Below are 72089 nucleotides of genomic sequence, written 5' to 3' on the forward strand. Positions count from 1 at the left end.
TTTATTTTTCTTTTCTTTGATTTCTTCGGGCTAATCAAATACTTTTCATTATCTTATCTTCACTCTATTCAATTTAATTATAAATTCACTTATCATTTTGGTGGCTACCTAGAGCCATGTTTGTCATAACTATTTTCATAACAATTCTAAGACATTATTTACCTCTGTTACTCTCATTTTTCTCATGAGTTTAGATTGGTGTTTTTCAGAAGCTACATGATGTGATGTTACAAATAACTTAATGCAAAAAGAGATCTGAGTGATAATACAAATCACCTAATGTAAAAAGATCTGAGAGTTTGGCTATCCTCTATTAAGCCATTGTTACTGACTCAGTTGTGTGCCCCCAAAATTTGTATGCTGAAGTCCTAACACCCAGTACCTAAGAATGTGGCTATATTTCAAGATAGAGTCTTTAAAGAAATGATAAGTTAAAATGAGGCTGTTAAGGTGGGCCCGAATCACATCTCAGTGGTATACTTCTAAGAGGAAATTTGGATTTACAGAGAGACACAAGGAATGCACATACACAGAGGAACAGCTATGCAAAGAGGAAACAAGATACTGGCTATCAGCAAGCCAAGGAGATGGGCTTCAACATACCTTGATGTTGGACTTCTTACCTCCAGAACTGTGAGAAAGTTAATATCTCCTGTTAAAACCACCTCTGGTATCTTGTTATAGCAGTTCTAGCAAACTAATACAGTCAAACATTAAGGAGATTTGCAAAAATGTAGAATCGTACCACTCTGCACTGATTGTGTTTTGAAAATATTTTTACTGAAATATGATTTTTTCACTATCATGTCATTATCTCCAATTTTAATACATTAATAAATATTTTTATTTTTCAATTTTTAATTTCAAATATGGTAAATATAAATAGATATAACCTATATAAAATAAAAGCTTTTTGGGGTGCTTGGGTGGCTCAGTCAAGCATCTGCCATCAGCTCAAGTCATGATCCGTGATCCCGGGGTCCTGGGATTGAGCCTCACATTAGGCTCCCTGCTCAGTGAGGAGCCTTCTTCTCCCTCTCTGCCCTTCCCCCTCACTTGTGCGCTCTCTCTCTCTCTCTCTCTCTCTCAAAATAATTTTTTTGTAAATATCCCTTTCCCTCTCCCTCTGCCCCCACCTCTCTCTCTTAAATTTTTTTTCTTAAATAAATAAAAGCTCTTTGGTTTCCTCAATAATTTTTAAAATTATAAGGGTGTCTTGAGACTTAAATGTTTGGAAACCATTGCCCTTAAAATTTCCTATGAATCTTTGACTTAATAGAACACTCTTGAAATTAATATTTTAACATTTCAAAGCAATGAAGAAACTAAGTTTAATTCCATTTACTCCTTGACTTTTGTCCCATTGTTACATATTTTATTTCAACATATATTTTAAACTCCAAAATATATTACTGTTATTGTGTAAGCAATATTTATTGATATTTACACACATATTCACCTGGTTTTCTTCATTCTTTTCTGAAGGATCATTTCCCTTCTGTCTAGTTAATTCCTTTTGACATTTATTATAGTTTTCCAGTGGGTTATCTTAGTTTTTGTCTGAAATATTTGTTTTTGCATTAATTTAGAAAGGATATTTTCCCGTGGATTAAGATTCTAGGCTGGCATTTTGTTTTTTGTTGTTCTTTTGTTTTTATTTTTTGTATTTTTCTTTCATCACCTAAAATAAAATGATATCACATTATTATCTGGCTTCCACAGTTCCTATTAAAATTAAAAAGTCAATTATACATTTGGTCTTGTTTTTATCTTTCTATACCTGCTTTTAAGATATTTTATCTTTGCCCTTGGTTTTTATAAGTTTTTTAGAGAACATTTTATTTTAAGTAAACTCTACACCCAACATGGGGCTCAAACTCTTGAACTCAAGATCAAGAGTTTCGTGCTCTACTGACTGAGCCAGCCAAGTGCCCCATTTTCATAAGTTTTAATGTGATGTGCCTGGATGGGAAGGACTTTTGGTTTATGTTCAAATAGTTTGTAGTGCTTCTGGAGACTGTGCTACGATGTTGTTCATTAGTATGAGGAAATTCTTAGTGTTTCCTTAAATGTTGCTTCTATCCCATTTTTTCTCTCCCTCATTCTAGGATTCTAATTATGTATAAATTAGACCTTTTATATCTTCCAGATGTCTTTTAAGGTTTTCCGTATTTCCTAACCTTTTCTTCTCTCTCTGCATCAAACTGGATACTTTCCATTGACTTGCCTTTCCATTAGCTAAAATCTATTGTGCTATTTTTATTTTGTTTTTATTTTTTAAATTTTTATTTACATTCAGTTAATTAACATATAGTATGTCATTTGTTTCAGAGGTAGAGTTCAGTGATTCATCACTTGCATATAATACCCAGTACTCATTACAAGTACCCTCTTTAATTCCCATCACCCAGTTACCCCATCCATCCACCCAGCTCCCCTCCAGCAACCCTCAGTTTGTTTCTGATAGTTGAGTCTTTTATGGTTTGTCTCCCTAAGTTCATCTTAGTTTATTTTTTCCTCCCTTCCCCTGTGATCCTCTGTTTTGTTTCTTAAATTCCACATATGAGTGAAATCATATGATGATTATCCTTCTCTGATTGACTTATTTTGCTTAGGATTATACCCTCTAGTTCCATCCATGTCATTGCAAATGGTAAGATTTCTTTTTTTGATGGCTGAGTAATATTCCATTGTATTATTCTGTTGTTTTAATATTCTATTAAACCCATGTCTTAAATTCTTAATTTTAGTCAAATTTTTGTGTTTCTGGAATTCTTATTGTCTTTATATAGATGCTATGTATTTGCTGAAATTCTCCATTCTTTTCTCAAATTTCTTAAATCTTTTCAAATGTTTACTTTAAAGTCACTGACTATTAACTGCATTAGTTGAATCACTTCTGGGTATGCTCCTATGTCTGTTGTTTTTCTTGCTATCTGGTCAGCAGATCTTTCTTTCTTTCTTTCTTTCTTTCTTTCTTTCTTTCTTTCTTTCTTTCTTTTTTTAGCTGCCTTCTAATATTCTATTTGATGCCAGACATTATAGATGAGAAAAATCCTATTGATCTCTGATTTATCTTCTTCTAAAGAGGAGGGGGGTCAAGTTTTATTGTAGCAGACAGCTAGAGTACTAATGGATCACCCTGACCCCACTTATGATTGACTCTAGGCTTTATTAAAGTTGATCTATCTCAGTTTTGCCTCTTACTTCTAGAGTCCCTTATTTCTTCTAGAGTCTCAGTGGAAACTCCAAAGTGTTTACTTGGTAAGGCTTGATCTTGAACAATAATCTCCATCTTTCCAGTGTTGGACAGATGTTAAAATCTCAGGTGCTGCTCTTTTATGGAGTTTTTCCTCTTTTCACCATCCACAGCTCAGAATTCAACTAAATATTTGAGGAAAATTATGTGCAAGTTTTAGGGCTATCTCCTATAGGATATTGCCCTTAATCTTCCAGTGACACCCCTAAATTCTGACAGTAAAAGGGTAATTTTCTGCCTGGGCTCCATGAACTAGAAATTGCTCATAGAAGAAAATCTAGGTAAACATGAAGCTCACATTTTACATTTCATTTCTATCAAAGATCTTAATTGATGTCAGTCAGCTTCTAGCATTAGTCACCCAATGCTGACAAAAATATAAAGATTAATGAAGTATCCATGGTGACAGAGATGGAAGTTATACATCTACCCAACATCACAGGCTGCCTCTTTCCAAGATTTATTTAGTTACTGCAACTGCTGAATATCCAATCTTCCAGCAACAGAGTCTCCAGTGCTAAATCTTCATTATGGCTACCATTTCACTAGGAAATCAATGACTAGGAAAACAATCAGCTAGTTAGCTATATTGGACCCTTCTCTTTTGGATAGCATATGCAGAAATGGATATGACCAGAATCAACCCATATTGTAGGTTATATGTTTGCCTCTCCTGTTGGCAAGGCCTCAGACAAAACCACTGACTATTCTTGGGCTTATAAAATGCTTGATTCACTGGCATGAGGTCCTATATAATGTCACATGAAACCAAGGAACCTACTTTATAGCAGAGGAAGTAAATGGATGTGCATATCATCATGGGATCCACTAATCTTACCACATCCCCCAAAAGCTTCCAGGCTGATTAAGTGATGAAGATGGAAGGGCTGTTGAAGACACAACTGAGGTGCTAGCCTGAGGCAAGGATGGGACACGATATTTCGATTTCAGTGGATATTTTAAATCCACTACCTGCTTATAATTGTGTGTCCAAAGATAGAATACATAAAACTGGGAACCAAGGAGTAGAAGCAGGAGAGACTTTGCTTACCATCACTCCCAGTGACTCAACTGAGGAATATACATTTCAATTTCTCAAACCTGGGTGCTGAAGGCCTAGAAGATTTGTTTCCCAAGGCAGAAGATTTTGTTCAGAAAACATCAATTTTGAGCTCTAAGCTATAGCTGCTGCTAAGAGACCAGCCAGCAAGAAGAGCCACCATTATGAGAAGGATATTTGGTCCTGATCGTTAGGAAAAGGTAGGGCTGTTGCTACACAGCAGAAGTGAGGAATGTGTTTGACACCCAAATTATCCACTAGAGTACCACTTGGTACTATCTTATTCATTTTCATAGTAAACAGATATGTACACATAGCCCGAGAAGCCCATTGATGACCAAGGCCTCAGAGATGAGTATCTGAGTATCCTGCCAACTGCTAAGCCACCCAGACCAGCAGAGGTGCTAGCTGAGGTAGGTTAAGAATCATCCAGAATGGATGCTAGAGGAGAGCGACATCAAATATAGTTTGCAGCCCTCGAACAGCACAGGGGGAGGGGAGGCTATAGTTCAATCCTCTTCTAAGTTTCTTCCAGAAGAGACCCACCAGAATCCTGGAGTTGCTTCTCCAAAAACTTTCATGAAGAACTGAGTCCAAGTTGTGAAAGATGAGGGCTTTTGGGGTGCCTGGGTAGCTCAGTGGGTTAAGCATCTGCCTTCAGTTCCAGTTATGATCCCCTGGAATCATACCCTGCCCCAAGCCTGCTTCTCCCCCTCCTCCCTGCTCATGCTCTCTCCTGCTATCTCTGCCACTATCTCTGTCTCTCTCAAATAATAAAATCTTAAAAAAAAAAAGAAAAGAAAGAAAGAAAAGAAAGGTGAGGGCTATAATGGATGCTGCCTTGGGCCACCCAGTCCACTTTTCTGCACTGAAGAATCTTCTCCAGGGGCTGGGAGCACTGGCATGCTGTGCCCCCGTTAAGACAGTCTCCCTACTCAACAGTACAGCCCATTTCTGGGACAGCCAAGGAACATTGGAGTAAAGAACTGGCTCTTCTATGCAATACTGGGGCAGTTTTGAGGGGCCACCTCAGGTCCAGGGCACGTTGAAGGGTCAGCTATGCCTTAACTGAGATGACATGGCAGCCCAACTTCTCTGTCTACCCAGTCCTGTTGCTTTCTCTTCTATGTGTGTGAGCCTCCACGCAAATGTCCACCTCAGAGTTGGCTTCCTGGGGAACCGAACCTGGGATGGTCAGCTTCCCTGCCTCTCATATTTATTTTGAAAATCTAGACTCTAATTTTGGAACAGAGTGGCCAAGATTTCTAATTTTTCACTATTACAAGCACAATTTTGATAACCCTGCTGGAAAATCTTTCCAAACATCCATAATTGCTTCCATGGTGTCATTAAAAACTGGATTTCTGGGGCAAAGTACACGTATTGATAAAGCCTTTTAATACACATGCTGGGGTGCCTGGATGGCTTGGTTGAGTGCCTGCCTTTGGCTTAGGTCATCATCTGGGGTCCTGGGATTGAGTCTTGAATCAGGATCACTGCTCAGTGGAGAGTCTGCTGCTCCCTCTGCTCCTCCCCCTGTTTGTGCTGTCTCTCACAAATAAATAAAAATAAAATCCTTAATACACATACCATAAGCCTTCCAAAAGCTTTGGACTCTTCACCAGTTGTGTATGACAGTTCTTCCTGCCCCAACATGTTTGTCAATGTGATTAATGTATTTATTTATTTTTTTTTAATTTTATCCTGACGAATGTACTTTATTTCTTTTTTTTTTTTAATTTTTTTTTATTTATTTCTGATAGTCACAGAGAGAGAGAGAGAGAGGCAGAGACACAGGCAGAGGGAGAAGCAGGCTCCATGCACCGGGAGCCCGACGTGGGATTCGATCCCGGGTCTCCAGGATCAGGCCCTGGGCCAAAGGCAGGCGCCAAACCGCTGCGCCACCCAGGGATCCCTAATTAATGTATTAAAAAAAAAAACTTCCATGATGAAAAGATAAAAAAGAAAATTAAATAATTTTAAAATTAAAAAAATAAAAATAAAAATAAATAAAAATAAAAAAATGTTTGTCAATGGTGGGCAATCACATCCTTTTTAATAACTGCTAATTCAACATCACCTTTCCTAAGTTTGAGGATTTTGTATCCCATAGAAATTGGGAAAAGGAACTTTATTCTTTCCATAAAGAAATGAGTTTGGGGGGGAGATATCAAAATAACTGAGGTGAGCAGGATTCAAATTTTTGAGAGAAAACTTTCAACTCCTGCCATCCCATCTGCACCAGGAGTTTCTCTGGTCATCTGTTCATCTAAGCAGAAGTCCACACTGTCATTTTAGGTGATATTATTGCCACAGAAAATCCTGATGTTCCCTATCCTCAGGAAGTAGGTATCTCAGGAAAACCCATATGTATCTCAGAATTTGAAGATGGAATTGGTGTGACACTATCACTCTTCAGTAGGAAACTGGACTCTGAACTCATGTTTTCTGAGGGAAAAGTAATCGCCCCTAAAGTGGCTTTTCTGTGAGGCCAATGCTCATGGCTTTACAAAGCGGAAGGGAAGCATGTTAGGGTGAATCCAGACCACAGACTTGTGGCCCTTTATCCCTTTCTTATTCTCTGGTAGCTCTGTATCCAGTGAGGTTAAGTGACAAGTGAAGCCAGAGTCAGCACAGAGCAAAAGCAATGAGAAAATGAGACGTCTGTAACCACTCTGCCCAAGGTGATAAGAGCCTGGAAGGTCCCCCCAGAACATTCCTGGAATTCCCACTATACTGGAGCTCTGTGTCTGAAGTGGATAGTGACAGCGAGATCAGCACATTCATATCCACAGGAGCCCTTTGGAGAAGAAAGACACCTTCATGAATCAAAGGATTCCAATCTAATGCCAGGATTTCAGACACGGGGGTTTTTGATGTAAGAAATATTTGAGGAAAGAGGCTTCTTTCTCTAAACCTCTTAAATTTCCTTCTTGAGAAATTATTACACCTCTGGGCTGATTGATTTGTACAACAAGGTTGGCATGGATGGCATGTTCTTCCTGGTGACATCGCAAGACTGGAAACAGCAAAGAGGCTTCATCAGGCCCAAGAGAAATCCAGTAGCTGTTCTGTGCTAATACAGCATGGAAAGATGACAGGGCCTTTGGTAATAATATAAATAAGAACACAGGAGGCATGGACCAGTTGACTGGGAGACTCTCAGGAGATGCAACTAGCCATGTGATCTTCCCTACATCATGGGAATTAGGCATGTCCCAGATCCAATTGGACTCAGGGTTATAAAGATTTTATGACTCCAAATATAACTCCACACATCCTCTCACCAATGCCACTCCCCCTCAACCAGGGCCACAACAAACCACATTCACACACTATTGCACTTTCTCCCCCTTCGCCATCTGTGTATATAACCTTATTAGCAGGAGGGTGGTATTGAGTCCAAGATAATAGGCAGCCTTACTTAACAGAGCCTTTAGAATGGCCTGAGCTGGTACAAAAGACAACGTGCATACACATGGTGCACATACATGATCATTTGAGGCCCTCCGTTAACACCCCCAGAATGAACTCAATAGAAGAGACTCAGGTCTACCTGCCCTGCTCCCTAGAACTGCCTTTCTAACCAGGCCCTGTGCTCAGCTAAGATTTTCTGTCTGAGGACAAGAATCAGTCTTCCGGATCTTTCTTTCTTTCTTCTTCTCCCCCTGCTCCAGCCACCCATTCTTGTTTTTCTCTTGGCAACAGAGTGGTCATGCTACAGCTCCCCATACCGGGGATGACAGATAATCAAACAACCTGGGGACAAATGGGGCCACATTCAATCAAGATAGAAGCCTCAGAAACTCTGGGGTGGAAGGAAGGGAAGAGGGAGTGTTACCACCCACTGCCTCAGACAGACCTTCCCTCTTCTTCTGCATGACCTGAGCCTAGTCCTGGGTTTTTTCCTCCACCAGAGCTCTTCCAACCCAGCTCTGCTCCACTCTCCTGGGGCGTATATAAAGCTTCAGTACCTTTTTTTTTTTAAGATTTTATTTCTTTATTCATGAGAGACACACAGAGAGAAAGAGGCAGAAGGAGAAGCAGGCTCCATGCAGGGAGCCCGACGGGGGACTTTTTTTTTTTTTTTTCCGACGGGGGACTTGATCTCAGAACCCCGTGATCACACCCTGGGCTGAAGGCGGCGCTAAACCGCTGAGCCACCGGGGCTGCCCGCTTCAGTACCTTTTAAAAATACTTTATTTATTAAATGATGATTGAATGAAATGATTCCCATTTGTAAAAAGCAGGTGAAACTCACAATTATTTTTTAATTTTTTTGCTTAATTTAATTTACATATGCTGTATTATTAGTTTTTGAGGTAGAATTTAGTGATCATGAGTTGCATATAATGCCCAGTGTTCATTATATCAAGTGCCCTCTTTAATGCCCATCACCTAGTTACCCCATCCCCCAAAACGTGTCCCCCCGCCCAGCCAACCCTCAGTTTGTCTCTTATGGTTTATCTCCCTCTCTGTTTTTGTCTTACTTTATTTTTCCTTCCCTTCTCCTATGTTCATCTGTTTTGTTTCTTAAATTCCACATTAGTGAAATCATACAATATTTGTCTTTCTCTGACAGATTTTGCTTAGCATAATGCCCTCTAGTTCCATCCACATCGTTGCAAATGACAAGATTTCATTCTATGTCATGGCTGAGTAATATTCATATATATATATCACTTCTTTATCCATTCATCTGTGGATGAACATCTGGGCTCTTTCCATAATAGTAAAAATGAGAAGTAACAACTATGATGGAGACCAAGGCCTTGAGTAAAATACTGGGATCCATAAAATGGCCATCAAAACATTAGAAATTATGTCACAAAAAGATATTTAATGATTTCCCTACAGTGTTAAGTGAAAAAAATTAACAGGAGTATGTAATATGTTATTCCATTAACAGTATATGCAAACACCCAGTCTGTTTCCAGTTTGGAAGTCATTATTAAACTTCTATGAATATTTGTGTACAAGTGTTTTTGTTAACATAGAATGTCATTTGTCATAAGTAAATATTTAGAAACAAAATTTCTGGTGTATGGTTAGAAACTGCATTTTTACATCCTACCAACAGTGTAGGTTGTACACTGTTTACACTGGTTCTAGTTGTACCGCATCCTCACTATTAATAATTTTAGCTATTCTGATGAACTCGTAGTGATAGCTTATTGTGGCTTTAATTTTCATTTATTTGATAAATGATGATATCAAAAACTTTTTCATGTGCTTATGTGTTTAAAGTTTTTGCTCATTATTATTGAATTGTTAGTCCCTTTAATTATTAACTCGTAGAAGTTCTCGATGCCAGGTCTTTGTCAAATATACCAGATCTTTGTCAAATATACATTTAAAAGTATTATCTCCAACTCTGCAGTTTGCTTATTCATTTTGATCATAGTGCCTTATTATGTGTAGAAGATTTTACTTTTTTTATAATAGTGATTCTTTTATTTTTTTAAAGTAATCTCTACACCCAATGTGGGGCTGGAACTCATGATCCTGACGTCAAAAGTAGGATTTTCTGCTGACAGAGCCAGCCAGGCACCCTAGAAGATTTTACTTTTGTTAAGAATCAATTGGTAATTTTTTTTTTCTCTCATTGCTTTCTGTGATCTGAGAAACCTTAACCTATGCCCAAATCATGAAGATGTTCTCTAGTATTTCCCTCTAAATATTTCAGGGTTTTTGCTTCCCCCTCCCCAGGGTGTTAGCTTTTATGTTTCAATGTATCATACATATAAAATTAAATTTTTCAGTATGGTGAGAGGTGATAGGCAATAATCACCTTTATCTCCCTATGAACTTCCACTATCTCAATAGTTTTTACTCTAGAAATTCCTTTCCCCCGTTAGATGACTTTGTGTTTGTTGAAAATCAAATGAACATAGGGGCACCTGGTTGGCTCAGTTGATTGGGTGTCCAACTCTTGATTTCAGCTCAGGTCATGATCTCAGGGTCATGAGAATGAACCCACATTGGCTCTGTGCTCAGTACACAATCTGCTTGTCCTCCTCCCTCTGCTCCTCCCCTGGATAGCATGCTTTCTCTGTCAAATAAATAAATAAATAAATAAATAAATAAATAAATAAATATCTTTTTAAAAAAAAGAAAATCAAATGACCATGTAAGTGTGGGTGTGTTTCTAATCCATGGTGTATTCTGTTCCATTGATCTATTTGCCAATACTTATGACAGTATAAATCGTTTTGATTACACAATCAAGGTTTCCATCAATAGGAGAATTGATAACGTCCTTTCCTTCTGGTTCCCCCTACCCCCCATTTCAGTCTTTTAAAAAAATATATTTTATTTATTTATTCATGAGAGACACAGAGAGAGAGGCAGAGACACAGGCAGAGGGAGAAGCAGGCTCCACGCAGGGAGCCCAACATGGGACCCAATCCCAGGACCCCAGGATCACTCAACAAGCCAAAGGCAAATACCCAACCGCAGAGCCCCCCAGGTGCTCCCCACCATTGCATTCTAAATAAAGTTTCCTTTTATTAATTTTCACAGTCTATATACTGAAGTATTTAGAAGCAAGTGTACTAATGTGTGCAATTTTCTTTGAAGTCCATCAAAAAGTAAAATGGATTGATGGATGGATAAATGAATAAATATGTGATAAGTATAGTATACCTGGGTGTTGGGCACTGAGGAGGGCACTTGATGGGATGAGCACTGGGTATTAAACTATATGCTGGCAAATTGAACTTCAATAAAAACAAAAATAAAAAATAAATAAATAAATAAATAAATAAATAAATAAATAAATAAATATTAAAAAGGAATACTAAGGGTAACATTGGAATATCAAAATATTTGAAAAATCCACAAAATATTTTATATTCTTAATGGGAACTATTTGTGTCATTCAAAAACATCTGTTAATAAACTAAAACAAAATGATTTTTTTAAAAAGTAAGTATATTAGGGACACCTGGGTGGCTCAGCAGTTGAGCATCTGCCTTTGGCTCAGGGCGTAATCCCGGAGTTCCAGGATGGAGGCCCACATTGGTCTCCCCCCAGGGAGCCTGCTTCTCCCTCTGCCTGTGTTTGTTTTTAAAGACTTTATTTACCATTCATGAGAGACAGAGAGAGAGGCAGAGACACAGGCAGAGGGAGAAGCAGGCTCCATGCAGGGAGCCCGATGTGGGACTCAATCCTGGGTCTCCAGGATCATGCCCTGGGCTGAAGGCAGCACTAACCCACTGGGCTACAGGGGCTATCTATGCCTGTGTCTTTGACTTTCTGTGTCTCTCATGAATAAATAAACAAAATATTTTTTTAAAATAAATAATTAAGTATAGTAAAATGCTGGTAAGAGAATCTAGGTGCAAATATAGGAGTCTACGGCAAATATTTCAACTTGAATGTACGTTAGCAATTTTTCCTTATAAGATATTCGAAAAAATATAACGGAGTTTTTGGTGCTAGCCACAGTGGAGTAGCTGGTATCAACTATAACACCCATACAAAATATAATAAAAAGCTGGTTGAAGGCACTAGACAACAATTAATTCAGGGCTATGATCCCTTTTTTCAGCTAAATATTTATTTGTTTGTTTGTTTTTATTTATTTTAGAGAGAAAGCATGTGAGAGTGGTAGGGAAAGGGCAGAGGAGGACGGAGACAGAGAATCTTAAGCAGGCCCATGCTCAGCGTGGAACCCAATGCGGGGCTTGATCTCACAACCCTGAAATCAGGACCCGAACTGAAATCAAGAGTTGGATGCTTAATCGATTGAGCCATTGAGCCACCCAGGCATCCCTAAAATTGTAAGATATTTAAAGTGTACAATGGATAGATACATCATGAAAAGATTCCTCGAGTTAATGAACACATCCATCACTTCACATATTTAACTTTTTTTTCTTTTGTAAGAACATTTAAGTCCTACTCTCTTAGCAAATTTCAATTATACAATACAGTCTTAACTATAATCACCTGTTATACATTAGATCCTCAATCTTACTCATTCTATAACTGAAACTTTGTATCCTTTTACCAATCTCTCTCTATTTCCTCCAACCATCCACCCCTGATAACCACTTTGGGCTGTGATCCCTGGTAAAAGGAAGACATATAAGTTGAGCCCACATCTTTCCTGGCTTTCATCCTGGTGACATTTCTTAAATCAGTGGAGAAAATTGGAGCCCAAAAGAGAACAGCACTTCTCTGGAGAGAAAAAGCAAAGACCAAAGTTTAGGAATTATGACTTGGATTTAAGAGATAACAGTGACAGAAAAGGGAGGACCACAGAGAGGCCATTTCTGAAATATGCGTGGAAAATTGCCCTTGGGTCCACAGCAACTACTGCACTGAATCTGTAGGAGATTAGACTCCAAGAGGCCTGGTGGAGAGTACTTGTCAGGACCCTGAGAAGTGGATAGAGATTCTGGAGAACACACATGAGGAAACATGATCCAACTTGGGCCCAACCAGAATAATAGACTTTAGTGAACACTCTGGGCATGGAGACCCCTGAAAGCCCACACCCGGTAAGTAAGGACCATATTACTAGAATAAAGGCTATGCCCAAGTGATAAAGACAAACCTAAATTAGACACAGCCTAATAAAAACTGAAACCAACCTTTGGCCAGATTTAGGTGATCCACTGTAACTGAATTGTCTGCCAGAATAAAAGTCTTGAGAGGAAGATAACTTTTAAAGCTTCTACAATTTATTTTTATCATCCACACTGCCTAGGAAAAAAAATAACCAAAGTGTACAAAAGAGAAAAAATAGGTGAGTGATAATAAAGAAAGAGAATAGCAGGACACCTGGATGGCTCATTGGTTGAGCATCTGCCTTCAGCTCAGAGTGTGATCCCGGGATCATGGGATCAAGTCCCATGAGTTGAGCGTCTGCCTTTGGCTCAGGTCATGACCCCAGGGTTCTGGGATGGAGTTTCATATTGGGCTCCTCGCAGGGAGCCTGCTTCTCCCTCTGCCTATGTATCTGCCTCTCCCTCAGTGTCGCTCATGAATAAATAAAATTTTCTTAAAAAGAAAGAGAATAGCGATAAATCCAGAAATGATTTCTGGAGTTCGCAGTCAAGAGCTTCAAAATTGTTATAATTCATATGTTTTTAAAAAACAGAAGAAAAAAGAGTGACGATTTATTTAAAATGTGGGATAGAGTATCTTACAACAAACGCAAAAAAATTTTAAATAATGAAAAACAACTGAGGTGTGTATGCACGTGTGAACCAGAAATGGAATACAAAAAATGGAATACAAAATACAAAAGTAACCACTGGGGATTCCTGGGTGGCTCAGCGGTTTGGCGCCTGCCTTTGGCTCAGGGCAGGATCCTGGAGTCCCGGGATCGGGTCCTGCATTGGGCTTCCTTTTTTTTTTTTTTTTTTAAATTTTTTTGTTAACTTTTATTTATTTATGATAGTCACAGAGAGAGAGAGAGAGGCAGAGACATAGGCAGAGAGAGAAGCAGGCTCCATGCACCGGGAGCCTGATATGGGATTCGATCCCGGGTCTCCAGGATCGCGCCCTGGGCCAAAGGGCAGGCACTAAACCGCTGAGCCACCCAGGGATCCCCTGCATTGGGCTTCCTGCATGGAGCCTGCTTCTCCCTCTGCCTGTGTCTCTGCCTCTCTCTCTCTCTCTCTCTCTCTCTCTCTATCATAAATAAATATTTTTTTTTTAAAAAGTAACCACCTAACTATTACAAATAAATGGCATAACCAAGAGTGAGGGGTTTGGAGAAGAGATCTAACCTAAATTATTTTTGCAAAAACAATATTCTGACTATAAAGCCAAAGACAAAAATAAAACATGTAATCCTCTTAATGATTCTTTCCTTACAAGTATATAGTTTAGTAATTCTGAAACACACACAGATACACACATAGGCACACACATACTATACACATGCTACATTTATATTGACAGCAAATACATATAACTATGGAGAGTTCAGTTTTTAGTGATCCGAGAGAGAAATTACAGATAAGGAAAAGGGAAATGACACCACATTGGAATGAGCACACCTAACATCCAGATCTTGATTGCAAACACCAGTTTCCAACAACAGGAACCAGGGCTCCTTGAAGAAATGGTTGATTCCAGGACCCACATGGGAACAATACAAGATGAACCTGGTACATCTTGTGCCAGAAGGTAAAAAAGTGCTCAAAAGAAGATGGTAAAATGTCAAAAACGTCATGAGCTAACCTGAAGGAGCTCATGATGGCCAAAGCTGGAACAATTTTGGAAACAATATAAGAAATTATATTCTATGGATTAAACCCATATAATTAAAAAATACCTATGAGAAAGGTGCTTGGGTGGCCAGTGTGTTAAGCATAGGACTCAATTTCAGCTCAGGTTGTGGGATCCATCCCTGCAACAGGCTCCAAGGTCAGCCTGGTGTCCTTGAGACTTGACACCTTGAGACAAGGTGCTTGAGACTCTCCCTCTCCCTCTGCCCCTCCCCACCCTCACGCTGTCCCTCTCTCTCTCTCTCTCTCTAAAATAAATAAATAATCTAGGGGTGCCTGGGTAGCTTGGTGGTGGAGTGTGGGCCTTTGGCTCAGGTCATGATCCCGGGGTCCTGGGATAGAGTCTGGGATCCTGCTCCCCACAGGGAGCCTGCTTCTCCCTCTGCCTGTGTCTCTTCTCTGTGTGTGTCTCTCATGAATAAATAAATAAAATAAAATAAATAAATAATCTAAAAAAATGATATTCTATGGACTAAATCCATAGAATTTAAAAATCCCATGAGTCTATTGATGCAAATGAGTGACTAAATATGTAATATATAAATAAATTGGAAGAGCCAGCTCTTTCCTACAGAAGGATTATGATGATAAATGTAGAAGGAAAAAGGAAATAAAATCACCATAAGCCAAACACTACAGTAATACTTGTTGCAGGCAAGATGGATGCTAAAATTAGTAGGTGCAAGTTTGAGAAGAAGCGGGATATTTGCATGGTTTCAAAGCATTTACCCCCAGATGTTTAACTACAAAGCAAGAAACAGCATTACAAAGGAAAAACAGCAGAAACCATGTTAAGTAAATGATCTAAGTTAACATCACCAATCATAAGACACGCTGACAACACGAACCTCCAAGGGTGACATCATCCTGGGAAGGTCACATCATTTCATTGGGGTTGCGGAGACGCTGTGAAGGAAAAAGAGAAGAATGGAGAACCACCAGCAGATGACAAGGGACTTTTACAAAAGGAAACTATAGTGTTTATGGATGCACGTTTGGGTGATAAAACTATTTTTAAAAAAGGGGGGTGGGGAGAGAGAGAAGACAAGAAAAAAGGAAGAAAGAAAAGAAAAAAGAAAAAGAGTGGGGGGCATCTGGGTGGCTCAGTCTGTCAAGTGGTCCACTCTGACCTCAGCTCACGCGAGGATCTCAGGGTCCCGAGTTCAAGCCCCTCACTGGGCTACACGCTCGGGCAGCGCCTACTTAAAAAAAGATACAAGAAGAAAAAGAAAAAGAAAAAGAAAGAAACCCAGGGAAGTCATTAGCATAAAGGTGGAGGGTGGTGGCCACTGCGGAGAGGAGGGCAGTGGGCCAGGGCGGGTGGGGGCGAGCGGTGGGCAAGTCTGTTTCTTGACCGGGCTGGGGGTGGCTCATTATGCTAATGAAGACTCCGGAACTCATTTTATACCTTTTCGTTTTCTGCAGTTTTTTTCTGAAACTGTGTTGTTCTTAAGAGTCACGAAGCTTTACAGTTGGACACCTGTGAATACCCGGGAGGAAGGGAAATGTGGAAATACACCAAAATCCAATCAAAGAAATCACTGATTTCCAGTTTTATTCTATAATATCCACATTTTCAAAATTTTGTTTTAGTTTGAAAACCGAGGGCGGGGGTGGGGGGTGGGGGAGGGGCTCACGATCATCCTATTTTTATGCGAAGTTCCAAAGTCACTTGGGGTTCTTTCCCCTCGACCACTGTCCGTGGGGACGAGCATGCTCCCACCCGTCAGTCACTGGCGCCGATCGGGGTGCGGGTTCGGCGGCCGCTTCCTCCCGGCCGCGGCCTCCCGAGGACCGAGCGCCCCCCGGCTCCCCGACCCCGGCGTCCCCGGGCCGCTCCGGGGCCCCTGGGGCCGCGGCGCCGGGCCTGGAGCCCGCGTCCCGCAGGCGTTGGCGGCGGCGCGGGGGGCAGCGGCCCTGCGGCGGGAGCCCCGGGCCTCGGGGGCGCAGCCCCGCCTCCCCGCCCCGCCTCCCCGCCCCGCCCCGCCCCGCGGCTCACGCGCGCAGCGCCGGAGCGAGGCCAGGACGCGGCGGGGATGCAGGATGGAAGAGTCTTAAAAGATCAAAAGTCGCCCTGGGCCCAGTGACCTCGTGGCGCAATGGTAGCGCGTCTGACTCCAGATCAGAAGGTTGCGTGTTCAAGTCACGTCGGGGTCACGGCCCCCCGTTTTCTCTCCCCCCAAAGGGAAGGGAAGGTTGAGGTCGTTCCTAATTTCGCCCCGGCGTCCCGCTCCGACCCTTGCGGCAAACGAGCCGGAGAGAGCTGAGCTGCGGGGACCCGCGATGTCGTTTTCGTAGCCGGCGGCGCCGACTTGGGGAACACCAGGGGGCGCTGCTTCCAGCCTGGGCGCCTGCGTGGGGCTCCCACCCGCTCGCCGCGACCAGGGCCCTGCCCACCTACCCGGGCAGCTCGCCCACCCCGCGTGGGTCGCGAAACTGGCCGCCAGAGGAGCGGTTTCTAAAAATGACCAACCACGGGCGCCTGCGTGGCTCAGCGGTTGAGCATCTGCCTTCAGCCCAGGGCGTGATCCGGGGTCCTGGGACCGAGGCCCACGTCGGGCTCCCCGCAGGGACGCTGCTTCTCTTCTCCCTCTGCCCTGTGTTGTGCCTCTGCCTCTCAGGAGTAAATAAATAAAATCTTTAAAGCAAAAAAGTAAAATAAATAAGTTGCATAGCTCACGGCCTTAAAGCAGTGAAGGAGAAGCAGTTTATAAGCCCAGGAATGGAGGAAACTGAAATAGTTATAAAAGTTTATTTTTCACTCAAGCACTTTAGAGAAGTTTTCCGGTGTATTTTTCAATCTTGCTTCGGTTCTTCTGGTTCTAGACTTTTTCCAGGACTGCTATGTACCCTTCCATATGGTGGATAATTACCACCAAGTGGATGGATAATTATGCTTCTCTGTACCCTGCATCTATAATCTCTCAAATTGTTTCCTGTGTTTTCCCATTTTCCCTGCATTTGGGGGCATGTTCTCAAGTTTGTCCATCATGTGGGATTCCATTGTCTAGGACTTCAGTCCTGCTCTTTAAATAGAGGGCATGGCGGGGGCACCTGGGTTGGCGCCGAGGGCTAAGCGTCTGCCTTTGGCTCAGGTCGTGGTCCCAGGGTCCTGGGATCAAGCCCTACATCGGGCTCCCTGCTCAGTGGAGAGTCTGCTTCTACCTCTCCCCCTGCTTATAGTCTCTGGCTATCTCTCTCTATTGCTCTCTCTCTCTCTCTCTCTCTCTCTCTCTCAAATAAATAAATAGAATCTTTAAAAAAAAAAATAGTTTAGGGATCGCTCGGTGTCTCAGTGGTTTGGCACCTGCCTTTGGCCCAGGGCGTGATCCTGGAGCCTCGGGATCGAGTCCCACGTCCGGCTCCCGGCATGGAGCCTGCTTCTCCCTCCCTCTGCCTCTCTCTCTCTCTCTCTATCATAAAAAAATAAATCTTAAAAAAAAAAAAAAAAAGTTTAAATAGAGGTCATCATAATCCTGCCACTGGCATCTTTTTAGCTCCCCTTGTATTTTCCTCTCTTTCAAATGCAGCCACTTGCTCCATAAAGCTCTTCACGCCTCATTTCAAAGAGGCTATGTCTTGGAGGATGCCTCATACTACTTTTCTGGAAAAAAAAAAAGTCTGAACCCTTTGATCATTTTCAGTGGTATGTTTTTCTTCTGCCAGAATGCTTCTCTCTTCCTGGTTCTGCAGAATTCAAAACAAAACAAAATCAAAAACAAATGAAACTTGCTTTTACCTCTTCCTCATCTGAAATTCGACTCAGCGAGTCCGCTGGGAATGCGGGTAGCCTGGTCCTGCTCTCCAGGCACTGGTGGTCAAATCCTTTCTCAGACTGATTAGCCAGACAGGTCTGGGCATAGCTCCCACCTCCATTTCCAGAGTTTAGAAGCAATGACATTTTCTCCCCATTTCCTATGTGGTCCGGTCCCTTGCTGTTGTGAGCCGATGCACAACCATGAAATCAGTACTCAACACTAGAGATCCCACATTTCAGTGTGAGTTCCAACTTGAATGTCTGAAATGGATCTTACTTCCTTGGCTAGGACAGAAAACACCTCTCTAGTCACTTAAATCTTCTATAATTAACGCTTTTGGGTTTTTTATTTATTTTTTTAAAGATTTTTATTTAGTCATGAGAGACACACACACACAGACAGAGACAGAGAGAGGGAGGCAGAGACACAGGCAGAGGGAGAAGCAGGCTCCATGCAGGGAGCCCGACGTGGGACTCAATCCCGGGTCTCCAGGATCAGGCCCTTGGCTGAAGGCAGCGCTAAACCGCTGAGACACCCGGGCTGCCCAGATTTTATTTATTTATTCACGCGAAACGGATGGGAGACTTGATCTGATCCCAGGACACGGGGATCACCACCTGAGCCAAAGGCCGATGCTCAACCACTGAGCCACCCAGGCATCCCTCCTATAATATTTTTTTCCTTTTTTAAAAATTTGTTTATGAGACACACACACACACACACACACACACACACACACACACACACACACAGAGGCAGAGACACAGGCAGAGGGAGAAGCAGGCTCCCCACAGGGAGCCCAATGCGGACTCATCAGGGACTCCAGGATCACGCCCTGAACCAAACGCAGATGGCTCAACCACTGTGCCACCCAGGGATAGTGTCCCTCCTATAATTAACATTTTAATGTAATGTCAAAGCTTGGAAATCCCTTATATTCTTCCACCTTTCAAAAATTTCACAAAGAATCTATTGTGAGGTGTGACAGCCTAAAAATTAGTCCTGTGCAAACTTTATTAATCTTTAAATTTTAATAATGCCCTTTGAGTTTATGTGACAATAAAATTCTCTTTTCGTATATTCATAAACCAGATTTTTAAAGTTCTCCCTGTGAGATAATATTTTACCATTACAATCTCCTTTATCTTTATTTTCAATTATCAGTTTGAACCCTCAGCTCCTTTATTTCAGATAAATAAGCACTTGTTCTTCCCACACTGAGGAAACGAAGTCAGCATACCTTTTTAGAGAAACCAAGACGAGTATTTTTTTGTTCTGGGCAAAATATCATCACTTATAAAGAAAAGTAATGGAATGGTAGAAAGGCAAAGTTAGGGTAATTGCCTTATAGTTAGTTTCAAAGGTTTGTCCCACCTGAGCCAATGCATCAGATTTTATATATATATATATTTAAATTCCTATTGATTAATCTGTTCTAGTAATTGATTTGCATATTCCTGCTCCACACCAAACTGGTGGTATTGCTTTGTTTTAAAAGGAAAGTAGGTGGGTGCCTGGGTAGCTCAGCGGTTGAGCATCTGCCTTGGCTCAGATCATGATCCAGGTTCTGAGATCAAGTTCCGCATCAGGCTCCCTACAGGGAGCCTGCTTCTCCCTCTGCCTGGGTCTCTGCCTCTCTGTGCCTCTCATGGGTAAATAAAATCTTAAAAAAAAAATTTTTTTTTAAGGAAAATAAAAGTTAAAGATGGCAGAGCTCTGCACACACAGCACTTGATACAATTTGTGGCCTCATTGTCCCCCCACCCCCCCGCCCCGGGTGCTTCCTTAGCTCCAGGCAGCCTGGACTGCAGACTGCTTCTCATGCCAAAGAGATGTTCTCCTGATAGAACCTGAGCCAACTGCTTTTTATCTCCAAGGAATTTGGACTGGAATCAAATGGAGCCCAGTGTTTGTGTTGGAGAGCATTAAACAAATACAAGTATGAGATGAAATCGGAAAGTGACTTTGTTTCTTATCAACCCTTAAAATAGGTATTGTTTGCTGCTTCTCCTTCTCACGGACGAGGGAGCTGAAGGGGGTGGGTGGAAGGAGACAGGGACAGTTCCTAGGACTTTTCCTGGTCGCTTTTTGATGAGAGATGCTCCCCAGGCTGTAATCACAGCATCCATCCTGTGTAATAGTCAAGTCTCTGAACATGAGCTCAAGTCGAGGCTCTCCTTTCCTCCTGCCCTTATCCTGCTGCCTCCCTGCCCACAGCTTGCTAATTGTGTCTCTGATCCCTTCAGAGTCAGAGCAGGGGAGGAGGAGACACAAAGGGGCAGAAAAGTCTTCGTGGTAGGCAGTATCATCAGTATGGGATCATCCTACTCTTGAGGACTCATGGGATGTTGAGAGATTCCCCTCACACACACCTCAGCACCGAGGATCCTTCTGCATTTCCCTTAGCCCTGATGGATATATGTTTATTTCAGCTGGGTGCTCTGTGTTGAATCAAGATCTAGGATTGTCTCTGTGGAAAAACACCTTGATATCTCTCCATTGTCAGATGGTTATTTTGCAGTGTATGACTTTTTACACCTTAATATACAGGACGATAGTGGTACACTTAAAGTTCTAAATTTAAATTTTGGCTTGTTTTCCCCTGCTTCATTGAGGTATCATTGACAAATCATTTAGCCAAGTTTTTTTTTTTTTTAAGATCCTTTAAAATAAAAAGATTTTATTTATTCATGAAAGACACACAGAGAGAGAGGCAGAGACACAGGCAGAGGGAGAAACAGGCTCCTCGCAGGAAGCCCGACATGGGACTCAATCCTGGGACTCCAGGATCGCGCCCTGGGCCAAAGGTAGGTGCTAAACCACTGAGCCACCCAGGGATCCCCTTTTTTAAAGATCTTTTTTTATTTGTTCATGAGAGACATAGGGAGAGACACAGAGACAAAAGCAGGCTCCCTGTGGGGAGTCCGATGTGAGACCCAGTCCCAGGACCCTGGGATCACGACCTGAGCCAAAGGCAGACGCTCAACCACTGAGCCACCCAGGTGCCCCTAGCCAAGTTTTTAACAGCGATTTTAGTTAAATGCTTGGTGATGTTATTCAGCAATTTCATGACATGAATAATCATAAAATTTAAATAAAATTAACATAAACAGGCATACCTTGGAGATGTTGTGGGTTTCCTTCTAGACCACAGCAGCAAAGTGAGTCAAATTATTTTTTTGGTTTCCCAGTGCAAATAAAAGTTTTATTATTATTATATTGTAGCCTTTTAAGTGTGCAATAGCATTGTCTTTAAAAACAATATATAATAATAATATTATCTATACAATCTTATTTCTGACTCTTACTGATGTAATAAAAATTACATATAATTCTAAAAAATAAAATAAAATAAGTAAAAACAATGTACATACCTTAATTTAAAACTATTGCTAAAAAATGCTAACCATCATCTGAGCAAGTCATAACCACTGACTGCAGATCACCATAACAAACAATAATGAAAAAGTTTGAAATATTGCAAGAATTACCAGAAAGTGACACTGAGACCCAAAATGAGCAAGTGCTGTTGGAAAAATGATGTTGTTAAATGTGCTTTGGTGTGGGGTTGCCACAAACCTTCAATTTGTGAAAAAACACAGTATCACGAAGTGCAATGAAATGAAATATGCCTATAGTGGTATTTCCATCACTGTTTTGTTTCATTTTCCTTGGTTTATAAGGATTTTAAAGTTTGAAATGGCATTTAGTAAATCAACACTTTATTAAGTACTAAGGTTTGGCTTCTTTTTTTTTTTTTTAAAGATTTTATTTATTTATTCATGAGAGACACACACAGAGAAGAGAGAGAGGCAGAGACACAGGCAGAGGGAGAAGCAAGCTCCATGCAGGGAGCCTGATGTGGGACTTGATTCCGGGTCTCCAGGATCACACCCCAGGCTGAAGGCGGTGCTAAACCGCTAAGCCACCTGGGCTGCCCAGCTGAGCCACCCGGGCTGCCCTGGCTTCTTCTTTTTCAAAGTATCTCTACTCCTTTCAATTTGGTTTTGCCTGGTGTAATCATCCCCTCTGTACCCCAAATTTCTCTTGGGATATCTGGCGGCACTCTGCTATAGTGACAGGGTGCCTGAGATGGGCAGTACCATGTAACTCTGAGTTTGTTCCTTGCATGCAGTGAGTTCACTGTGGTCCCGATGTTTCTAGATTCTGGTATATTAACTACCAACCCTGACCCCTGTCAGTCAGTGCCTGGGTCTGTAGATCAGAAACACCAAGCCAAGGGTGCCTGGCTGATTCAGCCAACCATGTGTATAACTCTTGATCTCAGGATTGTGAGTTTGAGCCCCACACTTGATGTAGAAATTACTTAAAAATAAATTCTAAAAAAAGAAAAGACAAGACCAGGCCAACAGGTGCACTGCATTCACAGACCTGGCTAAGAGGATGGAACCAGGGCCCTCACATGCATTTTTGGTACCTGTGGGAATGGCTTGGCAGTCTGCAATGCTAGATGCTGATTTAAAGTTTACGGTGCAACAGTTCTCAGCACATTTTATTGAGTTTGTTCTGTGGAGTGTTAAGAATGAAGAAAACTCAAAAACATTTTAAATGCATTGAAGGATTGAGCAAATGGGTAGTGGGATGTTGTTGGGAGCCAGGACTGTCACTGAGAAGAACGGATTTTCAAAAGATTCCAAAGTTGGAATAAATGAAGGCAAGAAAAGACTCTAAGGTACAGAACATTTAAAAGGATTTGTATGGGGGCACCTGGGTGGCTCAGTTGGTTAAACGTCTGCCTTCAGTTCAGGTCATAGGCTCAGATCATAATCTCAGGATCCTGGGATGGAGCTCCACATTGGGCTCTCTCATGCTCACTCACTCTCTCTCAAGTAAATAAATATTTTTTAAAAAGCATTTGTATGACTCTTATGTTAAAGAGGTATACAGACATATGTATTCATGTACATCTGTGCAGATCTAAAAAAATGTACAGTGTGCAGATACATGTGTACATCTATGCACATCATCTACACAAATAGGTATATACATATATGCTTGCATATTTGTATACATGTGTCTGTACATGCATGTGTATATATTTCCTAGCTCTGCCCACTGTAGAGGAAGACACACAAACACAACCCAGTGGCAATGAGCACACCTAATGACCAGATTGTGGTCTGCAATAGTCCTCACTAATAAGTCAAGGCTCTTAGTTAGCTCAAGGTGCCAGCAGGCTCAAGTCTTCTGGTGTAGACTGTCTTCTTGGCTTTCTGACAACTGCTTTCCTCTTGTGTCCTCACATGGCCTTTCCTCTGTGCGAGAAAGATCTAGTGTCTGTTCCTCTTCTTACAAGGACATCTCAAGGACACCCTTAGGACCTCATTACCTCCTTAAATATCGTCTCACTGGGGTTAGGGTTTCAACTGTGAATTTAGGGGGATGCAACTCAGTAACACAGTGTGGCTAATTTCAGAACTAGATCACAGTGGGTAATAGAGAGCCCTGTTTTCTGTTTCGAAACGTTCTATTTCTAAATGTTTTCTTTAGAGAAAAAGAAAAAAATTATTAAGGCAAGGAAGCCAGCCAGCCTAAAGGGACATGAAGTAGTCTCAGCTAGAACAATTTGAACATAAAACTAAAACTAATGAGGGGTGCCTGGTTGGCTCAGTTGGTTAAGCATCTGCCTTCAGCTCAGGTCATGGTCCCAGGGTTCTGGGGTCAAGTCTCCCATCAGGCTCCCCACACAGCTGGAGTCTGCTTCTCCCTCTCCCTCTGCCTGCCACTCCCCCCTGTTTGTGATCTCTCCCTCTTTCTCTCTACCAAATAAATAAACAAAATCTTAAAAAAAAATACTGAGCCCAGGTGGCTCAGCGGTTTAGTGCCACCTTCAGCTCAGGGCGTGATCCTGCAGTCCCAGGATCGAGTCCCGCATCAGGCTCCCTGCATGGAGCCTGCTTCTCCCTCTGCCTGTGTCTCTGCCCCTCTCTCTCTGTCTCTGTGAATAAATAAATAAATAATCTTTAAAAAAAATTAAAAAAAGGACAATACCAAGGGCCAACTTTTAAAGGTGAGGAGATTGCTAGTGTTGGAAAATTATCATTTGCCATCATCACAGTAAACATGGGTCATGCTAGAATCCATCCATGAATGTTAAACATCAGGGAACTGGGGGAAATTATACTGAGGAATGTTGATGTTTGTATTGTTTTGAAGTATCTCCCTCACACACTTCTATTAATTGAGGGTAAAAAAGACATTATATCTTATAGGTGTGGGATAAAACCTTCACTGGGTAATCAAAATTATTACCAAAGATTTTTTTTTCTTTTTATCAATGACCATAAGGAACAGGCAGACATTGTGGGCCTCTGCAGGGGAGGCAAAACTTTACCTCTACCCTCTTAGGTTCTTTGGCTGAGCCTGAGAATTAAATTTACACGAGACAAATTAGCAGGAGGAAAACCCCCACAGATTCTCGTAATGTAAATTTCTTTTTTAAAAACTTTTTATTTATTTATGATAGTCACAGAGAGAGAGAGAGGCAGAGACACAGGCAGAGGGAGAAGCAGGCTCCATGCACCAGGAGCCCAATGTGGGATTCGATCCCGGGTCTCCAGGATCGCGCCCTGGGCCAAAGGCAGGCTCCAAACCGCTGCGCCACCCAGGGATCCCACATAATGTAAATTTCACATGGTGCCAAAGCTCTCATAAGGGAATGAAGACCAAAGAAGTGGCAAAACCTAAATGCTGCTTAACCAGGTTGAACAATGACAAGCAATTGTGGAGAAGTAGCTAAAATATATGGGGATACCAAAGAAAGACAAGAATTATAACAAGGTCTGTTGACACAGAATTCTTGCAGCCTTGACTCCCAGTCTCTGGTGATCAAAATGTTTCTTTCCTCTTGGTATAAGGAGGATATTTTTCACATGGGTTTTATCATCCATTTCCAGGAAGACAAAAACCTGATGTTTTTTAGGCGTCTTTAGCTCAAAATATGCCAAAGCAGCATATTATTCTGCCCCCCTTCACCTCCAATTGTCAAACCTTGACAAAGGCACAGGATCCCTCATGTAGTCTTTCTACTAAAAATGAATAAACTGAATCAAATTACAAGTGACCTGAGAGAAATCTAAATCCTGCAATCTTCTTTTTAAAAGTGGGGAGAAGGGTGTGTATTATTAAAATATGTGCATGCCAAAATTGACACCAAAGAGCTATGGAAATGCCCCAGACTAAAGAAAACAAAAGACACTTAGTGAGTAAAAGTAGGCTAGGTCTTATACCATAGAGAGGAGGAAGAAAGATACCTGAAGTCATTTGATAAAATTACAATATGGATAGTGGGATATATGAAACTATTTTGTCAAAGTCAAATATATGGCTAAGAAGTCCATCAATGAAAATTAATTAATTAATTAATTAAGAAGTCCATCAATGGCGCCTGGGTGGCTCAGTTGGTTAAGCATCTGCCTTCAGCACAGGTCAGGATCCCAGGGTCCTGGGATGGAGCCCCGTATCAGTCCATCAACCTCACCTCTACTGTGTGTATAAGAACACGTGGGTTTTACACTCTTAGCAAATTTCAATCATACAATACGGTATCATCAACTACAGTCACCATGTCCTGCAGACCATATCCATCTCATAACTCCAAATGTGGATCATCTTATCAGCATTCCCCTATTTCCTCACCCCTCAGCCCCAGCAACCACCATTCTATTCTGGGTTTCTATGAGTTCAGTTGTGAGTTTGTAAATATCCTAGGTATAAGTGACACCATGCAGTGGTTTCTCAGTCTGGCTAATTTCACTAATGCCCTCAAGTTTCATTCATATTGTTGCAAATGGCAGGATTCCCTTGTTTTTAAAGGCTGAATAACATTCCATCGATGCATATGTACCACATTTTCTTTGTCCATTCATGCATGTGTGGACGCATGGCTGTCTCCACACCCTGGTTTTTCCAAATCATGCTGTAATGAACATGCAAATGCAGATAGTTCATCGATATGGTAATTTTCTTTCCTTTGGATACATACTTAGAAGTGAGATTGCTGGATCTTATGGTATTTCTATTTTTAACTTTTTGAGGGACGTCTATACTGTTTTCCGGAGTGGCTGAACTGATTTACTTTCTCTTTTCACTACACTGCCACCAGCATTTGCTGTCCTTTGTCTTTTTGGTAATGGACATCCTAATGGGTATAAAGTGGATAGCTCATTGTGGTTTTGATTTGCGTTTCCCTGATGACTCTGAGCATCTTTTCATGACCCTGTTGGCCATTTGCATGTCTTCTTTGAAAAAATGTCTGTTCAGATCCTTTTCCTATTTTATTTTTAGTATAGTTGGCACACAATGTTATCTTAGTTTTAGGTGTATGACACAGTGATTGACAGGCAGTAATTTCTCTGACAGAGGCCATAACAACATTTTTCTAGCTATATGTCCTAAAGCAAAGGAAACGAAAGCAAAAATCAACTATGGGGGGGGGGGTCCCTGGGTGGCTCAGCAGTTTAGGGCCTGCCTTCGGCCTGGGGCATGGTCCCAGAGTCCCAGGATCAAGTCCTGCATCAGGCCCCCTGCATGGAGCCTGCTTCTCCCTCTGCCTGTGTCTCTGGCCATCTCTCTCTCTCTCCCTCTGTCTCTCATGAATACATGAAATCTTTTTTAAAAAATCAACTATTGGGGCTACATCAAAGTAAAAAGGTTTTACACAGCAAAGGAAACAAAAAGGCAGCTGCTGAATGGGAGAAGATATTTGCAAGTGATACATCCAATAAGGGGTTAAGATCCAAAATATGTAAAGAACTTACACAACTCAGCACCCACCTCCCCCAATAATAATCTGATTAAAAATGGGCAGAGGATCTGAAAAGACATTTTTCCAAAGAAGACATACAGATGGTCAACAGACACATGAAAAGATGTCTTTCCCATTTTTTGAGTCATTTGTTTTTCTGTAATTGAATTGTATGAGTTCCTTGTATATTTGGGGTATTAACCCCTTATTGGATATATGGTTTGCAAATATTTTCTCTTGTTCTGTAGATCACCTCTTCATTTGGTTTGTGGTTTCCTTTGCTGGGCAGCAGCTTTTTGGCTTAATGTAGTCCTGCTTGTTTGTTTTTGCTTTTATTGCTTTTGCTTTTGGTGTAAATCCAAAAAATCATCACCAAGACCAATATCAAGAAGGTTACCCCCTATGTTTTCTTCTAGGAGTTTCATGGTTTCTGGTCTTTTTTTGGTTTTTTTTAGATTTTATTTATTTATTGAGGGGGGAGGAGATCACAGAGGGTGAGAGAGGTAGAAGCAGACTCCCACTGAGCAGGGAGCCCAATGTGCGCTTGATCCCAGGACCCTGAGATCATGACCTGAGCTGAAGGCAGACACTTTGCTGACAGAGCCACCCAAGTGCCCCTTATGGTTTTTGGTCTTTTTTTTTTTTTTAAAGATTTTACTTATTTATTCATGAAAGAGAACAGAGAGAGAGAGAGAGAGAAGCAGAGACGCAGGCAGAGGGAGAAGCAGGCTCCCTGCAGGGAGCCCGATGTGGGACTCGATCCCAGGTCTCCAGGATCACGCCCTGGGCGGAAGGCAGGTGCTAAACCGCTGAGCCACCGGGCTGCCCGGTTTTTGGTCTTATATTAAAGTCTAATCCATGTTGTGTTGATTGTTGTATATGGTGTAAGATAATGGTTCAGATTCATTCTTTTGCGTGGGGAGTTTCCATCTGGGTTTGGGCTTCTAGTCAAATCCTTCTCTCCTGACCTGGCATCTGCCTTCCATACATATTCACAGAATTACATATACTCTAAAGTACTTTAGATACTTCGTATGAGGGAACCCATACAGTATTTGTCTTCCTGAGACTGGCTTATTTTGCTTGGTATAATATTTTCAAAATTCATCCATGTTGTCACAACGGAATTCCTTCTTTTTCAAGACTGAATGATATTCCCTTGTGTGTATCTATTACATGTTCTTTATCCATTCATCCGTTAATGGACATTTGGGTTGTTTCCATATCTGGAATATCGTGAATAGGCAAGTGGGACTACATCAAACTAAAAAACATGTGCACAGCAAAGGAAACCATCGCAAAAGTGACAAAACAACCTACTGAATGGAGAAAAATTTGCGAACCATTTCTCTGATAAGAGATTTATATCCAAAATATGTAAGAAACCTCTACAACTCGGAACACCTGGGTGGCTCAGGGTCTGAGTGTCTGCCTTTGGTTCAGGTCATGATCCCGGGATCCTGGGATCAAGTCCTGCATCAGGCTCCCTTACTTCTCCCTCTGCCTATGTCTCTGCCTCTCTCTGTGTGTCCTTCTCACGAATAAATAAAATCTTTTAAAAAAAATAAAAAATTTTTAAAATTTAAAAAATAAAAACTCACATCTATATTGCATTCCAGCAGTAGTATCTCTACTCACACGTGTTACAAGAAGTTAAAGTGAAATGTATCTCAAACCAAAACCCTCAACTTTCTTGGCAAATCAGAGTTACTTCTCCTCGTCTCCAATCTCAATAGCTGCCCAAGATGTCCAGTAAATTAATGCTTGCCCAACCCCTCAAACTACACAAATACAATCCAGCACTGCTGTTACCTCTACACAAAGCCCTGTTATCAACCATTCATTTCCACAAGGACACCCACACAGTACTCCCACCCCATAGACATAAGCCTTCCCCCTCGATTTAAATGTCAGTTCCTCAAACAGTGCAATCGTTGGCATTCAAATATAAGAGATAATATTTCAATCTCCATAAACCAGTTGACAAACGTCACTGACTTCTTTTTCACATTAGGAAATAGACTTAAGGGATCCCTGGGTGGCGTAGCGGTTTGGCGCCTGCCTTTGGCCCAGGGCGCGATCCTGAGACCGGAGATCGAATCCCACGTCAGGCTCCCGGTGCATGGAGCCTGCTTCTCCCTCTGCCTGTGTCTCTCCCTCTCTCTCTCTCTCTCTCTCTCTCTCTCTCTCTGTGTGACTATCATAAATAAATAAAAATTAAAAAAAAAAAAGGAAATAGACTTAATAATGTAATTTCCAGCCACCACCCTATGGCAATGGGGCCCTGCAAGAGAGAAAGCTGACGTTAATGAACAAGCGTAAAGTAAGACTTGCCACTGGGTCATGAGCAATCATCAAACATGTCAATTATCTCAAATGAAAACGAGATCAGGTAAGATGCATTTTTTTAAGATTTTATTTATTCACGAGGGACACACAGAGAGAGAGAGAGAGGCAGAGACATAGGCAGAGGGAGAAGCAGGCTCCCTGATGCAGGACTCGGTACCAGGACCCCGGGATCACCACCTGTGCCAAAGGCAGATGCTCAACCACTGAGCAACCCAGAAGCATACTTTTAAAGTATGCGTTGATGACTTTGCTTCCATTAAAGCCAGGAGAGTCCATTTATAATCCAATTTCTTTTGCTATAAGCTGAACTTAATGTGATTTTTTTTAACACCACTTCCCCACCCCCCAAATCTTTGCAATGTTTCCATCCGTTTCCAACCGCTGCAGCGACCCATGCCCTGCGAGGGCTCGGCCCCCCTCTGGCTGGGCCCCACCTGGGACCGCAGGGCACGCACGCGGCCCCCGCCCCCCCCTCCGCATTTTGCAAACACTCGCTCACTTCAAAGGGCTCGGTGAGCGGCTGCTGTGGGAAAGCAATACTGGTCAAGCATTACACGGGGAGGTCAACAACAGAACACACGGAGGCACTCCAGAAAGTGAAAGCTTCTGCCTTCGCTATTTAAGAAAAACGTCCCTGGAGACGCTGTGGACAAACCCCCCCCCCCCGGGGTCACCCAGCGCTTTCCTTCCCGCCACCCAATCCCCACGCCAAGTCCCCGGCCGAACGCGCAGGCGCGCTACGCGGATCAGGACGGCAGGTTCGCGCGCCCTCTTGTGGTCACTGGGGAGCAGCGCACGGAGTTTATACCGCTCACGTGTGCCCCCTACCGGCCGTCTGCTGAACCACTGGAAGCGGATTTTCCATTTCCTCTAGATTACCTTCTTTGTAGGTGCGCGTTGTTCACCTTCTTATAATCCCTTATCTTTTTGTGAAGTGGATGACAAGGTCTCCACTTCCAATTTTGCTACTTGGTGTCTTTCCTCTTTTTTCCTTTGGGCTGTCAACGTAAAGTTTGTCAATTTTGTTGATTTTTTTTTTTTTAAGATTTTATTAGGGGGCAGCCCTGGTGGCGCAGCGGTCTGGCGCCGCCTGCAGCCCAGGGCGTGATCCTGGGGACTCTGGATGGAGTCCCACATCGGGTTCCCTGCATGGAGCCTGTTCTCCCTCTGCCTGTGTCTCTGCGCGTCTCTCTCTCTCTCTCTGTCTCTATGAATAAATAAATAAAATCTTTAAAAAAAAAAAAAGATTTTATTAGGGCAGCCCGGGTGGCTCAGCAGTTTAGCGCCGCCTTCAGCCCAGGGCCTGATCCTGGAGACCTGGAATCCAGTCCCACTTTGGGCTCCCTGCCTGGAGCCTGCTTCTCCCTCTGCCTGTGTCTCTGCCTCTTTCTCTGTGTCTCTCATGAATAAATGGTGCCCCACACGTCTTTCATAGCCACACCCACTTCCCTCCTGCCGCCATCCCCACCTTTACCCCTGTATGTACTTTTATTTACAAAAGATTTTATTTACTTATTCATGAGAGACACAGAGAGAGACAGAGAGAGGCCTGTATATGAGGCTCACTGTGTGGCAAGGGTACCTCGATAAATCTGGCTTTTAAAAATTCACACCAGATCTGCTGATCATACATAGCAGGCACTTTCATGAACATTTTGACATAAGATGTGTTTATATAAAAGATAAATCAAATAATTATTCTCAGGCAAAAAACAAGATGAAGAAAGATAATTTTATAGGGCAAAGCCAATTCAGACCCCTGGGTGTCCTCCCCTGAGTAGTGGGGGGGGGGGACTTCCTGAGCCCCCAGGGAGCCTGAACTCCCAGCAGCCAGTACTTTCTCCACAGCTGTGAGCACTTTGAGGGATTTTCTGTAAAGGAAGTGTTGCTAGGGACACCTGGATGGCTCAGTGGTTGATGTTTGCCTTTGGCTCAGGGTGTAATCCTGGGGTCCCAGGATGGAGTCCTGTACTGTGCTCTCCACAGGGAACCTACTTCTCCCTCTGCCTGTGTCTCTCATGAATAAATAAATAAAATCTTTAAAAAACAAAAACAAAAACGGAAGTGTTGCTATTTGAGCTGACTTTAGAACTTAGTCTTCATAAATCAGCATAATGCAGCATTTCCTAGAAAAACAAATTTCAACACCGTGACTGTTGGGGTCACTCCACAGACAATTGCTGAGAGCAGTAAGGATATCTTCACTCTTCTCCCTTTCCTGTTTCAGGCTGTCTGTTAGCCCCTGGATCCTGGTTACCCAGGAACACAGACCTCCTCCTACGGCTGTACACAGCTGGCAAGAGATCATGGCTCCAGACACCCCCAGACTGGTTGGTGGCCTTGCCACTGCTGCTGTGTGGCCATAGGAAAGTCCTCAACCTCTCTGGGCCTCCTGTATAAAATGGGGAGCATTCCACCCACATTTCAGGGTTGATGTCGGAATAAGGAAAACCATTAGTGAGAACTTGGCAGAGGCACAAATGCCACCACCTAAGCCAGTCAAGCTGAAGCCTTCCCACTGCATCCAGGGTGATGCTCATAACCTAATATATTAAAAGACAGTTTTAAAAGACAGCAGGACTGGAAAAGCCTCACTTGAACCAACTTTTGAGTTGGAATATTTCCATTTTTCATCATTACATCATTTTCCAGAGCCCCTGGATTTTTTTTAAGATTTTATTTATTTATTCATGAGAGACACAGAGAGAGAAGCAGAGACAGGTACAGGGAGAAGCAGGCTCCACGCCGGGAGCCCAACGTGGGAGCCCAACATGGGACTCAATCCCGGGTCTCCAGGATCATGCCCTGGGCTGAAGGCGGCGCTAAACCGCTGAGCCACCCGGGCTGCCCTGGATTTTTTTTTTTTTTTAATTGCTCTCCAAGTATTCTAGCATCTCCTCTGACCCCTCTTTTCATGAGTGGTACTAATTTACCTCCCCTTCCAATTGAAGACATGATAACTAGGTGTGAAGATTCCAAGGCCATCATGTTTGTATAGTATGGGTAACCAAAAACAGAACAGGGCTATGCTTGGAGGTAGTACTGCAGGGTTCAAGGTCGGGCTCTGCCCCTAACCCCTGGAGCTCTTGGCTAAGTCACATTATTTCTCCGAGTGTTCCTTTCCTCATCTATGAATGGGACCAGTGCCCTCGGCCTAGAGCATGAAGAAAATGCATGGATGGAATCAGTCTCATTACTGCGCAGACCTCAGAGGGAAAACACTTTGTGCCCAGGTAGCCTCACCTCCCTGGTCTCGAGCTTCCCTCCTGGGAGTTGGGCTAAGGCTGCACCCCATTTCCACCGCACCTCCATCCAATCTCATTATTGTTTTCATTCTTTAACTTTTTCTCTGTCCTTTGTTGTTGTTTTGTTAATTTTATTTATTTATTTATTTATTTATTTATTTATTTATTTATTCATGAGAGACACACAGAGAGAGAGGCAGAGACGAAAGCAGGGGTAGAAGCGTGGAGCCCGAGGAGAGACTTGATTCCAGGACCCCAGGATCAGGACCTGAGCCGAAGGCAGACACTCAACCACTGAGCCACCCAGGTGCCCCTAACTTTTTCTTTGGATATAAGATTGAAATTCTTTCCTAGGAAAAGATGAGAAAAAAATGTTGAAGCACCTAGGAATGCAAGATACTATGCAGTGTAAGGTTTGCAAGAAAAAGGATAAGGAATACTAATAGAATCTTTACTCAGATCCATTCATTTGTAATATTTTTATCGTTTTTGGGGTTTTTTTTATAATGTAGGCTTCACACCAAGCCTGGAGCCCAGTACAGGGCTTGAACTCACGACCCTGAGATTAAGACCTGAGCCCAGATCACGAGTTGGACACACTGACTGAGCCATTCAGGTGCCTTTATTTTTCTCCATTTTCTCTATTTGTCTCTGCTTAATTTCTCCTTCAGGATGTAGATACACACACTCACACACAATATTGTCCCTTGAATGATTTGAAGTTAAGTTATATATATTATGCCTTTTAACTCCTAAATACTTCGAAGAGATTATCCTAAAAGTTGAGATTCTCTCCTGTAACCACAGTGCTGTTAGCAAGTTTTGCAGCTTTAGTCTCCATACAATACTTGCATCTGTTCTGCTACCCCTTGTGTAAATTGTCAGGTGACTCAAAAGCCCTTTTTGCCCTTCAATTACAAGATCTAGTCTGTAGTCAGCTATGCCAGCCAATTACAAAGTGTCAATCTGGAACACTTTCATGCCTTTTTCTGTGGTTTATGGTATTGGCATTTTGCTAGTATACCGATTCCCCACGTTCCTCATTATGTATGAGAACATTCCACAGTAACCTATATAATGTTCTCATGGGTAGATTCAAGTTATTCTCTCTCAGTTGAAATACAAGATAATCTCATATCCTATTCAGAGCTTCAAATTTGGAGGCACAGAATATCCATCCACCCCCCCCCCCCCACTGAATGTCAATTTTGATCAACTAGTCAAGATTTTATCTGATTTTTACAATACATAATCAGTGTTTGCCTCCCCATAATTAATAAGCTGTCTATGGGGGAAGCACACACAGAATGGCCATCTATGAACCACGAAGCAGGTTCTTCCTCGAAAAACACCAAATGGGCTGGTGCCTTAATCTTGGAATTCCAGCCTCCAGAACTGTGAAAAATATATATGTTGCTTACAAGCCACCTAGTGTTAGAGTTGGAAAAACGGACATTTTGCCACCATTGTGGTAAAGATATTATTGCCTGATATATCTTCACCATGATGATGGTTTCCAGCCCAGCTGTTCCTAATACTATCAAGTCTAGTGGGTCATATGACCCAAGTGGCAGGGCTGCTCATACTGCAGCCTAGACCTGCTGCTGAGCCTTTTCCCTGTTCTGTGCTCCACGCAGAGCTGACAACCTTCCATGCCATGTTGTACATGGATTGGAACAGTTTGCCCAGGTGGAACCTCCTGCTTTCAGATCCCAAAGAGTCCTGTAGCTATTGGGTTTCCTTCTTAAGAGATGGGAGTGTGAGATAAAATAATTTGTCCTTTACATTGGAGGAATTCCTGACATGCCCCATACTACTGGACCCCTAAACATTTTACCTCTGGGGCAGGCCCCTGAAACTTTATAGGATTAATCTCCACCTTCTGTGGTGTTTTTGTCTTACCAAGGCTTCCCACATGCCTGCCACTCCTTGCTCCTCTGGCAGATGAACACATTTGCCAGAACAATGGCTGAATGTCACGCACCTGATGCTATCTTAATCTGCTCCAGCAAAGCAATTCGAGTGAGCTTTTTACTATATAAATGTAGTCCATGGTCATCGTGTGCAGTCCATCTGGTTTTGGCGGGGAGCTGATGGCTGAATTAAATGGGAGTATGATGAGGACCTCAACCTGTAACCTTTAGGTAATGAAGAGAGGCATGAATCTCTGCCATTCCTCCTGGGAAGTGATGCTCTTCATGATTTTTGTCTTAGCCAGGGATAGGTTAGGGAGGCAGTTTCAGAGCATTCCATGTGGTGTTCCCTGTTTGTATAGATCTTACCCTACAAGCCAAGGAGTAAATTTGACTTGACAATTATGAATACGTTTACTCCAATTACATATTCAATGCTTTCGAGGAGCTGTCATAAAATGGGACTGCGAATCCTTTAGACTGGCTATGAGGCAGACCTCCATTTATTGCCCCGCTCCCATTTTCCTCCATTCTAACACAGAGGTCATTGTGATGCTGCAGGCCCCTAAATACAGCCTTGAAACCTGTGAGAACCTCCCTTTTCCCAGCACCTCTGAGTCAATAACCATAGGTCCCTTAGGGAGGAGCGCTGGAAAAATCTTACCAAGCCTCTTGGATCATCCATCCTTTATTTCATTTGATACATCATTTATTTCATAGATTGAGCACCAGTTCCTCTGGTCTGCCCATATGTGTCATGCCTGTAGAGACACCACATCCTATTATCTCCAGAGCTCTCCCCCTTCATCCATTCGCTTTGATCTTCCGGCTCATTATGCTAATTGAGCTCACGCTGTTCCTATAGGTCAAGTGCTACCCTCAGGGAACCCAGTTCTGTACCAGATCCCCTGCGGTCTGTCTCAGCCCCTCCAGGACGGCCACCACTGAGCTTCTCAATGATACGGATGCCCCCCTTCCCTCCCACCAGCACATCCTTTATCTCAACAGAGGGCCTTCCAAGCTTTGCAAAGAAGCAGTCAACTGGTACATTTTCCAGCCTTTCATAAACCCTTCTTTCACCTTTGGCCAAAGCAATTCTGGCATTTCTGCTCAGTGTGTAGCTCTATTTCTCCTACCTCCAAAAATCCTTCCAGCATTATGTTAGCACCATCTCCTTGCATCCATGCCCAAGTATTTAAATCCTGTACCACGAGGGGATCCCTGGGTAGCGCAGTGGTTTTGGCACCTGCCTTTGGCCCAGGGTGTGATCCTGGAGACCCAAGATCAAATCCCATGTCAGGCTCCCGGTGCACAGAGCCTGCTTCTCCCTCTGCTTGTGTCTCTGCCTCTCTCTCTCTGTGTGTGATTATCATAAATAAATTTTAAAAATTAAAAAATAAATAAATAAATCCTGTACCACAAGAGTGTGCTCCTTTTCTTAGTCTTTTAATAACAAAGCAGCATTTCTTTTCATTGATATAGCCCGCTTGAGATTCTCTCCCTCTGCCCCTCCCAGCCCCTGCAAGTGTGCTCTTGCTGTTTCTCTAAAATAAATAAGTAAATCTTAAAAAAAAAAAAAAAGGTAAAAAAGATGCTAAGAGAATAGATCTTAAAATTTCTCATCACAAGGAAAAGGTTGTAATTTTGTGGTGATGAATGTTAACTAGACGTACTGTCTAGTTTTTGTGAAATACAAATATCAAATCATTATGTTGTACACCTGAAACTAATATATTATTTTAAAATTTAGAGAGAAAAAAAATTTATAAAGAGAGCATGCACAGGGGCTGGGAGGGGCAGAAGGAGAGAGGATCTCAAGCAGACTCTTTACTGAGCACGCCCAACATGGTGCTGGATCTCAGACCCTGAGATCATGACCTGAGCCAAAACCAAAACCAGCCACTCAGGCGCCCCCCTCTTAGCAGCTTTCAAATATACAACACAGTATAGTTATACAACACAGTATAGTTAATCACAGCCACCATGCTGTACTCACATCTCCAGGACTTGTTTATTTTATAACTGGAAGCTTGTGCCTTTTGACCACCTTCACCCATGTTGCCCATCCCCACCTCCACCCACTACCCCTGGCCACCACCAATCTGTTCTCTGTATCTATGAGTTCAGATTTTTGTTTTTGCTTTTTAGATGCCAAATGTAAGTGAAATTATATAGTATTTGTCTTTCCTTGTTTGACTTACTTTGCTTAACATAATGCCCTCAGGATCCATTCATCTTGTCACAAATGGCAAGATTTCACTCTTTTGGTTTTTCATTCTAATGCCTGAAAAATATTCCACTGTTTTCTATGTTTATAACATATATACACATGTATACCTATATACTGCAACTTCTCTATTCATTGGACACTTAGGTTGTTCCTGTGTCTTGGTGATTGTAATTAACGCTGCAATGAATCTGGGGGTATATATATCTTTTTGAGTTAGTGGTTTCATTTATGTTGGGTAAATACAGAAGTGGAATTGCTGGATCATGTCATAGCTCTGCTTTTAAGTTTTTGAGGAACCTCCATTCTGTTTTCCATAGTGACTGCACGAGTTCATATTTCCACCAGCAAGGCACAAGGGTTCTCTTCTCCACATCCTTACCAATGCTTATTTCTTGTCTTTTTGATAATAGTCCTTCTAACAGGTGTGACATAATAATCTCATTGTGGGTTTAATTTCCATTTCCCTGATGATTAGTGATGTTGAGTCTCTTTTCATGTGCCTGTTGGCTCTCTGGATATCTTGGGGTAAAATGTCTCTTCAGGTCCTCTGCCCATATTTTAATTGGATTGTTTGTTTCTTTGCTATTGAGTTGTATTAATTCCTCGCACCTTTTGGATATCAGGTCCTTATCAGATATATGATTTGCCAGTATAATATCCCATTATATCAGATATAATGGGAACCTTATCTCCTATTCACTATGTTGACTTTTCATTTGGCTTATGGTTTCCTTTGCTGATGCAGAAGCTTCTTAGATTGATGTCATTTTGCTTGTTCGTTTTTGCTTTTGTTGCCTTTATTTTGGTATTAGATCCAAAAAAAATCATTGTCAAGACCAATATCAAAGAACTTAACTATCTATGTTAACTATCTATGTTAACTTAACTATCTATGTTTTCTCCTAGGAGTTTTGTGGTTTCAGGTCTTATGTTCAAGTCTTTAATCCATTTGAGTTAATTTTTATGTATGGTGTAGGATAGTGGCCACTTTTATTCTTTTGCATGTGGCTGTCCAGTTGTCCCAACACCATTTATTAAACACTTTTCTGTTCTCATTGTACATTCTTGGCTGTTTTGTTGAAAATTAGTTGACCATATATGTGTGTGTTCCCTTTCAAGAAATTCTCCAGTGCTCACTATATGTTCTGTTCTCTTTGCGCCAGCATCCTCAGGATCCAGACCCATACACTCTCCTGTTCCTGCAGAGACAGGTTGGCAAAGGCCTGCAGCAAATTCAGGAAATATTCGTTATCCTACCTTATCAGAACCAGCATTTCTCCTGTTGGGTTTTGTGGTGACTTGACCCTATTAATGGATCTAATGGTCAGGAGGGAAGGAAAGAATGAATCCTCAGAGGAGCTCGGGATTTATTGCAAAGGAGAAGCCTCTGTGTGCATCATCTTCAAGCAGAACTGGACATAATGGGCCACTTTTGCAGGCCCAGAGAACTCAGAGGGATTAGTATTTCAAGGTGTTTGCCTGAATCAATCCAAATGTCCCATCTTCAGTCTCAGGGTTCTATAGGGGTATTGTGAGGTAATGTTCTCTAGAAAAGTACCAGTAAAGGAATGATGTAAGTAAGGAGGATTGGGCCCCAGGAAAAAGTTGAAATGCTGTACAATTGCAACAGAGACCTCATCTGATCGTACGGGGAATTCAAGCCAGGACATCCCTTGAGAAAAGTTGCAAGTTGAAGCAAGGGGTCTTAGGTCTTTGAATCCCTGCAGTGACACCACTGGATATGGACAGCTCTGGGGAGGAGAAGAAATCTGTGAGATGCAGCTCCCTTCAGCCAGGACAATTCCCAAGGAAGTAGTTAGACAGGAGCTGTCAGCAGGCAAACACAAGCATGAGGGAACAGGTGCCCAGCCCTGACAGGGATCCCAGCAGCTCAGCACAGTGCACTCTAGAGGGTGTATTAAAGTTTCCAGCTTCAGTAGTTAATTTCTGTTTTAATCCCTGCAGTTATCAGTTATTGCTCAGTATTTCTTGAGGCCTTATTATTAGGGATACATAGTTATGGAGGATGTATATAGTCTTTGTCAATTTCTTTTTTTATAAGTGGATACTATGCTTATTTATTCCCTCCTGATTGTTTAAAATTCCATTTTGTCCATTATATTAGGAGGGTTACCTGTATCAGTCAGGGTTCAGCCAGAGCAGCAGAACGTATGTATTAGATTTTTACAGGGGGGGCACCTGGATGGCTCAGTGGTTGAGCATCTGCCTTTGGCTTAGGTGGTGATCCAGGGTCATGGGATCGAGTCCCACATCAGGCTCCTTGCTCAGTGGGGAGCCTGTTTCTCCCTCTGCCTGTGTCTCTGCCTCTCTCTATATATGTCTCTCATGAATAAAAAAAAAAATCTTAAAAAAATTTTTTTACAAGGAATTGGCTTAATGGTGAGGGCTGACGAGGCATGATCAAAATCCATAGGGCAATCTGTCAGGAAGCAGGCTGGAAGCTTTGTTCACAGTTTCTTCTTCATCAGAGAAGCCTTGATTCTGTTCTTAAGGACTTTCAACCGATTTAATCAGGCCCACCCAAGTTATCTAGGATTCATCTTCCCAACTTAATTCAACTGAGCTTATGCACTTTAACCATATCTAGAAAATACCTTCCCAGCAACACCTAAATTCATGCTTCACTGAATGGCAGGACACTATTGCCTAGCCAAGTGGACACATCAAAGACCTTCACACTGCCCAATTTATTTTTGTTCAAATTTGCCTATTGTAGTAATATTAAGACTATGACACTCCTCCCATCAAGAAAGAGAGTCAACATTTGCCTCACCTTGATTCTGCACAGACTTGTGAGTGCTTTGATCAAATGTATGATGGCATGATGCATTGTGACTTTCAACTTACCAACATACAGAAAAACACCCAGTGCTCATCCCGTCAAGTGTCCGCCTCAGTGCCCGTCACCCAGTCACCCCCACCCCCCGCCCTCCTCCCCTTCCACCACCCCTCGAAGCTTCTTTCCTATTCACTAGAATATCTGCTCTTGAAGCCCCAGAGATGCCGTGTGAGAAGTCCAACTGGCCTGAGTCCCTCACGTGGAAAAGGCCCCTCTGCTAAAATCCAAGCTGAGCTCATCCTTAAGCCATCTCAGCCCACCCACAAGACATGTGAGTGAGCAGGTCATCTTGGAAATGGGCCCTCCCTGCCCTCAAATCATCTAAACTGAGCCCCCAGACACAATGGAGCAAATTAAGAACCATGCCCACTGTTCCCCTTCCAGATTCCTGACCCACAAAATCCAGGAGCATAATACAGTGGTTGTTCTTTAAGACCATTAAGTTTTGGGTGGTTTGCCAACACAGCAGTAGATAACAGGAGCGCCTAGAATGCTGTTCTTTCCTTTTATTTTCAAGTGTTTTATGTGGGTCAGTTGTATCCCTGTAAACAGCGTGCTATCGGATGTCATCCCTTTTTCCAGTCAGAATCAGATTCCTGAGGGAGGGACTCAGAACCTTTCGTAGTGGATGTGTATGTACAGTAAAGCCGGAAAACGCACTTTGGGTTGTTCGGCCTCTGGGCCCGCATCTTCCCTGCCCCTCCTTCCTCTAGAACTCTGGCCCCAGGTTTTCTCTGGTTAATTAGGCGGAGCGTTAACCGCCCCCCAATCCGCATCCCCCTCCCCGAGATGCCAGTAGCTCCCCGACCTCCAGGTCATCCACCAGACCTGCCTCTGGCCGGGGAAACTTTAAAGTTCCCTTAGAACCTTGCAGGCTAATGAGCAAGTCGCAGTGATGGGTGGAGGAGGTTACCATGGAGACAGGTCCTAGGAATGAGGCTCGGCGGGAGGGGGGCCGGGACGCGGCTTCCCATTGGCTGGGCGGGCGCGCAGCGTTCCCCTTGCGCACATGCGCAGTGGCGCTGAGGCGAGGTCGCGGCGGAGCCGAGGCGCGGTGCGTTCCGGACCAGGCTCCTCAGGACCCGGCTGGAAGGTGCGGCTCCCGGCCGAGACACGTCGTGCTTCCCGGGCTAGGGAAGTGGCGGAGCCAGAGGCCCCTGTGCGGCGCGGGGCTGAGCTCGCCACGCAGGCGCCCGCGCCCCCGCCGCCATTGTTGCGTGCCCCGGGCCTCTCGGGCCGCTCCGGGTGCGCGTCCGCCGGCTCCCGGCGACAGGTAACGATGTCGAGGGCGCCGGGGGCGAGTGTCCGCGCGGTCCCCGGCCGGAGCCCCAGCCCGTGCCCGTGCCCGTGCCCGTGCGGCCGTCCGCGCCCGCGGCCTGCTGAGAAGGCGAGCACGGGGCAGGCTGCTGTGGCGGCCGGGTCCCCACTCCCCCGCCGGCCGAGACCCTCCGACTGAAGAGCGAGGGACACCGGACCGGGAAGGGGAGGCGGCGGGCGAGGCCGGCGCATCTCCTCTGCAGGGCCTGCTAAACAGTTGGCTTTGGTTACACGGCTGAGCTTGAGCCCGGCTCGGAGCTGGAACCTGGGGACAGGTGGTGTCAGGTCGCCGGGTCTGGCCTGTTCTAAGCTTTTCTTCGGGAATCTTGGTTTCACATTTATTCATAAAGAATTGTCTGCATGGAAGCATTTAAGAGGGCTTCAAATCATCAGCCTCGTCAACGGCTTGTCTCTCCAGCCCTCAGATAGTGAAAAGCTAGAATAGGTTGGCATTAATATGCAAAGGAGGTAAATGGCTCGCCCTTTTTTCCTTGACAGTTTCCCTGGGAACCTTGAGCGCTTGATTAAGAAAGATTCTCAAAAAAAAAAAAAAAAAAAAGAAAGAAAGATTCTCCACCCAGTTTGTTCTAAGTACCTAATAGATTCACTCTTGTTACTGAGTCAGTCCTTGAATAGCTTCTGTAACATCAGAAAAATACTGAAGCTCCCCTCCCCACCCCCATAAAAGATTGATTTCTTTTTCAACAAGTTAGAAGTTTGATCTGTTGTTTTGCTCATGATTCAGGTCTTTGCTTCTATTACTACCTTTTGATGGCAGTCCCAATCCCTGTCCCCAACAGATTGCATGTATCTCACAAGTCTGAGGATGTAGGAGAGGAAGACCAAGGTAAAGTCTCTGTTTATCTGTACACACTGAATAAGCTGTTTCTGTTTGTGTATAGCAGAGAGCATCAGAATTCTTGACTTTATGGTCTGTTTTTGTGTTTCAGAGTCTCTTAACCATCCCTGCAAGTTCTGGGCTCAGAATTTGTAACTGCAGCTGCTAACTCTACCTTGATCCTCTTGTGCTCCTGACTGCAGCAGCCCTTGATATAATGTCTTTGTGGCTCTAGCATGAGACTTCAAGCAGCTGGCTCACTACTGGAGATCTAAAGGATATTGCCAGATTGACTCTCCTTCTGTAGCCATGTTAGCCTCTTGCAGGAGGATGACCAATTCTTCACGCTCCCAAGTCCTTCTAATGTGGAAGCCAGACAAGGCTCAGAGTGGACCCCACAATGTTGAGAAGGAAACCCTTGCATCAAGAATCTTGCGTGACACTGAGACCTGTCGACAGAATTTTAGGAATTTTCCATATCCAGACCTAGCTGGTCCTCGAAAGGCATTGAATCAACTCCGAGAACTTTGCCTTAAATGGCTGAGACCTGAGATTCACTCAAAGGAGCAAATCCTGGATCTGCTGGTGCTGGAGCAGTTCCTGACCATCCTGCCTGGGGAGGTTAGGACTTGGGTGAAGTCCCAGTACCCAGAGAGCAGTGAGGAAGTGGTGACTCTGGTGGAGGATTTGACTCAGATTCTAGAAGAGGAAGGTGAGAATTGTAGGGCAGCAAGGGGAGGAATCCTGGGTGGTTAGAGAAGACAACCAGCATACCACAGAGCAGCCCTTTAAAGAAATTGGGGAGAGCAAAGGACAGTGAGTGAGAACAGGCTTTAACAAGAACCCCATCGTGCATGCTGTGCTCCTTCCAGACTGCTTGAGACCAAACACATTACCTAGTGCCCTAAAACAGTGACCAGACTACAATCCAGTTACCCCCGTGTGAGCCCTCAGGAATTTCACCTGCAGAGGTTTGAACCATTCTGTCAATAAATCATTTCCTTTTTGAATTGGATGTTACAATAACATGCTTCCAAGAAGGTAGAAGAGAGTCCAGAGAATGTTTCCTTATTAGGAGACAACATCCAAAATTGACATCACATGAAGATTTAATAGAAAATGGGGAATTTGTACGTATCCTTAGCAGTCCCAGAACAGACTTATCTTTGAGGCCTACACAGATATCTTAGGATAAGTCATTGGTCCTTCACTTTGGTTCTTTGAAGTAGGGGTGCTATTTTTGGTTTCTTTCTCATTCCTCACTATAGGAGAGTATAGGCATCTATTTGGTGAAGAGTTTCCTTGGCTATTCAAACAGGACTAATCATCATGGTCTCCCTTCCCTAGCTGCTCCTCAGAACTCTGCCCTTCCCCAAGAGACCCAAGAGGAAGACCCCAAAGGAAGACCTGCTTTCCAGGCAGGGTGGTTAAATGACTTGGTGACCAAAGTAAGTGTTAGTTTCTTCTGTGATTTTAAAATGGCTTCTTGGAGGTATTTGTGTGAGGGACGTTTTATGTCCTGGCCCTAAAACTTCTGCATCCCCAAAAGCCCAATCTAGGACTTCATCAGTTTCTGTCTTTAAATCCATGTTGGCCCGTTAAGGTAAGTGACTGCCCTTTATAGGAAATAGGCTTCCATTGCCTTCCCCCAATAGACCTTTCCTCACTGATTTTAAGGCAGCAGCATTGCAGAGAGGTTAAGGGATTGACCTCAAGAGCCAGATGAATCAGGTTTGGTGCCTGATTCTAAACCTATGATTTGGGGCAAAGATAATTGACCACACTTCGCCTGAATTATTAAACTCTAATAAATAGAATTTACCTCTTAGATTGTAAGGATTAAACATTATGAGATTTGTGGTTAGCCTGGATTACAGGAAACCATCAAAAAGCAATAGTTGATAAAATTAGTTTTCTCATTAACAAATGATTAAAGGCCACATGTTGTGTGGTGGTGTGTTGATAGTGTTCTATCAGGCCAGCTTAAGAGAAAGTTTTACTTTCATCTCTCAGATAAAAATATACATCTGAGATGGGTAGAATAAAATTAATATTCATTGGTGATATGATTGTTTAGCTGAAAACCCTAAGAAAATCCAGGGAAAAACTGGGGAACAGTAGTAGAAAATATGAGTAAGGTGATTACTACAGAAAATGACATGAAAATTAATCATTTTCAGGGGTAGCTGGCTCAATTTGGTAGAGCATGTGACTCTTATCTCATGGTCATGAGTTTAAGCCTCCTGTTGGACATAGAGCTTACTTTTTAAAAAAAGAAGAGAAGCACTTTCTTACCTATACATTAAAATCAGGAAAATGGGAGTGCCCAGTCAGTTAGGCATCTGCATTTAGCTCAGGTCGTGATCTCAGGGTCCTGGGATTTGAGCCCCACATCAGGCTCCCTGCTCAGCACAGATTCTGATTCTCCCTCTCCCTGTGCCCTTACTCCCTACTTATGTTCTTCCTCTCAAATAAATAAATAATCTTTAAAAAAATAAAGTCAGACAAATGGTAAAATGCAATAAAAGGTTCCATGCAGTTTTCCCGACCCCCAAAATATAAGACATCTAGGACTAAAAATAATATAAATTCTGCGGTACATCCATGTCATGTATTATATTAAAGCCTTGAATGTTGTAAAATTGTCTATTCTCCCTAAATTATAAACAATATAACTTGAAAACCCAATACAATTTTTTTAAGGAACTTAGTTTATTTGAAAAAAATGTAAGAGGAATGTTTATTTCTTTTTTTTTAAACAAAGGCAAGAAAAGGAGCAAAGAGGCATACTAACCTTACCAGACTGAAATGTATCGAAAAGTCTAACAGTTCATCAGCGTGGTTTCGGTCCCAATTTTATTTTAAAAAGGAAGGAAGGGACGCCTGGGTGGTTTGGCGGTTAGGGCGTTTGCCTTTGGCTCAGGGAGTGATCCTAGAGTCCCGGGATCAAGTCCTGCATCGGGCTCCCTGCATGGAGTCTGCTTCTGTCTCTGTCTCTCTCTCTGTGTATCTCTCATGAATAAATAAATAAAATCTTTAAAAAAAAAAAAAGTGCTAAAAAGGAAGGAAGGGCTCTGCATTTCATCATAGAGCACACAAATATATCTTAAAATTTCAAATGATAACACACTGAATTCTTAAGGCAAAGCTTGAAAAGCACAGCCATTCAACTATGTCATCTGTATGAATCTCTTAAGACGAAGCCACTAATACACTTGTATCAGCTGAAAAAGCAATTATAAATTCTGTATTTTCAGACTTCCTGTAGGACAATTCACCCATAACTTGGGTGAGGGTTTTAACTAGTTTTAACTATATAACCATTAAGGTCTTACCACAAAAACTCAAGATTCTGATTCCCCACCACCACCACACATGTACCTGGGGTTCTGATGTTGTCACTACCCTCCTCCTACCAGTTCTTGAACCAAGTTATGTTTGATGTTTCAGGAATCAATGACATTCAGAGATGTGGCTGTGGATATCACCCAGGAGGACTGGGAGATAATGCGTCCTGTACAGAAGGAATTGTACAAGACTGTGACATTACAGAACTACTGGAACATGGTTTCTCTGGGTAAGTGTCCTCTGCATCGTCTCCTGCCAGCATACCTTCCATCTTCCTCTCCTCTGTTGTTATGGTAGCCTCTGAAGCACTTTGCTAAGAATGGGGCCTGGGAGGTGTGAGTGTACTCCTCACATTTGGGCATAGAAATGTTGCGTCCTCCATTTTCCCAAATAAAAGGTTTCTAAGTGAAAGATCACTGAAAACTGATGCACAGTTTCCCAGGGCTTCCACACAACACTGCACCTTGCCCACTCCCTACTTTTCTTGTGATCACCTTCTGCCATGATCTCTTTGTGCATATTTCCAGAGTAGCAGGAAATTTTTATCCTAGTTCTGAGAAGGACTGACCTATTCTCCCACTAGATAATGTCCACGAACCATTGTTTTCCCATAGAAGTCTGTCCTCACAGATAGGTAGAAGTCAGGCGATAAAATTTGAACAACTGTTTATCTCCAGGATAAAACTCTTTATATTTCTCCTAAACAGGACTTACAGTGTACCGACCAACTGTGATTCCCATACTGGAAGAACCATGGATGGTGATAAAAGAAATCTTAGAAGGCCCTAGTCCAGGTGAGAGAATAACTGTCATGAGATTGTTTGCACTTAGGAGTGTAAGAGCAGTGAGATAATATTTTCTAAATATGGCCAAGTCATTCTCCACATAGACACCGTGCTTGTCAGGAACACTGAACTGGCATTGCTTCCTTAACAGAGGCCACCTTCAGGAAGAGTTCCCAAACACTATTGTTCCACCTTTTCCTCTGTGTCTCATCTTATCCTTCTCTGTGAGCCCTGGGTCCCATCCCCAGCTTTGTCAGGGGCTTTCACTGTGCCATGGCCCCCTCCTTCTTTTTTAAGCATGCATAAATGTCTCTAAAATTTTAAGTTTTATACCTTCTTCTTTGTTGGTTTCTTTTATTCTATTTACCAACAAACCACTTCTCTAGTTTCCAGCCTCCAATCTCCACTTCTCTAACTCATTCTTTTATTTTCTAATTAAAAAAAAAAATCTTCAAAAGGTTCAAAAATGTTCTCTTACTGTATAGTGCATTCACCCAGTTCCTGTATCTCCCAGCACCTAACCACTGGTGCTTATTTCTAGTTGTTTCTGTTTGAGTGTTTTGTTTGCATATAAAGCTGATATAAAGATGTTTTTCCCAAAAAAAAAAAAAAAAGATGTTTTTCCCAAAAAATCCTATATTTGGGGTGCTTTCTTTATATCATTTGGGGGAAAAAATGTTTTTTCCTCCTTAAGTAATCTGTACCCCTAATGTAAGACTTAAAAACATATCTTGAGAGATGTTCCAAACAAGATTATAAAGACCTTCCTTGTTCTCTTTTTTTAATATCTGCATCACATTTTATTGTGTATCTCATTATTTATTGAATATGTTTCCTATTGATGGACTTTTTGATTGTTCGCATTCCTTTCTTCTTTCCTCCACAAGAACTTCAAACATATAGAAAAGTTAGAGAATCGGTACATTGAACGCCTATATAATTTTCACCTGGAACCACCAGCTACCATCATTTAGTCACCTTTGTTTTATCTCTTTTTGGGAGAAGGGAGGGCAGAGGGAGAAAGAGTATCTGAAGCTGACTCCCCACTAAGCTTGGAGCCTGACACAGGGCTCCATCTCACCAACCGTGGGATGATGACCTCAGCTGAAATCAAGAGTCAGATGCTTAACTGACTGAGCCACTCAGGCACCCCTTTGCTTTATCTCTTTACACACGTGCACACACACTTTGTTTTTGTCTGAACCATTTGAAAGTTAGTTGCAGGGATTGTGACGTCTCACCCCTAAATATTTCTGCCCGTTCTCTCCTAAGACCATGACCATTCTTCTATTTTGGCACATCCTTGTCTCACCCCAAATATTTTTAACATTTATACAGTAACATCATCTGATGTATAGTCAAATACTCAGATTTCCCCACTGTCCCCAAATATTCTACATAGATATTTTTCTCTCCAGTCAGGGATCCTATGCTGCTTATCCTGGTTCTTTAGCCCCTTTTAATCTAGAACTGTTCCTCAGCCTCTTGTCTTTCCTTTTTCTCCTTCCATTCTTCTTCTGACATTTTCTGAAGGATCCAGGCCAGGTTTTTTCAGAATGACCCACAATCTAGATTTGCCTGATTGTTTCCGTGTGTTTAGATCCAGATGAAATAGGTTTACCATAAAACATCACAGGTGTGTACTCTCCATTGCCCTTCATCTCATCGTTGGTGAAACTCATTTTAGTTGAGGTGCTATTGACCAGATCTCTCCATTTTAAAGGTGCGTTTTTGTCTTTATAATCAATAAGTGATGAGGCCACCTGACTATTCCATTCCCTGGTGCTATTTTATTTTATTTTTAGACACAGGCAGAGGGAGAAGCAGGCTCCATGCAAGGAGCCTGATGTCTGGGACTCGATCCTGGAGATTCCAGGATCACATCCTGGCCGGAATGCAGGCACCAAACCGCTGAGCCGCCTAGGGATCCCTCCAACCTCATGTCTTATGTGAACATGTCACTATGGGCCAATGGAATTTTTCAAAATTCAGTGTTATTAGTCCATTAATTCAGTTTTGTTTTGTTTGCTTGTTTTCATGCTCAGTTGTCCCAAGTTTGGGTAATACTACTTGAAAAGCTTGTTCTTTAATTCTTTTAATAATTTATAGCAGAATGACTTATATGTACCTGTAGCACAGACTATATCTACAGCACAGTAAATTCTCTGTGGAATGATTTTGGCGCACTCTAAACACTGAAGAAACATCCATGATATAATGGACAAGAGCCTGGACTAATGTCAGGATAGGCTTCTGAAAGGCACTGCCAGTCTGGGACTACTTTAATTTGACCCTGAGTAGTTTTTTAGATCATTTGGGCAACAGGCATTGGGGCTGTAGTCCGTAAGACGGGGCATTTTATGGTTACATATCGTAGGGGAAGAATATTCTGCCTCTAAAGAGCATCAAGACTGAGAAAGACAAGTTCCTTTTTGCCTTCTATAGAAGTGAGATTTTTTTTAGGTTTTGTTGTGTTTTTCTTTTTTCTTAAAGATTTTATTTATTTATTCATAGAGACAGAGAGAGAGAGGCAGAGACACAGGCAGAGGGACAGGCTCCATGCAGAGAGCCTGACGTGGGACTCAATCCAGGGTCTCCAGGATCACGCCCTGGGTTGCAGGCGGCGCTAAACCACTGCACCACCAGGGCTACCCTTGTTGTGTTTTTTTAAACAGTCCCTAAAGCAGATGATAATCCTCTAAGCTGAGGAGTCTTGTCAGCCTCACTTCCTTGTTAGAGCACCAGGCTCTGCTTTCTGGCCCCTGGACCCCTTGCACCCTCAAAGTGGAAGTGGAAGGTCATTAAGGTCATTAACCAGAATGAGGAGCTATCTCAATCAGATCCTGCTGGAGACTTCCTGTCTTCCTGCTTTTGCTTGATTTTTGGCCTCTGAAGATTTTCCTTTCTTACCAGCTTAGAGATACGTAATAAGCCAAATCTTGAGTAGGATATCTAATTAATCATATTTCAGGAAGTGGAAACTTTGATAATTCACACATAGAATAGTAGTATTGGTCCTCAATGGCCATTCCTGTCTCGGAACTTTTCTAGTTCTTTATTTAGGACCTAGCCAGGGACTCCTGGGTGGCTCAGCAGTTGAGTATCTGCGTTTCGCTCAGGGCATGATCCTGGGGTCCAGGATCGAGTCCCACGTCGGGCTCCTTGCAAGGAGCCTGCTTCTCCCTCTGCCTGTGTCTCAGTCTCTCTCTGTCAGTGTCTCTAATTAATAAATAAATAAATCTTAAAAGGGGGGTCGGGGATGCCTGGGTGGTTCAACGGTTGGGCATCTGCCTTCAGCTCAGGAAATGATCCCAGAATCCTGGGATCCAGTCCCATATCAGGCTCCCTGCATGGAGCCTGCTTCTCCCTCTGCCTGTGTCTCTGTTTCTCTCTCTCTCTCTCTCTCTCTCTCTCTGCCTTTGTGTCTCTCATGAATAAGTAAATAAAATCTTTAAAAAAAAAAAAAAAAAGAAAGAACCTAGCCATTCCTTTAGGTTCAACTCAAATCATCCTCACCCCCACCCCCCACACCCCAAGTAAAGCTTTTTTTGAGTAGCTGAGTCGATACTGATTTCATCTATGAGAAGTATTGTGCCGCTTTTTGGCCCTGTTGACCAGTAGACACTTATATTTCCAACTAATCCTTTTCTTGTTAAATCTATATGTTTAAGCACTGCTTAATAATACTAATTTTTGAATTACCAGTAAACTGGTTTAAAAATCTGTTTTTATTGTAGCAATTTCTTCATCGTCAAGGTTTATACTTGTTATTTTAAGCTCGTTATACCTTTAGTACTTCCTTTTTAGGTATATAGTACACTGCCATAGATACATAGAATTGCCATGATTACGTAGAATCAGAATTAACAGAGTATCTGAGTGGCTCAGTTGGTTAAGCATCCAGCTCTTGATTTTTGTCTCAGGTCATGATCTCAGGGTCATGAGATTGAGCCCTGCATTGGGCTCCACACTCAGTGCAGAGCCTGCTTAAGATTCTCTCTCTGTCTCCCTCTGCCCCTCCCCGCTTTCACATGCTTGGTCTCTCGAGAGAGTGTTCTTTTTCTCAAAAAAAATAAATCTTTTAATTTTTTTAAGAGATTTTATTTATTCATAAGAGACACGGAGAGAGGCAGAGACACAGGCAGAGGGAGAAGCAGGCTCCATGCAGGGGGCCTGATGCAGGACGCGATCCCGGGACTCTGGGATCATGCCCTAAGCCAAAGGCTGATGCTCAACCCCTGAGCCACCGAGGCATCCCAAAAATAAATCTTTTTTAAAAAAAGAATTAAACTCAGCTTCTGGTACTGCCTCATTTTGTGCACATACCTCTACCTATACAATTCATTAACATTGTCATTTCGTTCTTCTGGAGGGGAGAGTAACAGATCTTGGTTTGAGAGTTTTTAAATATTTTTTTATATAAAAATAATACAACAAAAAAATGCAACTACATTTCTAGTAGTAAGTAGCAAAAAGTTATATGGCCAACATATTGAGAATTAGAAAATATTTTTTAAAAATCTATAATCTTCGGACAGCCCCGGTGGCTCAGTGATTTAGTGCCTGCCTTTGGCCCAGGGCCTGATCCTGGAGACTGGGGATCGAGTCCCATGTCGGGCTCCCTGCATGGAGCCTGCTTCTCCCTCTGCCTGTGTCTCTGCCTCTCTGTGTGTGTGTGTCTTTCATGCATAAATAAGTAAAATCTTTAAAAATAATAAAATAATAAAAATCTATAATCTTCTTAGCACTTTGATGACATTTGGCTCCGGTCATGATCTCAGGGTCATGTCTAGTTGTCTAGTCTCTCAGAACAGAAATGTCTGTTCATGTCCACTTGTCTAGTTCCAGTGCACTTTCATGCTAGTTTTATGGGACTACCTTTTTCATTTAATATTACTCCCAACTATTTTCTAATGTCAGCTCTGATTTTTGTATCTGAATCAAAGTAATAAAAGTCATTTGTAAATTCAGTCAGTATAAGGAAGAAAAATGAAATGTATGTCTCCCTCTCTTCCCCCATTACCAGAATCTTCACCCCTTAGATTATTATTTATGTATGTGTATCTATGATACCTATGGCATATCATGGCATTTTGCTCTATATAATGTTAAATACCATTTATTCCGAGTAATATGTCCTACACAACTTCTTATATCAATGTACCTAGTTATTTTTATGTTATCACTATTCAATTATTCCTTACTCTATTTCTTTACTGATAAATGGCAGCTATCACTTTTACTGACTGCACATGATTCTGTGGAATGGATATAAGGTTTTTATACTTAGATCAGCATCTTAGAAAATATCTGAACTGTCCAGTACCATTTTCACTATATTATAAATTCCATATATGATTATATTTCATTATCAGCACTTTTCTTAATATTTGAAAGTCTTGTGTTTTCAACCTAATTTCAAGGAAGAAAGATATTATAATTTAAATTTGTTTTAAACCGTCATACTGGAAACATAATAGGCATCATTAAATACATATTTGATTGCTTTGCAGCCAGGTTTGAAGTCAAGGATTTTTCTGTTTGTTTATTCACCTTTATGTGTACGTGTGTGCTTTCATTTGGTTCTCCTTTTTACAATGAATTATTGTCATTTGTTTTAACAGTTGAGTGGCCACCATATCCAGAGTCTTGGGCCATTTTCTGAAGGAAATGGAAAAGAAACACAAGCTATTCTATTCTCAGTTTGCATCTAAGTTGGAAATAGAAGAAGCACACAAAGTTATGAAGTACTAATGTAAGGCCAATGCTGTCATGGCCCCAACATTTTGTTAGGTTGAATCACATGAGACTGCTGATATTTCAGCCATATTGACCTACAAAAAGGCAAATTCATATGATTCTGTACTTTAGGATTCTAAGAAAGAAAAGCAAGAGCTGGGCAGCCTGGGTGGCTCAGCGGTTTAGCACCGCCTTTGGCCCAGGGCCTGATCCTGGAGACCTGGGATCGAGTCCCACGTCGGGCTCCCTGCATGGAGCCCGCTTCTCCCTCTGCCTGTGTCTCTGCCTCTCTCTCTCTCTGTATCTCTCATGAATAAATAAAAAAATATTAAAAAAAAAAAAGAAAAGAAAAGCAAGAGCTGAGCCTTACATATTTTTTTAATAGGTAGAGAAGTTATTTTAAGACAGTGTCCTAAGTCTGGGGTGTTTGGGTGGCTTGGTCAGTTAAGGACTCAATTCTTGGTTTCCACTCAGTCATGATCTCAGGGTCCTGGGATCAAGCCCCGTGTCTGACTCCATGCTTAGCAGGGAGTCTGTCTCTCCCTCCCTCTCTGTCCCTCCCTCAGCTTGTGCTCTCTCTCTCAAATAAAATCTTTTTTTTTTTTTTAAGATTTTATTTATTCATGAGAGAGGCAGAGACATAGGCAGAGGGAGAAGCAGGCTCCCTGTGGGGAACCTGATGTGTGAGACTTGATCTGAGGACCCAGGGACATGATCTGAACCATCCAAGCATCCCCAATTAAATAAAATCTTAAAAAAGAGAGAGAGAATGCCTAAGTCTGGAATTTGTGTGGCACCTATAGAAGGGTCTGAGGAAGTAGCTTGAAATTATGTGGATAAATTTAAATTTTAAGTTAAATATGTAACTTGTTAGAAGATACAGCAGGATAGGAAAGTCTGGATTATTTGGGGATGGAATATGTTAAGTGGAAGTGTTTTGAACTTTTTAAACTTTTCTCCTTTAAGCCACTGGTGCTCAAACTATAGTGAGCATCAAAACCCCCTGGAGGGCTTCCTAGAACAGATTGCTCAGCCCTATCTCCAAAATTGCTTAAAAAAAACAAAAGGGTTTTATTTATTTATTTGAAAGAGAGCACAGGTAGGGGGAGCAGCAGAGGGAAAGGGAGAAGCAGATCCTCTGCTAAAGTAGGGAGCCCAACGTGGGACTCAGTCCCACCGCTATGAGATCATGACCCGAGCTGAAGGCAGACACCTGGCTGAGCCACCCAGGGGCCCCCAAAATTTCTTTTCTTTTTAATCTTATTTTAATTAAATTCAATTAACATATAGTGTATTTTAATTTTCAGAGATAGAGGTCAGTGATTCATCAGTTGTATACAACATTCAGTGCTCATTACATCACATGCCCTCCTTCATGCCCTTCACCCAGTTACCCCATCCATCCACCCTTCTCCCCTCAAGCAACCCTCGGTTTGTTTCTTATAGTTAAGAGTCTCTTATGATTTGTCTCTCTCTCTCTCTCTCTCTCTGATTTTGTCTCATTTTTCTCTCCCTTCCCCTATGATCCTGTTTTCTTAAAATCTGCATGTGAGTGAAATCATATGATAATGCTTTCTCTGATTGACTTATATTGCTTAGCATATCCTCTGGTTCCATCCATGTCATTGCAAAATGATAAGATTCATTTTTGATGGCCGAGTAATACTCCATTGTGTACGTATATAGTATACGTATATTTATATACACACCACATTTTTTTGATTCATTCATCTGTCGATGGACATCTGAGCTCTTTCCATAGTTTGACTATTGTGAACATTGCTGCTATAAACATTGGAATGCAGGTATCACTTGGGATCGCTGTTTGTATCTTTGGGGTAAATACCTAGTAGTGTAACTGCTGGGTCTTAGGGTAGCTCTATTTTTAACTTCTTGAACCTCCATATTGTTTTACAAGTGGCTACACCAGCTTGCATTCCCACCAGCAGTGTTAGAGGGTTCCCTTTTCTCTGCATCCTCACCAACATTTGTTATTTCCTGACTTGTTACTTTTAGCTATTCTGACTAGTGTGAGGTGGTATTTCATTGTGTTTTGTTTTAAGATTTTATTTATTCACGAGAGAGACAGAGAGGCAGAGATACAGGCAGAGGGAGAAGAAGGCTACCCGGGCATCCCTCATTGTGATTTTGATTTATATTTCCCTGATACCAAGTGATGTTGAGCATTTTTTTATGTCTGTTGGTCATTTATATGTCTTCTTTGGAGAAATGTCTGTTCATATTTTCTGCCCATTTCTTGACTGGATTATTTGTTTTTTGGGTGTTAAGTTTGATAAACTCCTTATAGATCTTGGAGTGCAGCGTTGGTGATATAGTGGTGAGCTTAACTGCCTTCCTTACAGATCTTGGAGACTAACCCTTTATATGATAAGACATTTGCAAATATCTTCTCCCATTCTGTCAGTTGTCTTTTGGTTTTGTCGACAGTTACCTCTGCTGTGCAAAAGCTTTTTATCTTGATGAAATCCCAATAGTTTATTTTTGCTTTTGCTTCTCTTGCTTTTGGAGACACATCTAACAAGAATTTGCTGCAGCCAAGGTCCATGAGGTTGCTGCCTGTTTGCTCCACTAGGATTTTGGTGGATTCCTGTTCCACATTTAGGTCTTTGATCCATTTTGAGTCTATTTTTGTGCATGTGTAAGAAAGTGGTCCAGTTTCATTTTTCTGCATGTGGGTGTCCAATTTTCCCAACATCATTTGTTGAAGAAATGGTCTTTCTTCTGTTGGATATTCTTTCCTGCTCTGTCAAAGATTAGTTGACCATAGAGTTGAGGGTCCATTTCTGGATTCTCTATTCCATTGATCTATGCGTCTGTTTTTGTGCCAATACCATGCTGTCTTGATGTTTACAGTTTTATAACAGCTTGAAGTCCAGAATTATGATGCCATCAGCTTTGGTTTTCTTTTTCAACATTCCTTTGGCTCTTCAGGGTCTTTTCCCTTCAAAGTTTCTGATTCAGTTTGTCCAATAATTTAACACATTCTCAGGTGATAGTGTGTTTATGCACGGGTCTCGGGACTGTACTTTGAGTATTATTACTGTGAGAGATTTACCAGGAATATTTGGGCATGGAGAGCTGTCCTTGAAATTGCTTTTGGAATGCTGTGTGGATTGTGCAGAGTAGGTTGGAAGGATTCAATGAGAGTTAGTGTCTGCTTTCTACAAATCAATCCAGGAAGTCCTCTCATGTTATCCAACGGTGTTTTCACATCTCTTAGTGCTGTCACCTGACCAAGCCTATTTTATTAATCTGTGCCCCTGTTGAGTAGTGAGGAGCCTCTCCTTTTTCAACAGTTTTGCCCTCTGGTTTTCTGCCCCTGTGTTCTCTTTTCCCAAACTTTGAGTACCATGTTATAAAGTTGTTGAAGCCATAGTCTTTTTAGGCATTTTATTCGTGTTCAATATATTGTTTCTGTTTGGACAGTTTCCTTTCTCCAAATAGAGGAAAACTTTCTATATTCTATATTCTTTTTAATCCAGAATGGAAAACAGAACCCCAAGAGTGTATTCCAGTTACAAATATTTCTAAAGTCACAAAGACTGGAACTCAGACCATCAAATTGGAAGAACCCTGTGACTATGATGAAAGATTGGAGAGGCAAGCAGGAGATACCTTCAGGAAAATACCCACTAATGAAAGAAATTTCACTTTGAAGTCAGTCATCTCAAAAGAAGAAGACCCTATGGAAGAGTGTTTTAGTAAATATGATATATATAGAAATAATTTTGAAAAGCATTCAAACCTAGTTATTCAGTTCGGTCCCCAATCAGATAATAAAACTATGTATGATGAAGGCAGGGCAACCTTCAATCATGTCTCCTATGGTATTGTACATAGAAAGATATATCCTGGAGAGAAGCCTTATAAATGTAATGTGTGTGGGAAAAAGTTTAGGAAAAACCCATCCTTTGTGAAACACCAAAGTACCCATGCCAAAGAAAAATCTCATGAATGTGAAGAATGTGGGAAAGAGTTTAGGCATATCTCATCCCTTATTGCACATCAGAGAATGCATACTGGGGAGAAACCATATGAATGCCACCAGTGTGGTAAAGCCTTCAGCCAGCGTGCACACCTTACTATACATCAGAGAATTCATACTGGAGAGAAACCCTATAAGTGTGATGACTGTGGAAAAGACTTTAGTCAGCGTGCACATCTTACTATACATCAAAGGACCCATACTGGAGAGAAACCATATAAATGCTTGGAATGTGGTAAAACCTTCAGCCACAGTTCATCGTTGATTAATCATCAGAGAGTTCATACTGGTGAAAAACCTTATATATGCAACGAATGTGGAAAGACCTTCAGCCAGAGTACACACCTTCTTCAACATCAAAAAATACATACTGGAAAGAAACCATATAAATGCAATGAGTGTTGGAAAGTGTTTAGTCAGAGTACTTACCTTATTCGACATCAGAGAATTCATTCTGGAGAAAAGTGTTATAAGTGTAATGAATGTGGAAAAGCCTTTGCTCATTCCTCAACTCTTATTCAACACCAGACTACTCACACTGGAGAGAAATCCTATATATGTAAAATATGTGGAAAAGCCTTCAGCCAGAGTGCAAACCTTACTCAACATCATAGAACACATACTGGGGAGAAACCATACAAATGCAGTGTGTGTGGGAAAGCCTTCAGCCAGAGTGTACACCTTACTCAACATCAAAGGATTCATAATGGAGAAAAACCCTTCAAATGCAATATATGTGGGAAGGCGTATAGACAGGGTGCCAATCTTACTCAACATCAAAGGATTCATACTGGAGAGAAGCCGTATAAGTGTAACGAATGTGGAAAAGCTTTTATTTATTCCTCATCACTTAATCAACATCAGAGAACTCATACTGGAGAAAGACCCTATAAATGTAATGAATGTGATAAAGATTTTAGCCAGAGAACATGCCTTATTCAACACCAGAGAATTCACACGGGAGAGAAGCCCTACGCCTGCCGTATCTGTGGTAAAACCTTCACCCAGAGTACGAACCTCATTCAGCATCAGCGTGTTCATACAGGTGCCAAACATCATAATTAATGAGACTTCGGTTTAGGTTTTTCAATTCATCCAAATTTTATTTTGTACTTTGTTAAAACATTCAAAAGAAACCGAAGAGAAGTGCAATATATATTAGATGTCCTTCAGCAGAAGTGTCAGAATTAGTAATGTGGATATAAGCTATTTAAATTTAATGTGAAATTTGAAGAGAAAAATTTATTCACTTCTTAACCTTTATTCGATATCAGTTTAGTTCCAGAAAGAAACCCAGTAAGAGTACTCAAAAATCTGTAACTCATCAACTCTTAGTGTATTTCACGTACTTCTTAATGAGACCTTGTGAATGTAACTTGGGGAAGCTTCCATCAAGTAGGGATTTCACACTAGTGAGTGATCTTGGGATAATTGAAGAAGCTGCTTTCAGACCTTTATTTCTTCCCAGCTTTGAAGCCTTAAATATATAAAGGGTTCCCTTCCCTTTTCCTATTATGCCATAACTGCCATGGGGAGCCAGTAGTTTTGCAAAATATATATAGTCGAAAGTATTTTAATTTTTATGTGACAACCATTTAGTCACATTTTCCTTTAAATATTGAAATATTCAAGGAAGAACTTAAGGGAAGTTGATCTGTTAGGATAAACTAATGTATATATAATCCTTAGACATTTGTACAAATTTAGTTAAACAGGCAAAACTTAAACATCCAACCTTAAATCCATCTTTAAAACCTATTAGCCTTAGTTTCACTAGGTTTTGACATCTGTCCTGAAGGAAAAACAAGAATAAAATTCCCATTTTTTTCACCTGATTCCTAAATTCATTCCTTAAGGTTCCCCTTTGGCTGTTTTACCACAGAAAGCCGTTTCTGTTGAGACACATTTCTTGAGTGCCTACTGTGCTCAAGGCCCAAACTTCCTAATTGGATCCTTTCAGGGCTTATTGTGATCAAAACAAAACAAAACAAAACAGCTATTTTAAGCAACAGAAAGCTTTCTAAAGTGAAAGATGACAAAGAACATGTCACAGAATGAACATAAGCCTACTAAAATGGGTTGCTGAATATGACCCCCCATCCCAAGACAAAGAAGTAGTGAAAGCAGCTACTTACAAAGTGTGAGGAAAAGATAAGTAATAGAAGGTAGATTTAAGTGCACTACAGAAAGAGGGTCAGGGAGAAAAGGGTGAATACTTAGCAGGGAAGAAAGAATGCACAGGTAACTTAAAGCATGAGCTGTTAACCTGGTTTACTTAAAAAAGTAAGAGCAGCTAATGGAATAAGACAAAATCCAGCCTATTAAGAAGAAACTAAAGATGAAATGACTGATTTTAAAAAGGAATAATTGGAATTAGTACGTTTTCATACATATAAGTATAACTGGGAATTGCTTTTAAAATGTCAGAAAACAAATTTATTGGGAAAAGCACTGATGCAGAAACTATCATTGTTGCAATAATAATAACTAAGTTTGTGGGGGGTCCTAAACATAAAAGGAAAACTGGCAGAAATGCAAATTTTACCTAGGTAAAATTTAAATACTATAAATTTCATATCCACAGCATTCCACTACCAGAATATAAGACTGTATTCTGAGAGCTGAGATTTCATTCTGCTCAATTTGTTTCTTCAGTGCCTTGCGTATGGAAAGTGGTCAAATATATGTTTGTTGAATTAATGAGTAGGTAAGTTAGAACTGAGTAATAAGGAAGAATTAACATATACAGAGTAAAGCTGGTTGAATTTAAATTCTTTTTTTGTACGTATGTGCACAGAAATGTTAAATACTGTTATTTATTGGGTAATAGGAACTACTTAAAATTGAAGAATCAGAATTCTACATCCTAACAGTGGGGAATATCCTAAAGAGATCACGGGACAGACATCTCTGCACAGGAAGTTTTCCTGAGCTGGATGAAGAAAAATTGATACAAATTCTGGTGCCGTAAATATAAATTTAAGCATATATTGAGACCATGCAGTTTCATTTGGATGTTACTGTTGATAAGGACATCCTACAAAAACGTGCCGAAGGAAAGACCTGGGGTGCTAGCATCTTCAAGGCTTTCTTGTTGAGTGTTTTCTTCAAGTTATTGCTTTCCCTTAGCCTCACACCAGCTAACCCTGATGTCATGGAATCTTTCTTCACAAAGTGTAGATTGTCTTCAGGTTGCATAATACTCAAGTTATGCTTATGCCATAGTTACCATGTTAGAAAATAACCATTGTATTTAAGATACGACTTTTATTTATAATGCCACTTCATACCTAACACACCACTTCTGTTTTCCATCCTGGCATGAATGTGTGGAGTATTATAGTCCATAGCACCTTTGCTTTAATTTGTATTTCCTGCCTTTGTGAGTTTTATGTAAATAATGCATTTATAAAGTCTTCCATTGATCCACTGAGGCAATTGATACCCTTATAAAATACCAGAAGAATGGAGAATCCTAGATCTTTTTGTACTTTTCCCACTTTTACAGTTGTCTGAGCCACTTGTAATCCAAGTTTTTTTTAGCAGTCTTAATTTCCACAACTTTCTTACTACAAAGGTGTTGAAATATACAGAAAAGTTAATAAAACAAACTGTATATCTGCCACCTAGCTTTAAAATGTTAACATTTTTTAATGAACAGTTGGAAAGTTAGACATGACATTTCATCCAATACTTCAGCATCTCGTAAAAATAAGGACAGAATTTCACATAACCACATTCCATTACATACCTCAAAAAATGAATAGTAATTTTCAAATATCTAATGCTTCCTGTTTAAACTTTCCCTGTTGATGCGGTCACATTTCACACATTGTTTACTTGTTATATCTGTTTCATCTATCAAGGTGTCTCCCACTTCTGATTTTCTCCAGAACCTTTTTTTTTTCTTTTAAATATAGCAGGTCAGTTGTAGAATGTCTCACATTCAAGATTTAACTGATTGTTTATATGTGGTTTATCTGGTTCCTGTGACCCCCTGTGGTTTTCTGTAAACTAGGATTTAGGGCCAAAACGTTGACTGGATTCAGGCTCAGCATGTTTAACATTAACACTTTACAGGTGTGTTTCCTGTTGCATCACATCAAAAGTCTGATTAACATTTGGTTGACTATCAGTGATGTGAAACCTGATCACTCAGGTGACATGGTAACCACCCTGTCTTCCCAATGTGAAGATAATGTTTTTCCTGTAGTGGTTCATCTGTGGACTGCTACTTTGGCAGCATACGGATAACCTGTTTACCAACAGTCTGTCATGTGGTAGTTTTAATATCCAGTGAGGATGACCATTCCCTGAACCAGTTATTTCATTAAGATTTGCAAAATAGTGTGCTTGCTTTGGCAGCACATATTCTAAGATTTGCAAAATGGCAATTTTCTTTCTTTCTGTGTTTACTGATGCATAATTCTGTAGGACAGAGCTTTCTGTCATCAGCTGGGAATGCACTAGAGGTAAAGTCATACTTAAAATCTTCCTTTCCTTACCAATTTTCAGAGTAAGGAGTTGGCACTGATGACAAGTGATTCCATGTATTCAAATCAATTATGGCCATTGTCTCTGTTGCTCAAATTGTCCCAAACTTGGCCAGTTGGAGCCCTTCAAGTAGCCCTTTCATCCTCTGGCATTCCTCCTCTAGTCTTTAGGGACTTCATTTCTTGTGACATGACATAACTTGGGTTCAATGCCCTGGATATGGAATGAGTGAGCCATTTCTCAATCTTTGACTAAATAGGCAAGTATTTAGAAACCAAGATCTGGGCACTAGGCATGCTCCTTGCTTCTGGGATGTCATTAGCAAGTAGCCTTTTAGTCTTTCCAACCATTCAGCTTAAGTTCTCATAAAGGCAACTCTTTGTACCCATTTCATCACTTACACAATAATCGTAGAGATGTAATTACATACTGGGACAAACTGGGAAGCATACAGCTAAATTGGAGAGGACGGAAGTGTTTGTATACTAGAAGGCTTCAAGTGTAACCACATGAGGTCTTGTGCCAAGGCCAGCAGATTTTAAGGGAGCTTGTCAGTTCTCTGGTTAATTAGCAGTTAAGACAGCAACTTAAAATATACCTAGTATGTTTTAACTGTTATATGTCCTGATAATTTACATATTTATAAGCTAATCTCATCTTTCCCATCACATTCTTCAAAGCAGGTTTCTGGTAAGATCTAGCTTTGAATCCTGAGGATCTGTTTCATGCAAATCTACGTGCTTGTTTTTCTTGCTAAACGTTTATTTGGTTTTCACAGCTTTAAGAGTGTTAGATTTCATTCTTCAACTATATCTTCTGGTATCGATTCACTTGCATGTGCCTGTAAATGTACTTAGTCCTCTATTTCTGTTATTCTCTTCATGGCTCTATATTTCACTACAATTATTAGCCCCTTAGAACACTATAGCCATTACAATTGGCGAGCATGTGCACTATAGTGATATGTATAAATATATGTGTGAGCTTGCAAGCAACACTGAGTCCTCTGGATGGATGGGGAAAGTGATACCCATGATGCTGAAGTGTCTTGCCTGAGGTCCTATAGTCATACAGTGACAATAAGAGTTGGAACACATGGTTCTGGCACTTAGTTGAATTCTTCCTGTAAGATTAATGCTAATGGAAATTCAGAGCACAAACAGTATGTACCTATGATTTTATAAAATTACATATTTTGTTGAGATTAGAGCATTGGAAGTTTGTTTTTGTCTCCCTTCCTATACAGTTTCTTAAATTGACATTTTAAAAATGAGAATAGCCCAACAAAGAATGCACTCCTCTCTACTCCCATTTCAATTTTGGTCTCCCACCCAGATCTTTCCCAAGTTTCAGAACCAGGTTAGTCAATGTTCTTGCCTGGAAGTAACTCAGAAGTACCTTCGGGGGTTTAATCTAAAACAACTTTCACCCCAAAATCTTTTTTTTTTTTTAATTCACAGTAACTGCAGGAAGGTTAGAAGCTGCGTTGTTCTTTACCTGTAGTTACAGCCTATTGCCATATATTCCAGTTCCATCTCTCCTTGATCCCCACTGCCACTACCTCATTTCAGGCTTTTAATCAACTCTTGTTAAGATCATTTCATAACGAGTAAGTGTTCACCCTGCCCCAATCTCACCCCTTTCAATGTATCTTCCAACACTTTTGCTGAAGTCCTGTGAAAACATTTAAGGCCACCATAGCTCTACAGGTGTAGTAGTGCATTCAACGAGGTCACCATCTGCTTGAAACCCTAGTGTCTTCTCATTGTCAACAGCAGAGGATCTCACTCTCAGCTGCACATTGGAATGAACCTGGGAGCTTTTAAAATTACCAATGCTGGGGCCTCACCGCAAGGGATGTGGATTTATTTCACTTGGGATGGAGACTGGGTATCAGTATTTCTTCAGTTCCCCAGGTGATTCTAAAATGCAACAAGGGCAGAAGCAGGAAGCTATTACAGAGATTCGGAGGAGAAATAGTTGTTGCAGCAGAGGTGGTGAGAAATGACCTGATGCTGAGTGTGTTTTGAAGGTAGAGTATAGCACTCACTAAGGATTTAGATTGGGAAGTTAGAGAAACAAGAATACTGAGTAGGGGTATGTGGGTGGTTCAGTTGGGAGAGCATGTAGCTCTTAATCTCAGAGTTGCGAGTTTGAACCCCACATCGTGAGTAGAGCTTAGTTTAAAAAATAAAAGTTAAGACCTTCAGAAGAATGGCCATCTTTCCTTCTAGAGAATATGCTCCTAACAAAGGAGAGACTATTATACTCATTTCTGTGTCTCCTATACCAAGTACAGCACCTTGCACATGGTAAATAGGCCCCTCAGTAAATGAGTGCAACTCTGCAGGAATTTCTGCACAACAATCAAGAAGATTCCATTCTCAGAAAAATACATGTCCAGGACTTTAAAGGCCCTGGGATTTTACCTCGCAGGGGTTGATAAACTAGCCTGTCATTATTTCATAGACGCAGAAGACATGAGACTCCTGGGTCACAGACAAAGCACTTTCTTACTCCTGGCAAAAGCAGCCAGACTTCACATCTAAGCCAATTATTCTGGACTTGCACGCCCACCCCACATTGCAAGAGGGTGACACAGGTGGGCCCTGGATTCCAGCAGCAACAGTGGAGTGTTACAGGAAAGCCTGGGGGAATCACTACCTTTACAGTGAATTGTGAGCAAACGTGCTCTTTGTCTCCTCACCCCCAGGTGCCCCCACCCTGCATATTTGCTTGCTATACACACAAGGCTGAGAAATGGCCCAGGTAGAGACAATGAAGACTGCATTCTTGGCATACCCAGCAGGAACTGGAGGGATGCTCAGGGCCCTTGGCATATCGCTTCTCTGATAATTGTCCTTCCCAGTGTAGAAGACTGGAAATCTCCCACCAAAAATTTGGGGGCCTTTGTGGCTTACCCATAGAGAAGACAGAAACATCCAAATAAAGTTCCTGTTCCAAGTTGTTTAGAGGTCTTTTCCTGAAGAAAAGTTTCAGGTCATTCTAAATCTGATCTATACCCAGAAGTTGAAAAGTAATAATCTCACTCCACTGTACACTGATTAAAGCTTACACCTGAGGGGCGCCTGGGTGGCTCAATGGTTGAGCGTCGGCCTTCGGTTCAGATCGTGACCCTGGGGTCCTGGGATTGACTCTATCAGGCTCCGCCTGCTTCTCCCTCTGCCTCTCTGTCTCTCATGAATAAACAAAATCTTTTAAAAAACTACACCTGGGATACTATATTCATTCATATCGGACACTGGAGTAGAGCACATTGCATTTAAATGGTCGGAAAAAATATTTCCTGATACATCAAATTCAAATTTCAGAGTCAACATCATTGGAACACCACCACATGCATTTAGTATGGTCTTTAGCTGCTTTCCTGCTACAGCCACAAAGTTGTGAAACACAGAGACCACAAGGCCTGAAATATTTCCTGAGCCTACAGAACAAGTCAGCCAACTGTGTCTACACCTTGGGCTGGGGGGTGAGGTCTACTGCCTTAGCCCAACACCAGGCAAAATAATGAGGAGCGTCCTCCGGACGCGCGGCAGGAGAGTGGGCGCCCCAGGCATGAGGGCAGAACCCCGGGGCTGGGGAAGCGGGCGGACGAGCCACGCGCCCCCTGCTGGCCGCGCCGCGCCGGCGCGCCTGGAGCCCTCGGTCTTCGGTCCGCGGAGACCCCCGGAAGGTGGGGCGAGCGAGTCCAGACGTTTATCCAAGCGGCCCCAAGGGGAAGGGTCTCCCCTTCCTTTTCCGAGTCGCCAGTGTTCGTGCACTCGCTTCCCAGTCTTGCTTAAGGGACCGTGGGTTCGAGCCAGCGCCTTGCTAACCGCCGTGTAACTCGGGCATCCGTCTCCTCTCCCTGACTTCGGTCGCTCACTCCATGCAACAGGACTGCAGGGAGGGAAGCTTCCCGGAAATGACTCCTCTTGCAAATGCCTCGACCCCCTCCTCCTCGGCGTCCAAAATTCTGCGAGTACCCGGCGGCGGGGAGGGCCCCCCTGTCCGCCCCCGGGGACGGCCCGCCTCTGGCTGAGTGAGACCTGAGAGCCAAAGGATCACACTCCCCTCCGAGTTTAGGCTCGGACCTAAAACTCATCCCACACGGCCTTCGGCGCAAGAGCGGCCCTGCCTAAGCCAAGATCCGGGGGCTCGCACCACACAGCTCCGCGGCCCACTCTCCGGCCACGCAGCACCGGCGCCGGGCTTGAAAGGGATTCTGGGGCACTGGGCGGGGCCAGGCACGCCAGCGTTCCTGGGAATTGTGGTCCGCAGCCTCCGTGGCGCACGCGCACCATCCCGTCATAGTGGCTCCGCCCATACGTAGCTGAACGCGCACGTGAGCGCCCTCCCCTGGAGAGGAGGAGAGGCTGCTGTGGGAGCGGAGGTCAGGGGCTGAGGCGCACCACAGGCCGCCTCCGCGGAGCTGCTTGAGGAAGCTCCGCCCGCAGGGACGCAGGGACTTGTGCCCGCGGTTTCCTCAGGCTTCCCCGGGGCCTGCCTTCATAGCCGCTGCCATCATCTCCCTCCAGGAACGCGGCTGCCTTCCCATTGGCCCTAATATGAAAAATCAAAGGAATTGTTGAGATTTCCCCGCATGATGTAATTTTTTTTTGCATGTTTTACAGTTTGAGTCAGGATCCAAGTTGTACACTTTGAAGTTAATTGGTATGTCACCCAAAGTCCCTTTTTCAATCTATAAATCCCCCTGACATCTCTCTTTTATTTCTTTCAACATGTTTCTTGGAGAAACTGGGTCTTTTGTCCTGTAAAGTTTCCTACAATCCAGATTTTGCTTGTTAGCTGGAGAGCTAGTTTAATGTTCTGCTTTCGTGTGTTTCCTATAAACTGGTAACACAAGGACCTTGACCTCATTCAAAGTTCAGTTTTTTGGCAAAAATACTTTGTAGGGGGTTTGTGTCTACTATCAGAAGGCATATAATGTCTGGATTTCTCTTTTTATGATGTAAGCAGCTACTGATCATCATTACCTGGATCTATTCATTAGGAGTTGCAAAAGAGTAATGTTCTGAAATCAGTAATTCTTTCATTTATAAATTGGATTATTCCTATAAAAAGAAACTTCCCATCAACTACTGGGCTCCCCTGGGGTATGGTGTGTTCCCTAGGATACTCCACAGGTCACCAATGAGGTTTTTGTTTATTTGGTTTGTTTGCTTGCTCTCTGTCATTGGGTTCATGCATTTAAACTGTTTAATGTGTTTCAAATTTATTACAGTGGGTATAGTTACCAATGTTCAAATTGTCCCACCTTTGACCTTTATAGGTTGTTCCTGTAAAGTCTTTATAGGTTGGTGCCTGAGCCCTTTAACATAACTGGTTATCTCTGGTACTGCTCTGTTTTCTGAAATGATAAGGTGTCCCAGGTTCCTCTTGCACACTTCCTGCCCCAGACCTGGATTTAACCATTTCTTCAAGGAGCCTTGATTCCTTTTAGTGGGAGCTGGTATTTAGAGACCACAATCTGGGTACGAGGGAGTGTTCATCACTAGTGTGAACAGTGGTGTTTCTACACCTTTTCCAAATAGAGCTACAATTCAAATTGATACTTCCAATTTAAATTTAAGACAACAGGATTTTTACTTAATTCCTGAGTCTTCCATCTGTATCTCTACTCTCTCATACTGAAAATCCAAATTCTCAATTATACCAATATAAATACTAATTTGCTTTATCAAATGATGCATAAACAAGTCCAGAACAACCATAATCATAACGCTGCCACAAACAATATTGTTGAAAATTTTAAGATTAAAAATATCTTAGAGTATACCTTATAGGGATATACAGTCAAATTAATGTGTTTTAAAATAACTTGGAATAATTCCTCTCTGGGTGTTATAGCACCAACTTGATACACAGTATGGTAGGCTAAATAATGCCCCCGAAGATATCCAAGTACTAATCCCTTGAGCTTTTGATTGTTATGTTATAAGGCAAGTGGAATTTTCAGACCTGAATAATTAAGGACCATGAGATGGGGATATTATCCTGGATTATTGGGCCCTTTTACGCAGTCACGAATGCCTGATAAGAGGAAGATTCAACGGAAGAGAAGAAAATGTGACCATAGAGACAGAGGTTGGAGTGATGCTGTCACAAGCCAAGCAATGCCAGCAGTCACCAGGAGTGGGAAGAGGCAGGGAGGGAGTTTCCTCCTAGAGCTTCTGGAGGGAATATAGCCCTGTTGACTCCTTGATTTGGGCCCACAGAAACTGATTTTGGACATCTGGCCTTCAGAACTATGAGAGAATAAATTTCTGTTGTTTTAAGCTACCAAGTTTGTGATGATTTATTACAGTGGTCCTAGGAAACTAATACCCACAGGTTCATTTGTTTCATTTTGCTTTCAAAACTCAGGGATTGCTCTTTACTGTATTTTTGTATTATAATTAGGTAGTTTTTTTTCACTGGTATCAAAGTTAAATCTACAAAACAGATCTTCTCCCCAGAGAAATCAACTTTTTTTTTTTAAAGATTTTATTTATTTACCTAAGGAGGGGCAGAGGATAAGGGAAAAAGAATCTGAAGCAGACTCCACACTGAGCACAGAGCCAGAGCCCATGATCTTGGGATTATGACCTGAGCTGAAATCAAGAATCGGAAGCTTAACCGACTGAGCCACCCAGGCACCCCAGAGAAATCCAACTTCTATTCCCATGCCCTCTACCCAATTTCCTCCCTCCCCAAAAGCTATCCATTTAAAAAGTTTATGATTTATTCTCTCACTATTTTAATATAAGGAAATGTGTGCATATATATTCATATTCCCACACACACACCCTTTTTATAACAAACTGTAGCATACTATACACGTCTCACCACTTCTTCCATATCAAAATATATCCTGGGGCACATGGGTAGCCATCTATCTCTGAGATAGATAGATAGATAGATAGATAGATAGATAGATAGATATCTCCTGGGGATCACAGAGATAGTTCTCTATTATTCCTTCTAGAGTTGCATATATTCCATTGTTTGGATGTACCATAATGCATTCAACTAGCCCCTTAATGATAGACAATGATAGAAACAAATTCTCAGTCATAATGTGTCATAACATGAATCTAAGGAGCTGGTCAAATAAGCAGATAAAAAACTCACTAATAATATAGACAATTTAAAAAATATGATTAGGGAATCCCTGGGTGGCTCAGCAGTTAAGTGCCTGCCTTCCGTCCAGGGTATGATCCTGGAGACCCGGATCGAGTCCCACATCGGGCTCCCTGAAGGGAGCCTACTTCTCCCTCTGCCTGTGTCTCTGCCTCTCTCTCTCTCTCTCTCTCTCTTTCTCTCTCTGTGTGTGTCTCATGAATAAATAAATAAAATCTTAAAAAATAATAAAAATAAAAAATATTATTATACTACTCCTACAATTGCATAACTTGCTATTTCATTTAAACTCTTCTAAACTGTTTGAATTTTTACCTCCATAGAAATGTATTTCTTTCATAAAAGCAAAAGCTTTGGAAAAAAACGCATATAAATTATTCTAAAATGAAAAGTACAAAGTTATTAACTTTTAACACCCCTTCTAGTGAAATAAAGAATTCAGTATTTCCTCTGCACCTCCCAATTTCTCCCTCTTGTTCAGCTCTCCCAGCCCTCACTATTCTGAGAGAGAAAACCTAGCGTTTTCTTCCCCCAACATTGTTTTAATTTTTAATGTTGCATTGTTTTAATTTTTAATTTTTTTATGCAACACATAATTCGATTTTTTTTTTAAGTAATCTCTTCTCCCAACATGGGGTTTGAACTCACAACCCTGAGATCAAGAGCCAACTGAGCTAGCCAGGTTCCTCATCACTCAATATTTTTTAAAAGATGTTATTTATTTTTTTGAGAGAGAGTGCATGAGCAGGTGAAAGGGCAGAGGGGAGGGCAGAGAGGAAGGGAGAGGGAAAGAATCTCAAGCAGACTCTGCCCACTGAATGCAGAGCCTGATGCAGGGCTCAACCTCAGGACTCTGAGATCATGAGCTGAGCCAAAACCAAGAGTCTGATGCTCAACCTAACCTACTGAGCCACCCAAGAAGCACCCCAAGGTGGAAATATTTTTAAGAGAAAAGCATAGCTTTAAGTCTAAAAATCTTTTTTACCAAGTATAGGACATTCTGGGGAAATGTCTAATAACTTTAAAAAGTCAAAGCAAATAAGAATCAGCAGTGTTCAGAAAGAGTGGATGTGTTCAAGACTTTTTTTTCCTTTTTTTTTTCTTAAAGATTTTATTTATTTATTCTTGAGAGACACACACAGAGAGAGAGAGAGAGGCAGAGACACAGGCAGGCTCCATGCAGGGAGCCTAATGTGGGACTCGATCCTGGGACTCCAGGATCTTGCCCTGGGCTAAAGGCAGGCACTCAACCACTGAGCCACCCAGGCATCCCTGTGTTTAAGACTTGATATTGAGTGGGTAAAGAGTTGACAACTAATGACTGCTGCTGCCAAATTATAAAAGAGAATAGGGAATACAGTTAATTTGATTGTTGATTTGGAAATTTAATTTAGCCTCATTTCCAAGTTTTGTGAATACCACTTCCACTGGAACAGTCCAGGCCCCAAATGGAACACCTTCACACTTCTTATGGTGGTGGCCGTCCACAGTGGCCTGGGATGTCATTGCTCCGGCTGGCCTCTTGGCCAGATGCAACAATACAAACTTAAATACAAATGGTGTCTGTGGTATTGGGAGATAATTAGAAATACTTGGGCTTCATTCAGAGCTCCTGGCCAGAGCTCCTAAAACCCTTGTAATTTCCTAAGTGTTAAGAGCCATATAGGAGCATCTTTTGTTATAATATTTGCTTTTTATGAGCTACAAAGGTAAAAAGAGGGTCTTTTGTTATTCATAATAACACCAGAGTTTATGTTAATGAGGTGGCTTTTGGAAAGCCACTAAGGAAGGGGGTGCTGGTTGCCAGAAGAACTAATTCAGCTTCACCCCCAGAGCTCTAGGGAGGAGAGAGGCCTTGGAAGTTGACTTAATCACCAATGGCCAATGATTAAGTCAATCCTGTGAAGCCTCCATAAAAACCCTAAACAATAGGGGCTCAGAGATCCCCAATACTGAGGTGCTGGGAGAGTGGTGTGCCCGGGGAGGGCATGGAAGCTCTGTGCTCCATCGACATACCTTGTCCCATGCATCTATCTCTTCCATTTGGTTGTTCCTGAGTGGCATAATAAACCAATAAACATAAGTAAATGTTTCCCTGAGTTTCTATGAGCCGTTCTAGCAAATTATCAAATCCTATTATTGTAATGAATGTGGAAAATACTTGTATTCATATTTTGTTCAACATCAGAAAATCTACTCTGGAGAAAAATCTTTTCAGTACAAAATATGTAGAAATCTTCCTTTTTTTAAATTTTTATTTATTTATGATAGTCACAAAGAGAGAGAGAGAGGCAGAGACATAGGCGGATGGAGAAGCAGGCTCCATGCACCAGGAGCCCAACGTGGGATTTGATCCCGGGTCTCCAGGATCACACCCTGGGCCAAAGGCATGCGCTAAACCGCTGCACCACCCAGGGATCCCTGCAGAAATCTTTCAAGCAAAATACATACCTTATTCCAAATCACAGGAATCAAACAGGCGAGGATCCTTTTTTTTTTTTTTTTAAAGATTTTATTTATTTATTTGAGAGAGCACAAGCAGAGGAGAGCAGAGGCAGAGGGAGAAGCTCGATCCCAGGACCCTGGGATCATGACTTGAGCTAAATGCAGATGCTTAACTGAGCCACCCAGGTGCCCCGCAAGGATCCTTTTAAATATAAGGAATAAAGGAATGCTTTCAGCCAAAGATCATCTCTCATAAATTATCAGGAAACTCATACTGGGATATATGACCCTAAAACAAGTATAAGAATTGTGGGAATGGGGGTACATGGTGGCTCAGTCAGTTAAGTGTCCAACTCTTGATTTTAGCTCAGGTCGTGATCTCAGGGTTGGGCTCCAGCTCAGTAGGGAGTCTGCTTGAGATTCTCTTTCTCCTCCCTCTGCCCCTCCCCCTGCTCTCTCTCTCAAATAAATAAATAAAACTTAAAAAAAAAGAATTGTGGGAATGCCTCAACCCTAGATTATCCCTTACACTGACAGAGAATTTATATGGAGAGAGGCTATCTGTGTACTAAATGCAGGGGGTGGTGTAAAACATCATCTCTTACTTTCCATCAGAGAATCCAATCTAGGAGAAAACTCTGGATATCATCATGAATGTAAGAAGTCTCTCCATGTTTACAAAATCTTATTTGAACAATAGGAAATTTATAATGGGGAAAACCTTATGAATGCATTATATGTGAGTCAGCCTTCACATAGAGCATTGAATTTATTCTATGCTTGAGTGCTCATACCAGAGAAAAACCTTCTAGCTGTAATAACTGTGAAAAGCCTTAATCATAGCTCTTCCCTTATTGCCAGCAGAGGAGTCCTATTATGGGAGGAACACCTTATAGATATCCTGAATGTGGAATAGTTGTCAAAGTAGACATCTTAATAAAGATCAGATCAGAGACAGTGTGGCCACATAGAAACAGTATGGAGGTTCCTCAAAAAATTAAAAATAGGAATACCATACGACCCAGGAATTGCACTACTGGAGATTTATTGAAAGAAAGGGAAAACGCTAATCTAAAAAGATATATGCACCTGCATGTTTATTATAGCATTATTAATAATGGCGAAGATACAGAACCAACCCAAGTGTCCATCAATAGAGGAATGGATAGAGGCACCTGGTGGCTCAGTTGGTTAAGCATCTGATTCTTGATTTCAGCTCAGATCATGGTCTCAAAGATTGAGCCCTGAATCGGGCTCTATGCTCAGCAGAGAGTCTGCTTGAGATTCTCTCTCTCCCTCTCTCTCTGCACCCCCACACTCACACACATATTCTCTCTCTCTCAAATAAATAACAAATAAAATCTTCTTAAAAAATAGAGGAATGAAGACGTGATATATATATGTGTGTGTGTGTGTGTGTGTGTGTGTACACATTCCATATATAATGGAATATCACAGCCATGAAAAAGAAAAACTTTGCCATTTGCAACAACATAAATGAACTAGAAGGTATTATGCTGAATGAAATAAGTGTGACAGAGAAAGATGAATACCATATGATTTCACTTATATGTAGAATCAACAAAACAAATGAACAAACAAAAAAAGCAGAAAGAAACCCATAAATGCAAAGAACAAAGTGGTGGTTGCCAGAGGGGGATGGGCCAAAGGGTGAAAGGGAGTGGGAGGTTCAGGCTCCCAGCTACCGACTGAATAAGCCGCGGGCACGAAAGGCACAGCATGGGGCATGTAGTCAACGGTATTATCATAGTATCGTACCATGACCTACACCTGTGAGCACCGCACAGGGTACGAGATGTCGAGTCACTGTGTTGTACACCTGAAACTAATGCAACATTCTGTGATCAAAGAATCACACTAGAAAAAGATCTTACCAACGTCAAAACTATGAGGAAATCTTTTGCCCTAACTACACATAACCTTACTAAACAATCAGAAATCCATAGTAAAGAAAAATCTCACGATTTCTTTTCCCCTCTCACTCCCAGCTGCTGCCTCTGTAACACCTCCTGAAAAATGACAGCGACGCCCACAACTAGGACTGCCACCAGCTGTGAGGTTCACCCACACACTCCACTCTCTGTTTATAGCTGCCTCTCTCTTCCTTCTCAGCTGCCTGACTCTTATCATAGATTTTTCTCTCCAGAAATATTTGGAGAGCAGCGCCCAGAGGATGTGCATTCTATCTACTTCTCTGATTTTTGCTAATATTTGACAGTCTACCAGACACTTACATTCTTTGACCAAACTGCTTTGACCCCT

At 41.9% G+C, this 72089-nt stretch overlaps 1 protein-coding gene and 1 non-coding gene across 5 annotated transcripts; both read left to right on the forward strand.

The window, feature by feature from the left end:
• Positions 1 to 16651: 16651 nt before the first annotated feature.
• TRNAW-CCA (transfer RNA tryptophan (anticodon CCA)) lies at positions 16652 to 16723 on the forward strand. The gene has a single exon. It is a non-coding gene; the product is annotated as a tRNA-Trp (tRNA).
• Positions 16724 to 40691: 23968 nt separating this feature from the next.
• ZNF287 (zinc finger protein 287) lies at positions 40692 to 61424 on the forward strand. 4 transcript variants are annotated; one of them, XM_026005552.2, is made up of 7 exons: positions 40692 to 40781; positions 41751 to 41852; positions 41956 to 42555; positions 43191 to 43291; positions 45294 to 45420; positions 45899 to 45985; positions 55219 to 61424. In XM_026005552.2, exons 3-7 carry the CDS (start codon positions 42153 to 42155, stop codon positions 56784 to 56786), a joined length of 2286 nt encoding a protein of 761 aa, XP_025861337.1. In that variant the 5' UTR covers positions 40692 to 40781; positions 41751 to 41852; positions 41956 to 42152; the 3' UTR covers positions 56787 to 61424. The 4 variants fall into 4 exon arrangements, with proteins under 4 accessions (XP_025861337.1, XP_072586517.1, XP_025861335.1 ...); XM_026005550.2 differs by lacking the exon at positions 40692 to 40781 and adding an exon at positions 40831 to 40961; XM_026005553.2 differs by lacking the exon at positions 40692 to 40781 and adding an exon at positions 40858 to 40961 and having other exon boundaries at positions 41806 to 41852.
• The last annotated feature ends 10665 nt before the right edge of the window (positions 61425 to 72089 follow it).

The sequence above is a fragment of the Vulpes vulpes genome, chromosome 12, assembly GCF_048418805.1.
Source record: "Vulpes vulpes isolate BD-2025 chromosome 12, VulVul3, whole genome shotgun sequence".
NCBI lineage: Eukaryota > Metazoa > Chordata > Mammalia > Carnivora > Canidae > Vulpes > Vulpes vulpes.

Excerpts from the sequence above, each read along its gene's own strand:
- ZNF287 (XM_026005552.2), top strand. The coding sequence starts at position 42,153 with ATGTTAGCCTCTTGCAGGAGGATGACCAATTCTTCACGCTCCCAAGTC. Across the intron at positions 43,292-45,293 it reads TAAATGACTTGGTGACCAAA|GAATCAATGACATTCAGAGA; the intron begins GTAAGTGTTAGT and ends TTGATGTTTCAG. Across the intron at positions 45,421-45,898 it reads CTGGAACATGGTTTCTCTGG|GACTTACAGTGTACCGACCA; the intron begins GTAAGTGTCCTC and ends TCTCCTAAACAG.